Source organism: Phyllobates terribilis, unplaced genomic scaffold (assembly GCF_046119375.1).
Source record: "Phyllobates terribilis strain yellow unplaced genomic scaffold, ASM4611937v1 Scaffold_665__1_contigs__length_859303, whole genome shotgun sequence".
NCBI lineage: Eukaryota > Metazoa > Chordata > Amphibia > Anura > Dendrobatidae > Phyllobates > Phyllobates terribilis.
In genome coordinates, this window is record NW_027363425.1 from 84,253 (window position 1) to 156,341 (window position 72,089).

General features: G+C 48.2%; 1 protein-coding gene across 2 annotated transcripts; it reads left to right on the forward strand.

Annotated features, from left to right (window-relative positions):
• Window positions 1-15,138: 15,138 nt before the first annotated feature.
• On the forward strand, window positions 15,139-42,763 carry LOC141235432 (uncharacterized). Of its 2 annotated transcripts, XM_073668115.1 has the most exons (12): window positions 15,139-15,280; window positions 15,752-15,894; window positions 16,214-16,393; window positions 16,817-16,937; window positions 29,324-29,451; window positions 29,771-29,950; window positions 30,489-30,612; window positions 34,510-34,607; window positions 34,687-34,765; window positions 36,313-36,413; window positions 36,528-36,645; window positions 40,828-42,763. In XM_073668115.1, the coding sequence occupies exons 2-12, from the start codon at window positions 15,823-15,825 to the stop codon at window positions 42,282-42,284; spliced, it is 2,658 nt and encodes an 885-aa protein (XP_073524216.1). In that variant the 5' UTR covers window positions 15,139-15,280; window positions 15,752-15,822; the 3' UTR covers window positions 42,285-42,763. The 2 variants fall into 2 exon arrangements, with proteins under 2 accessions (XP_073524216.1, XP_073524217.1); XM_073668116.1 differs by lacking the exons at window positions 15,752-15,894; window positions 16,214-16,393; window positions 16,817-16,937 and having other exon boundaries at window positions 15,164-15,280; window positions 40,828-42,760.
• The last annotated feature ends 29,326 nt before the right edge of the window (window positions 42,764-72,089 follow it).

Below are 72,089 nucleotides of genomic sequence, written 5' to 3' on the forward strand. Positions count from 1 at the left end.
CAGGCTTCAAACATCTGCCCCAGCCGTCTGCTTAACCTCCGCTAGAGACTAAAATTATGGGGGATCCCACGCCATTTTTTTTTTAAATAAATCCTTTATTTTAACACTAAATGACATTTGAGGAGTTAATAAAGATGCAGTCCCTAAATTATTATTTATTTTTTAATTAATTTTTCCCAAAACTTTTGACGTGGGCTTCGCCATATTTTTGTATGCCAGCCAGGTACAGCATCCAGCTTCTATGAACGCGCCATTTTCCGGGGTGGCTGCGGACTGCAATTTTCAGCGGGGGGGGCAGAAAGCTTGGGCCTCCCTGCGCTGCAGATTCCAGCCGCCTAGTTGTACCTGGCTGGACACAAAAATAGGGAGAAGCTCCACGTTTTTTTTTTTTTTTAATTATTTCATGAAATTCATGGAATAATTAAGAAAAAAAGGGCTTCCCTATATTGTTGTGTCCAACCAGGTACAAATAGGCAGCTGGTGGATGGGGGCAGCCCGTTCCTGCCTGCTGTACCTGGCTGGACACAAATATAGTGCGAAGCCCCACATCAATTTTTTTTAAATTATTTCAGGAAATTCATGAAATAATTAAAAAAAAATTGATGTGGGGCTTCGCCCTATATTTGTGTCCAGTCAGGTACAGCAGGCAGGAACGGGCTGCCCCCAACCACCAGCTGCCTATTTGTACCTGGCCGGACACAACAATATAGGGAAGGCCTTTTTTTCTTAATTATTCCATGAATTTCATGAAATAATTTAAAAAAAAAATACGTGGGGCTTCGCCCTATTTTTGTGTCCAGCCAGGTACAACTAGGCAGCTGGGAGCTGCAATCCGCAGCGCAGGGAGGCCCAAGCTTTCTGCCCCCCCCGCTACAAATTGCAGTCCGCAGCCGCCCCGGAAAATGGCGCGTTCATAGAAGCGCCATCTTCTGGCGCTGTACCCAACTCATCCAGGGCCCTGGTGCGGTGGCTCACTGGGTAATAAAGGGGTTAAGGCCAGCTTGGCATTATCAGCTGGCCCTAAGCCCGAAATTCATGGGGTCACGCAAATATTAGACATGACCGCCATGAATTTATAGTAAAGTATTTAAAAAAAACACAAACACCCAGAATAAAGTCCTTTAATTGAAATAAACACACAATTCTTTATTGTTCTAAATTAAACCATACTTACCATCACGCCCATTCCAGCTGAAGCCAACGATCTCCTGCAATAAAAGAAAAATAATAAAGCAACCTCATCCTTACCTTTCCATGGTTCCCACGACAGCTTCAGCTCTGCTACATCGAGATGACAGGCTGGACCGCAGCAGAACGCTGCCATCCAGCCTGTCATCCCGCGGACACTGAGAAGCGCAGGCATGCTTCCGCTCCTCAGTGTCTCTCTGTGACGGCATCCAGATGAGCCGAGGTCATGTCCAATGAACTCAGCTCACCTCATGCACGTCACTGACAGCGTGGGAAAATTCTCACGCTGAAGCGCTGAGTGCAGGAGAATTTTCCCACGCTGTCAGTGACGTGCATGAGGTGAGCTGAGTTCATTGGACATGACCTCGGCTCATCTTTATGCCGTCACAGCCAGACACTGAGGAGTGCAAGCAAGCCTGCGCTTCTCAGTGTCTGCGGGATGACAGGCTGGATGGCAGCGTTCTGCTGCGGTCCAGCCTGTCATCTCGATATAGCAGAGCTGAAGCTGTCGTGGGAACCATGGAAAGGTAAGGATGAGGTTGCTTTATTATTTTTCTTTTATTGCAGGAGATCGTTGGCTTCAGCTGGAATGGGCGTGACTGTAAGTATGGTTTAATTTAGAACAATAAAGAATTGTGTGTTTATTTCAATTAAAGGACTTTATTCTGGGTGTTTGTGTTTTTCTTTAACTTTGACTATGGGGTTAGTAATGGGGGTGTCTTATAGACGCCTCTCCATTACTAACCTGGGCTTGATGTCAGCTGGCATTATAAGCTGACATCAACCCCAGCCCTATTGCCCCCTGCCACCGCTACAGGGCAGTGGGAAGAGCGAGGCTAAGTGCCAGAATTGGCGCATCCTATGGATGCGCCATTTCTGGGGCGGCTGACGGCTGGTGTTTCTAGCCTGGGAGGGGGCCAATATTCATGGCACCCTTCCTGGGCTATTAAAATCAGCCCCCAGCTGTCTGCCTAGCCTTTGCTGGCTATTAAATTAGGGGGGACCCCACGTTATTTTTTGGGGGGGGTTCCCCCATTTTAATAGCTAGTAAAGGCTAGGTATTCAGCTGGGGGCTGATATTAGTAGCCTGGGAAGCTCCGTGGGTATTACCCCCTTCCCAGGCTTCAAACATTTGCCCCAGCTGTCTGCTTAACCTCCGCTAGAGTCTAAAATTATGGGGAACCCCACGCCAATTTTTTTTTAAATAAATCCTTTATTTTAACACTAAATGACAAGTACAGTAATCAACACTGTCACTGTACTTCATATATATGTGACTGACATGTTTCTATCTATCTAATCTATGTATGATTCTCTATTCTTTCTATTCTAAATTGTCGGGTACAGATGCCTAATTGCCGGCCGGCTTTTTTAAAGAAACGGTGCACGAAAACACTAATATTTTTTTAAATAAATCCTTTACACTAAATGACAAGTACAGTAACCAACACTGTCACTGCACTTCATATATATGTGACTGACATGTTTCTATCTACCTAATCTATGTGTGAAGCTCTATTCTTTCTGTTGTAAATTGTCGGGTACCGGTGAATGCCGCTGATGAATTGCCGGCTTTTCATGTCATTCTACATTATTCTTAGTTGTTTTACTTCATGTAGAATTAACCTACAAGGAAAGAAAGGGTTTATTTTCATTCCGATATTTGTGTCCCATTGACTTGCATTGGCTTCCGGTATCGGAATCGGCGATATCCGATACTGTTTGGGTATCGGCCCGATCCAATCCGATACGATATTTCCTGATATCGGAAGGTATCGCTCAACACTACTCGTCAGTCAACTGTGTAATTGTCCTGACGATTGGAGGCGACGGAGTTGCATCCCCTGACAAACTGGTGACAGCAGTGGGATCTGGGTGATCTCTCAATTGGTGGCAGGGGTGGGACATTACAGAACATCAATGATCTGGTTTGAGCAATCATTCCTGTCACTAAAACTTGCACGGTCCTTGCGAGGATTCTGTGCAGAGTTTTGAGGATCAGACTCAATGTTTTATTTTTTACCTGGGACAATAGTGTACGTGTAGCAGTTGCACCCTTTCCTGTTTTTCTCACCAATCTTCTATTTGGCAATCATGGCTACAGTTGGGGAGGTCTGGTACAGAAAGCTGAAGGAGGCTCTTGCTGCGGTCTGTACAGTCAGACTGATTGACTTCACTTCATGGATGCTATGTGGTTATTTGGGTATACTTCAGTATAGGACACATATCAGATTGTATTAGGAGTCGCTGGTGAGCGGGGGCGCCGTATTATCTTCAAGCTAGGGTGCCAACCTCCGCAGCAAGGCAGGGACACCTATTAGCGACTTAATAGGGCAAGAAGTTAGGTTGCTATATCATTCGCTTGTCTCGGCAATAAACTCTTTTATCTACCGATATTATTGTTATCCCACGGCCTATAGAGACTATGTTTACTTCACCGAGGCTGAAACAAATTGATGCCAATTTCTATGCCTTGTTTTGAGCATTCGATGCCTGGTAAATGGGATTTTTTAATTATTTGTGATACTCTCACCCACGATATACCTTTTAAATATACTAAGGTTTATCTAACTATTAGGTTTTTCCTCTGACTTACCTTCATATTAGTAAAGCATTGTATTTTGTCTGGTGGGTGATGGACTTCAGGTCAACTGGTATTTCTGGTGGAAATAAGTGGTCTACCAGGGCTAGCCATCAGTGGGCAGGGGCGCCACATTACGTCAAAGCTAGGGTGCCAACCTCCGCGGCCAGGGAGGGACACTTTTCAAGGTATCACTAGGGTGAGATAGAGATTTATCATTCCATACCTATTTTTTGGGCAAGTTTTATATTATCTAAAAGTGTTATTGCGCGTATTCGTCCCATATGGAGTGTTTTTTTTTCTGGTCTTTGACTATTTTAATTATATGATCTAATAAAGGTTATATTTTGGCTGGTATTTTCCTTGATAAGCTGTGTTTGTTAACCTGTCACTTGGTAAGCCTAGCATGGACCACCACCTGCAGATGGCCTTCCTGCAACTCGACACAGACGATTGTGATGGACGACTAATGCAGATTCAGCAACATCAAGAGTGAGAGACTGAGAGAGCCGAGCAACAGTCCCAACTCGAACAAGAGCACCAGCTGGCGTTAGCCCAACTCCAGACGGAGCCATCCACCCCACTGAACAGTGAGTCCAGTAATGTCCACACCTTTAACCCCTTTACCCCTGAAGTTGGTTTGCACGTTAATGACCGGGCCAATTTTTACAGTTCTGACCACTGTCACTTTATGGAGGTAATAACTCTGGAACGCTTCAACGGATCCCACTGATTCTGTGATTGTTTTTTTTTGTGACATATTGTACTTCATGATAGTGGCAACATTTATTTGATATCACTTGCGTTCATTTCTGAAAAAAATCGGAAATTTGGCAAAAATGTAGAAAATTTCGCAATTTTCAAAGTTTGAATTTTCATGTCCTTAAATCAGAGAGATATGTCACACAAAATAGTTAAATAACATTTCCCACATGTCTACTTTACATCGGCACAATTTTTTTTTGTTAGGAAGTTATAAGGGTTAAAAGTTGACCAGCGATTTCTCATTTTTCCAACAAAATTTACAAAACCATTTAGGGACCACATCACATTTGAAGTTACTTTGAGGGGCCGTTATGACAGAAAATACCCCAAAGTGACACCATTCTAAAACTGCACCCCTCAAGGTGCTCAAAATCACAATCAAGAAGTTTATTAACCCTTCAGGTGCTTCACAGGAATTTTTGGAATGTGAAAGAAAACAATGAACATTTAACTTTTTTTCACATAAATGTTACCTCAGACCCAATTTTTCTTATTTTCGCAAGGGTAACTGGAAAAAATGGACCCCAAAATGTATTGTGCAATTTCTCCTGAGCACGCCGATCCCCCATATATGTTGGAAAACCACTGTTTGAGCACATGGCAGGTTTCGGAAGGGAAGGAGCGTCATTTGACTTTTTGAATGTAAAATTTAATTGAATAATTAGCGGACGCCATGTCGCATTTGGAGAGCCCCTGATGTGCCTAAACAGTGGCAACCACCCACAAGTGACACCATTTTATAGCTAGACCTCTCGAGGAACTTATCTAGATGTTTGCTGAGCACCTTGAACCCCCAGGTGCTTCACAGAAGTTTATAAAAATGAGTCCTAGAAATAAAATTTTCACATTTTTCCCATAAAAATGTTTTTCAGCCCCCAATTTTGCATTTTCATAAGTGTAACAGGAGAAATTGCACCATTTGACTTTTTGAATGTAAAATTTGCTTGAATAATTAGCGGACGCCATGTTGCGTTTGAAGAGCCCCTGATGTGCTTAAACTGTGGAAACCGCCCACAACTGATGCCATTTTGGAAACTAGACCCCGCAAGGAACTTCTCTAGATGTGTGGTGAGCACCCTGAACCCCCAGGTGCTTCACAGAAGTTTATAAGGTAGAATAAACTTTTTCCACAAAAACTACTTTTTAGCCCCAATTTTTTTATTTTCATAAGGGTAACAGGAGAAAATGGACCCCAATAACTGTTGAGCAATTTCTCCTGAGAACGCCAATACCACATATGTGGGAAAAATACACTGGGCGCACAGCAGGGTTCAGAAGGGAAAGAACACTGTGTGACTTTTTGAATGGAAAATTCGCTGGAATCCGGGAATCGCTCGTGCATGGCAGGCAATCCTCGGAAGGCTTTTTTGGCTGTATAACAGCCGCAAAACATATGGGATGGAGACTCGAGCATGACACTCGAGCACCCGCAATACGCGGTGCATACCCGAGCACGCGATGCAAACTCAAGAAGCGAGCACTTGCGCTCAACACTAGTCGCCATATCGTCATTATTTTTTTTTCTTTACTTTTTAAAAAATCCCAACTCCAATACAACCCGAACCCTAGCATAACCCTAACCCTAGCACAACCCTAAACCTAGAGTTTATTTTTTACGCTGTTCCTCGTGCGGTATAAGTGATTAGACGACTTTATTTTTCGGGTCGGTGTGATTACAACGATACTGGATTCATTTCGGGTTTTTATGTTTAGCAGCGGTCACACACTAAAAGATGCTATTTTTTGCAAAGACTAGTTTTTGCAATCATTTTTCCATATATCGGCCATACATTTTCCATATTTTGGCCAACAGTCATGTGACAGCTTGTTTTTTGAGGGACGAGTTGATGTTTTTTTCGCTACCATTTTCGGGCACACATTTTTTGATCGCTTTCTGATTTTTGGGAGGCAGAATAAGCAAAAAACAACAATTCAGGAATTTTTTTTATTTTTTTTATGCTATTCCGCATGTGGTAAAATTGATAAGGCAGCTTTATCTTTCAGGTCAGTACTTTTACAGCAGTACAACATTTATATCTTTTTTATGTTTCGGCGCTTTTACACAATAAAAACTATTTTATAGAAAAAGAATTTTTTTTGCATCGCTTTATTCTGAGAGCTATAACTTTTTTATTTTTTGGCTGATGGAGCTGTATGGCGGCTTGTTTTTTTGCGGGACAAGATGACGTTTTCAGAGGTACCATTTTTATTTACATTCGTCTTTTTGATCGTGTTTTATTCCATTTTCTGTTTGGCAGTATGATGATAAAGCATAGTTTTTTGCTTCATGTTTTGTTTTTTACAATGTTCATTAAAGGGGTTAACTAGTGGGACAGTTTTATAGCTCAGGTCGTTCTGGATGTGGCGATACCAAATATGTGTACTTTTATTTATTTTTCATAATATTTATTAGTACAGTATATATAAAGTTGTTTTTTTTTAATTATTTTTTCTTTTTAATATTTTTTTTCACTTTCTGACACTTTCTTTTACACTTTGTCCTACTATGGGACTTTCACTTTTTGCAGGCTCATCGTTGCATAGCATACAGATGCAGCAGTAGCAGCATCTCTATGCTTTGCAGGCTGTTAGCCCTGCAGACACAAGTTAAGTAGAACGTGCACTGAGCACAATCTACCTAACTTCCTGATGTCTGGCGACCCAGATGTCGCTAGGTCACCATGGCATTGATCGGGACCCTGAGCACACATCACGGAGTCCCCATTTAAGGTAAGAGGGGCGTTGCTTGCTCCCAGAATGCCATGATCGACTTCAAGTGCAGCATTTCGGGGGTTAATGTGTCGGGAGCGGTGCGGGATTGCTCCTGGCATATAGCACAGTGTGTCAGCTGAGAATCAGCCGACACATGGCGGCGATCACCGCGCACAGCTTCTGTGCAGGCACGATGACATTGTGCGTAATAGTACGTACTTGGTCCATAAGGCCAAGGGCACAGGGACGTACTATTACTTACAATGTCAGTAAGGGTTAAACCCAGTCCTGAGCATGGAGAAAGACGCTGATGGGGACACATTTTTGAGAAGGTTTGCAAAATTCTGCAGACAATACCAACTGCCTGATTACCAGTGAGCCCGATATGTAACTGCTACGAAGCAAAGCTCTGGATGTGTTCGCCTCACTCCCTCGAGATCAAGACGGAGACTATGAGGCCACCATATAGGCCCTGATAGGGAAATAACAGCTGACTCCTGAGGTGCACTGCAAAAAGTTCTGGACCCTCTAACGTGGACCTCAAGACAGCTACAGTGATGTGGTGGATGGGCTCAGAAGCAACTTCAAGTGGGTCCAGGGAATATCTGTTACCCAAAGAAGAGAGGGGAATCCAGCTCAACGGACTGTGAAATGGCTTTATTCACAAAGTGCTCAGTGGAGGATAAAACAAGCCATCAGCGATACAGCTCACATGACAGGTGATATCTACCCTTAATCATGATGATCGACAATGGTGAGCAGCTGCTTATATACAGAGTTCCAGTTAACACACCGGTATCTTAATTAAATAGCAAAGTTACTCATTTAAAACAAGTGAGAACAGACATGGAACAGAAAACCCAGCTGTCACAGGTTTACCGCGACAGAGCGGGGTCAGAAGATAGCAGCGTCTGAGTTCAAGTACTCCTGCATCGAAAAGAAGCACTTCTCCTTCATATTAAACAGTTCAGGTTTCTGTCAGCAGTGCAGGAGTTAAACTGCTCAGCTTTGAGTCTCTGTAGCTTCCTTCTTGGAGGTTCTCAGCTGTGCAGCATCAGCCACTCCCCTCTCCTATATAGTCTTTGCTCTGGCTATCTGCATTGCCAGTGTAAGTCTTGTACTGCCTGGTGAGGAGTGCAGGATTCGGTGTTCGGTAGAGGCATATGGAGTGTTGATCTTTGACTGTTGCTTGGTGTTTCGGTTGTGTGCATTGTCCCATCCTCTCCTATTTGGTTTTTCCTTCCTTTCCTCCCCGGTGTTCCTCTCTGTTGTCTGTCAGTACATATCTGTATGATTGGTATTTTTATTATCCCTGTGCTGTGTTCCAAATTATTATGCAAATAATATTTTCTCAGATTTTCCCAAATTACCTATATGAATTGCAGTCATTGTAATTTTCCAGTCAAATAACTATTAGAGTACAATTGAAAGGATGCATGAAATGATCTCGATGGTCCAGATGGATGGAGTGGAGGATGGCTGGTTGATGGACACCCCATGCAAACACGGCTACGGCGCTAACAAGGAGGAGGTGGAGGAATGTTTTGGGCTGGAATCATGGGGAGATTGTCGGCCCTTTTAGGATCCCTGAAGGGGTAAAGATGAACTCCTTAATGTATGTTGAGTTTCTCAAACAACACTTCCTTCCATGGTTCAAGAAGAAGAACCGTGCATTCCGCAGCAAGATCATTTTCATGCATGATAATGCCCCGTCTCATGCTGCACATAACACATCTGCATCTCTGGCTGCTATGGGCATAAAAGGGGACAAACTTATGGTGTGGCCCCCATGCTCCCCTGACTTCAACCCCATTGAGAACCTCTGGAGCATCATCAAAAGGAGTGTCTATGATGGCTTGAGGCAGTTCACATCTAAGCAACAGCTCTGGGAGGGTATTCTGTCCTCATGCAAAACAATTGAAGCAGAAACCATCCAAAACCTGACAAATTCAATGGACGAGAGAGTTCAGACGCTCCTTTCGAACAAGCGGTCCTATGTGCAAATGTAACATCACCTAGAATAAAGTTTTGAGTTGAAAACTGTTTGATTTCAGTGTGTAATAACCTGCTAATGCTTATAATTTCAAAAATGACCATTTTTTTTGTTCTTTATTAAAATGAAAAGGTTGAAAACTCTGCTGTGCATAATAATTTGGAACATGCATTTTGAGTGCAGTTTGAGTTTTTTTATTTTTTTACAAATATACTGTTCTCATAGGCAGTTTGTACAAAAACCTTTCAGTTGTACTCTAATAGTTATTTGACTGGAAAATTACAATGACTGCAATTCATATAGGTAATTTGGGAAAATCTGAGAAAATATTATTTGCATAATAATTTGGAACACAGTGTATATACATTATTCTCCCCCACTTCCCTGGGTGGGGGAGGGGACAGAAAAGGGTTTATTCAGGAGTACAGCAAGGTCGGTGGCCCCAGCATCTTCACCATCAGAAATAACCTGGGGATCAGGGATGACTAGGGTGCCCCTAAAGTTAAGACAGGGAAGGAGCCCCTGGCCCAGAGTAATCTGACAGCAGCACTAGACTAGTTGTCATTGTACGGTTACAATAGACCATTTGAGGTTAACCCATTGTGGATCATATGTAAATACTGTGATCAGGTAATGTTGTAATAAGAAAGCTGCTCCTGACAAAACATAAACGGCAATGATGCTTCCACAAAATATATGTACAGTATAGAAATATTATCTGTGGAGCCACAGCCTCACTGCGCAGGCGCGGGACCAGCGGCCGGACATGTAGAAAAGCGCATGCGCCCCACAATATCAGAGCTTTCCGGGAGCAACATTCCAATACGTGGGCGGCGCCAGCAGTGACTGTATGCAGCGCCGCCTCTGATTGAATAGCGGGATCACACCCCTATGACTGAAAACGAGCAGGTAGGACAATGTATATATAATGTTATAAAATCATTATACTACCACCGAATTTAATGAAAAAAGCTTGTTAGTGTGACGCACATTGCATCACTAGCAAAGCAATGGGGGCCGTGTAGAGCGCAGCCAGGACGTGACAGGTTCCCTTTACAGCCAGGGATGTCACATTCAAATACACAGAGGCCAAAGGTCAAAGCTCGGACAAAGTCGCCGACCAACCTGGATATTTATAAAAAAAATATGTCTACAAATGAGGAAATTTTTCTTTATCAAATAAAACGACTAATTTAAAAATTATAGTGGAATATTATAATATGTTATGTAAAAGCAATAAAAAGCACATGGCCCAATGGCCTCATTTATATATGTAATTTAATAGAGGATAAAAATCCTTGAATGAAATAGATAATGTATGATGCAAACAAAAGTGCCCCCAAACACAGTATGATACCCCCACACTCACAGTATGATGACCCTACTGTACCCCTCTCCCTCAATCCCCCCAACAAAGAATGGTGACCCCATCACAGTATGATTCTCCAACTGTAATCCCCACACAGCCCTCCATACAGTATAATGGGCCCCACAGAGAGCACTCCATACAGTATAATGGGCCCCACATAGCCCTCCATACAGTACTGTATACACGGCCCCGCAAGGTGCTACGTACCGTATACACGGCCCCGCATGGTGCTCCGTACTGTATACACGGCCCCGCATGGTGCTCCGTACTGTATACACGGCCCCGCATGGTGCTCCGTACCGTATACACGGCCCCGCACGGTGCTACGTACCGTATACACGGCCCCGCATGGTGCTCCGTACTGTATACACAACCCTGCATGGTGCTCCGTACCGTATACACGGCCCCGCATGGTGCTCCGTACTGTATACACGACCCCGCATGGTGCTCCGTACCGTATACACGGCCCCGCACGGTGCTCCGTACCGTATACACGGCCCCGCATGGTGCTCCTCCCAGTATAATGGCCCCAGATTAAAAAAAAAATAAAAATCACCTCTGCCATTCCAACACTGATCCCTACCTACCTGTGGGCCCACAGGCCATCTCCCTTTCACTAGCGCCGTGGCCACTCTCCTCTGTGCGCGACCTCCCGTCAGTCCGCACGATCCGATGGGAGGGCACGTGCAGAGGACAGTGGCCGCGGCAGTATTAAGACGATGGCTGACGCCCAGGCGGCCCAAAACCTCTGCTGGAGGACGGGCCTGGGGGGCATCTGCCCTTCTGCCACCCGGCCCAGCCCGTCCCTGTCTGCCCTTATCGGGGTATCTAAGGCTGCACGAAGAGCCTACAACAACCAGCAGAGGGCAGCAACACAGAGACATCGTCTGATCTTGACTATGAGACAGAGAAACACAAAGAGACAGCAGGAGAGACAGACGACGGAGGGGGGAGAGAGAGAGACAGACGACGGAGGGGGGAGAGAGAGAGACAGACGACGGAGGGGGGAGAGAGAGAGACAGACGACGGAGGGGGGAGAGAGAGAGAGAGACAGACGACGGAGGGGGGAGAGAGAGAGAGAGACGACGGAGGGGGGAGAGAGAGAGAGAGAGAGACAGACGACGGAGGGGGGAGAGAGAGAGAGACAGACGACGGAGGGGGGAGAGAGAGAGAGACAGACGACGGAGGGGGGAGAGAGAGAGAGACAGACGACGGAGGGGGGAGAGAGAGTCAGACGACGGAGGGGGAGAGAGAGAGAGAGACAGACGACGGAGGGGGGAGAGAGAGAGAGACAGACGACGGAGGGGGGAGAGAGAGACAGACGACGGAGGGGGAGAGAGAGAGAGAGACAGAAGACGGAGGGGGGAGAGAGAGAGACAGACGACGGAGGGGGAGAGAGAGAGAGACAGACGACGGAGGGGGAGAGAGAGAGAGAGAGACAGACGACGGAGGGGGGAGAGAGAGAGACAGACGACGGATGGGGGAGAGAGAGAGACAGACAGACGACGGAGGGGGGAGAGAGAGAGAGACAGACGGAGGGGGGAGAGAGAGAGAGAGAGACAGACGACGGAGGGGGGAGAGAGAGAGAGACGACGGAGGGGGGAGAGAGAGAGAGAGAGAGAGACAGACGACGGAGGGGGGAGAGAGAGAGAGACACCGAGCATCACAACAACACAGGAAGAGGCTGCTGCACTGAGAGCTAGTGATGGGTAGCTCCTGAACGAGCCGGCTCTTTATAGTGAATGATATGAGTCGTCTCCTGGCAGGGAGTCAATTGAAATTTAAACGGCTCTTTGCCAGTTCACGTTCCACAGTCAGTCTCCACTGACCCCTCCCTCCCGGCAGTAGTCACTCTGATCCTGAGGATGCTGCTCCTCCTGCTGCCGCACATAGCACTGACTCACAGCCCCGCCCCTCCCTCCTCTGGCCCCGCCCCTCCCTCCTCTGGCCCCGCCCCTCCCGGCCCCTCCCTCCCGGCAGTAGTCACTCTGATCCTGAGGATGCCTGCTCCTCCTGCTGCCGCACATAGCACTGACTCACAGCCCCGCCCCTCCCTCCCCTCTGGCCCCGCCCCCTCCCTCTGGCCCCGCCCCTCCCGGCCCCTCCCTCCCGGCAGTAGTCACTCTGATCCTGAGGATGCTGCTCCTCCTGCTGCTGCACATAGCACTGACTCACAGCCCCGCCCCTCCCTCCCCTCTGGCCCCGCCCCCTCCCTCTGGCCCCGCCCCTCCCGGCCCCTCCCTCCCGGCAGTAGTCACTCTGATCCTGAGAATGCTGCTCCTCCTGCTGCCGCACATAGCACTGACTCACAGCCCCGCCCCTCCCTCTGGCCCCGCCCCTCCCGGCCCCTCCCTCTCGGCAGTAGTCACTCTGATCCTGAGAATGCCTGCTCCTCCTGCTGCAGCACATAGCACTGACTCACAGCCCCGCCCCTCCCTCTGGCCCCGCCCCTCCCGGCCCCTCCCTCTCGGCAGTAGTCACTCTGATCCTGAGGATGCCTGCTCCTCCTGCTGCTGCACATAGCACTGACTCACAGCCCCGCCCCTCCCTCCCCTCTGGCCCCGCCCCTCCCTCCCCTCTGGCTCCTCCCTCCCCTCTGGCTCATCCCTCCCCTCTGGCCCCGCCCCTCCCTCCCCTCTGGCTCCTCCCTCCCCTCTGGCTCCTCCCTCCCTTCTGGCCCCGCCCCTCCCGGCCCCTCCCTCTCGGCAGTAGTCACTCTGATCCTGAGGATGCCTGCTCCTCCTGCTGCTGCACATAGCACTGACTCACAGCCCCGCCCCTCCCTCCTCTGGCCCCGCCCCTCCCGGCCCCTCCCTCCCGGCAGTAGTCACTCTGATCCTGAGGATGCTGCTCCTCCTGCTGCCGCACATAGCACTGACTCACAGCCCCGCCCCTCCCTCCCCTCTGGCCCCGCCCCTCCCGGCCCCTCCCTCCCGGCAGTAGTCACTCTGATCCTGAGGATGCCTGCTCCTCCTGCTGCCGCACATAGCACTGACTCACAGCCCCGCCCCTCCCTCCCCTCTGGCCCCGCCCCCTCCCTCTGGCCCCGCCCCTCCCGGCCCCTCCCTCCCGGCAGTAGTCACTCTGATCCTGAGGATGCTGCTCCTCCTGCTGCTGCACATAGCACTGACTCACAGCCCCGCCCCTCCCTCCCCTCTGGCCCCGCCCCCTCCCTCTGGCCCCGCCCCTCCCGGCCCCTCCCTCCCGGCAGTAGTCACTCTGATCCTGAGAATGCTGCTCCTCCTGCTGCCGCACATAGCACTGACTCACAGCCCCGCCCCTCCCTCCCCTCTGGCCCCGCCCCTCCCGGCCCCTCCCTCCCGGCAGTAGTCACTCTGATCCTGAGGATGCCTGCTCCTCCTGCTGCCGCACATAGCACTGACTCACAGCCCCGCCCCTCCCTCCCCTCTGGCCCCGCCCCTCCCCCTCTGGCCACGCCCCTCCCATCTGGCCCCTCCCCCTCTGGCCCCGCCCCTCCTCTCTGCAGACACACCATGGCTGGATGGAGCATCACTGGATCGCAGGCTCGGGGGCTGCATGCTCCATGCGCTCAGTCAGCGAGCGCTGCCCGACAACATGGTCGCATCCTGAATAGGGCTCCGGCACAGGACGACTTCCATGGAAACCCGTGTAAACAGTTCCATAGGGTTTTATGGAATACCAGCAGGATTGAAGCAGAATTTTTAAAATAAGTCTATGGAGAATAAACCTATTGTAAAAAGTTCTCTTCAATTAATGGCACTAATGCCCATGTGATCCAACCCCTTTAATGACATTATATTAGTGAGGGCAAAAGACATTGCTCCTTGATGGGACCCCAAAAAAACAGATAATAACAGAGGAAATAAACGGCATCAGTCCATCCAAGCTCTGGCACTGAGTTTATCCAATGGGCCCTGCAGACAATTCTAGGCGGCGTTCACACTGTGTGGATTTGCAGCGCAGTTTCCCTGCAGATCATCAGCCTGGACGTTCCACGGCATTTACAGAAGCCGACAGCGGCCATGGTCTCTACCCAAAACACATTCTCACTTCCTGGAAAACTTCAGAATCTGCCATGAGGTGTGAAATGGTCTTCAGCAGCAGCGTGTGAATATGTGCCGAGTATCCGAGCTGCAGAATTCATTGCAGTCAATGGACGGGTGAATCCGCCTGGATGCAGATGCCACAGTTCACACTGCAGACGGCCCACAGCCAACCTGCCCAGTGTGAACGCAGCTTTACAATGTGGCGCTGATCATTACTAGCTTGTTGCTATTTTGCATCTTCATTTTGTGTTTGTTAAAGTTTTTACAGCAAATAATATAAAATCCGGTTATTCTGGAAACTATTCTGTTTTATGTCAGAAATTGGCAGATGTGGAGATTCTACTAAAAGGCTAAAACATCCCAGAATATGGCTTCAAACGTAAAGCCAAAGGGAACAGGAAATGAGGAGCCGGCTCCCCAAAAATCACATTTTACCCATCACTACTGAGAGCGGAGGACCTGTGGTGACGTCACTGTCATGTGATCAGGGGGCGGAGCTCAGGAAAGGTAGAGACTAAATCCATGTGGGCTAAAGGACCTGACGTCATACCCATAAGACTTGATGATGTCACCGGAAGGGGCGGGGCCTCCCTCTCCATTGCTCTCTGCTGCTGAGGCTGTGGTGATTACACCGAGGAGCTGAGGTGATTTGGGGGCGCAGATAAGTGGATGTTCCTGTATGGGGGCTGCACAGGGAGCGGGGGGGATTCTGTAGGTGTGAGACTGTGTGGGTGAGGAGGGGGTCCTGTTACTTGCGTGGAGTCTCCCCCGTGACCGCCCCCACTGGCGCTGTAGTTACCACGGTGACCGTCCCCCGCTGGCGCTGTAGTTACCACGGTGACCGTCCCCCACTGGCGCTGTAGTTACCACGGTGACCGTCCTCCACCGGCGGTGTAGTTACCACGGTGACCGTCCTCCGCTGGCGCTGTAGTTACCACGGTGACCGTCCTCCTACGAGGCTGATAATGAGTGGTCAGATCGGCGGAGGAGGTCGCGGTGGAGTTTGTGGCTTTTCCTCCAGATTCTTCCTGATAAATGTCGGATATTTGGGGCAGAATTCAGTGATTGTCGTTATATCGTCCCCTGTGATCTCCATCTTCTCCTTTATCATGAAGACGCCGGCAGGACGAGATCCCTCCAGCTGATCCAGTGTTCATCCCTCCTTCTCCTGAATGACCCCCCGAGGATGGACGAGGACGAGACCACCAGAAGATTATTACACTTCACCCTGGAGATCATCTCCCTGCTGAGCGGAGAGGTAACTCCTCTACATTTCTATCAGCTTTATTGTGTTATGTAACAAGTCCGACATCGGGAAGAGGAAATCCAGGAGAGGAAGAGAAGGATTCTTTACTGTAAGAGCAGTGATTGTGTGCAGCTCTCTGCCAGGAGGAGTTGTCATGGGGATTCCCTATAAGAGCTGTAGAGGGGCCTGGATGTCTGTCCTGAGTGTAATAATAATCCAGGTTATGGCCCCAGATTACTAGAGACGGTTATTGATCCCAGGATTTCTACTGATTGTCAGATCTGGAGTCGGGAAGGAATTCTTCTCCCTAAGTGTCTCTCTCCATACACAGGATTACACAATAGTGAGGAAGACACCGGGGGAGGGTGTGACTCCCATCATCCATCACCAGGAGTCAGGAGGGCGGAGCCCGGACCCCATCACAGAGCCTCCCCCGCACCCCCCGATACATGAGAGGAAGAAGAAGATCCTAGAGCTCAGCAACAAGATGATTGAGCTGCTGAGCGGAGAGGTGACTGCTGGGACATTATACAGGACAGCACTGGAGGATTCTGGGTGAGGACTGGAGAGGTGACTGCTGGGACATTATACAGGACAGCACTGGAGGATTCTGGGTGATGACCGGAGAGGTGACTGCTGAGACATTATACAGGACAGCACTGGAGGATTCTGGGTGATGAGCGGAGAGGTGACTGCTGGGACATTATACAGGACAGCACTGGAGGATTCTGGGTGATGAGCGGAGAGGTGACTGCTGGAACATTATACAGGACAGCACTGGAGGATTCTGGGTGATGACCCGAGAGGTGACTGCTGGTACATTATACAGGACAGCACTGGAGGATTCTGGGTGATGACCTGAGAGGTGACTGCTGGGACATTATACAGGACAGCACTGGAGGATTCTGGGTGATGACGGTGTCGTTGTTGTCAGGTTCCTATAAGGTGTCAGGACGTCGCTGTCTATCTCTCCATGGAGGAGTGGGAGTATCTAGAAGGACACCAGGATCGGTACCAGGAGGTGATGATGGAGGAGCTCCGGCCTCTTACACCAGGTTCGCTGTAGATGACGTGTAATGATGAATCTCCCATTTTCGGCTTTTCTCCTCTTTTTTTGCCTTGTACATGTGACTCTTGTGCTGCTGTTCTCGCTCCCTCCCTGTCTCGTCTTCTCCACTCCCCTCCCCCATCGCTCACACAGGAGAGTGATTGTCCGCAGCGTTTGATTTTACATTCTGTGGATAAATCAGCAGATTTCCGATTGTGTTTGGAGGACAATGAAGCCTCATAAGTAGACAGCAGAAGAAATATTAGGAAGATTCATCGCTTCTTGACATAATGGCCGATCAGTAATGAGGGTTATGAAGGGTCGTTCCTCCCGAGCTTGTTGGGGTCTCAGGCCTCCTGTTCTGGTGACTGATGGGGTCCTCTGTCCCCTGATCCGACGTCCCACACTGGGCGGTGCAGTTACACTGGTGACATCCCCCCCCCGGTATCAGTATGGTACAATATAAGAGAGGGCCCTGCTCACAGTCTACATGTTAGGGGGGAATAGAAGGAGTTTCTTATCGGACACGACCAGAATAAGATGTTACACGTCTCTGAGGTCTCAGATTTGTAGTGATTTACATTTATTGTGCATTGTTCCTTACAGGGAACCTGTCTGGTTGGATATCGCCAGTAACATGCACATATGGGGTTAATCTGCTGGTTAATAGCATTAGGGAGGTGCCCGGCCGCTGTACTGAGTGTGCGGCACCCGGATGCCGCCGGCTTTCAGTCATGCAGGCGCCAACGCAGCTACTGTCACCGTACGCTGCACTGAGCGGCGTCTGTAACTGCGCCCGGAACTGAGACTGACAGCCGGCTCAGCAGTGCATCAGTACAGAGCGACCGTCACTCTGTGTCACCACGAGAGAGAGGATCCGCCCATCAAGGACAGGAAACCTACAGGTTAAAAAGGGCGGCACCTCTCTCCCGCTTCAGTTTAGATTTCCTGTCCTTGATGGGAGACCTATCAGGTACATGCAGGCTGAAGATCGGTCTCTTGCCCAGATGGATAGACAGGGTGCCCAGAGCGGTGAAGTTCCTGCCCTAGTCGGTCCTGTTCTTTCTGGAGACGCCACGGCAGGGCTCATTGGGGCATCTCCGTGTGCGTTGCGGTCAGCGTGATATCCCCTCGGTGAAGCTGGATGGTCCGTGACGTGTGGGACCGCATGCAGGCAACCCACCCCCCGCTACACTATTTAAGAGATCTGCACGTTCCCCGCCGGCGAGGCTCTGTGACGTATTTCCGGTGCGCCGACCTCCACCGGAAGTGGGCGCAGCTCGCACGCGGCCAGGAAGTACGGGCCGCATGCGAGCAGAGTGGAGACGCCGGAATATTGTTCACCGGAACAGGATGGGCGTCCCACCGGTACTTCTGGGAGTAGTGTTCTGCCCACCCCGGGTGGGGGGGGGGAGGCCCCCCCCTTTCCACACAGGTACCTGTATGGCCAGTATAGAAAAGGACCTGGTTACATACGGAGGTGCTTCCCAGCCCCTTGTTTTTTCGTTGGCAATTGGAGATACACAGGAGCTATCACCTCAGCAATAACAACTGCTGCAGGAGCAGCCCTCTGGGGAGCCCTCACAACAGGCGGTGCAACGTCCGGGTCGAGTCGTTCAACTAGGAAATTCACCGCAAAAAGCAGGAAGGAAGGTCCTGTCGTTCGGCGGGATCCTCCGCCGGTTAAGAAGGATTCCTCTGCTTCTACGGTACCGCATATGCCAGGGTGTAAGTGGAATCTTCGTGAAAATTCTACTAATTTTTTCTTCTACTTCTCTGTCTATAAAATGTTTTCAGAGCCAGAAATGTCCATTTAAATCAAAGCATAAGGAATGTGCCCTATGCAGCAGCCCGCTCCCTGATGCATATATTAAGGAGTTGTGCCAGCCTTGTATTGACAAGGTGATGACGGAAGAAACCCTAGGGTTTTCTTTGGGTCTAAAAACTCTAATTAAAGAAGTAGGCAAGGCTTTGCGAGGGAATTTTGAGGCCAGACATTCTCCTCAGGACCCTCGACCAGGCTCAAACTCCGATATCTCAGATATTTCTTCCTCTTCCCTCTCTTCCTCTGATAACGAATCTGAGAGACAATGTTTTCCTCTAAATGAGGTGGATGCCTTGGTGAAAGCTGTCCGTTCTACCATGGGCATTGTGGACACTAGACCAGAGAAGTCTTTAGAGGATGTAATGTTTGGAGGATTAGGTCAAAAAAAGAAAAGATGCTTCCCCATCAATACAAAAATTAAGGATCTCATTGATAGAGAGTGGCAAAAGCCAGACAGGAAGGGCAGCATCCCTCCCTCTTTCAAAAGGAGGTATCCATTTGATGATACCGCATGCTCCTCCTGGTAAAAGGCACCAAGGCTTGATGTTGCCATTGCTAAGGCATAAAAAAAAGCTTTCCCTCCCCTTCGACGACATGGGAGCTTTAAGAGACCACCTGGACAGACAAGCAGATACCTTTTTTAAAGGTACTTGGGAGACAGCTACAGGAGCCCTGAAACCAGCTGTGGCTGCCACCTGCACTTCCAGAGCCCTGATGGTCTGGCTGGAACAGCTAGACAACCAACTAAAGGAGGGTGTCTCCAGGAAGGAGATTATTTCTTCTCTCCCCCTAGTCCAGGGTGCAGCGGCCTTTCTTGCTGATGCATCTGCGGACTCAGTTAGACTAGCAGTGAAATCGTCAGCTCTTTCAAATGCTGCTCGGCAAGCCCTTTGGCTTAAGTGCTGGCCTGGAGATGTACAAACAAAATCTTGACTTTGTACAATTCCTTGTGAGGGTGAATATCTTTTCGGCCAAACCATGGATGATCTGTTGGAGAAAGCTGGAGATTCTAAGAGGGCTTTCCGTCTGTACCTCTACCCTCTTTTAAGAAATCTTTTCGGAAAAAGAAGTTTGTCCGAAGAAGATTCGTTAGAGAACAAGAGAAATTCGAGGAAAGAGGTCGCAAAGGTAGAGGCCTACTCTTTGGTTCTTCCTCCAGAGATGAACAGAAACCAGGGGAATCACAATTGGCCCAGGTGGGAGTGAGATTGTCGTTGTTTTCTCCGGCTTGGGAACGTATTTCACATAGCAATTGGATTTTGAGCCTGATTAGATTTGGTCTTAAATTCCAATTTCAAGCCATTCGTAATTATTCCCTCTAGTTCCTCCCCAGAGCGGCAAACTGCCCTCATATCGGAAATTCAAGACCTAACCAAGAAAAACTTCCTGATTGAGGTTCCGAAAACAGAAGAGGGACACGGATTCTACTCCACTCTCTTCTTGGTCCCCAAACCAGATGGGTGTTTCAGGACAATTATAAATTTAAAATGCTTAAATAGGTTTCTTAAAATAGACACCTTTAAGATGGAATCATTAAAAACAATAATAGAATTGCTTTTTCCCCACTGCTATATGGTAGTCCTAGACCTTAAAGACGCTTATTACTATGTTCCCATTCATAAGGATTATCAAAATTATTTAAGATTGGCCATCAAAATAAAAGGGGTAGTAAAACACTTCCAGTATACCGCTCTTCCCTTTGGGTTGGCTATAGCCCCGAGAGTGTTTGCCAAACTGGTGGCAGAAGTTATGGCCCATATAAGAGAAAAGGATATCTTAATAATCCCTTACCTCGATGATTTCCTGATAGTGGGGAATTCCTTTGTACAATGTGAGGCCCATCTTCAGGTAACAATTTCTGTCCTACAAGGCCTAGGTTGGTTTCTAAATCTGGAAAAATCTAGGTTGACCCCTCAAAAAGCCCAACAGTTCCTGGGGGTCATTTTAGATTCAGAAAGACAGTTATGCCATTTATCAGATGAGAAGATTGCAAAAATCCAGGGACTAGTGAGACATTGTATGGATAGACCCTCTATGACACTCCGTAAAGCCATGTCATTATTAAGTACCCTGGCCTCAAGTTTTACTATGGTGCGTTGGTCCCAATTTCACTCAAGGGCTCTTCAATGGGATGTATTATATAATGACTCAATTCTAGATGGATATCTAGACCAGGAGTTTACTTTGGCCCCTCGTTCCTTACAATCCCTTCGTTGGTGGTTGGTATACACTAATCTTTCTAAGGGAGTCCCTTGGGAAAGTAAACCTACTGCAGTTTTGACTACAGATGCAAGTGCTACAGGTTGGGGAGCTCATTTTGGAAATAACTTAATTCAGGGAACCTGGTCAGAAAATGAGGTACAGTTTTCCTCGAATGTTAAGGAGCTTTTGGCGGTTGATTATGAGCTCAATGGGTTCCTTGTATATTTACAGGACCAGGATGTCCGTATACTCTCGGACAATCAAGTCTCAGTAGCATATATAAATCATCAAGGGGGAACCCGTTCAAAAGACTTAATGAGCGTAGCAGACAGACTTCTTCAGAAGGCAGAAGATCATTTTCTCTCCCTTTCTGTGGTTCATCTAAAAGGAAAAGAAAACATCAGAGCATATTTTCTCAGCCGCAATTCCCTAAAAGAAGGAGAATGGTCCTTGAACCCTCAAATATTCTCCAAGATTGTGGCAATGTGGGGTCTTCCAGCAGTGGACTTTTTCGCGACGAAATCCAATCGGAAGGTGGCAACGTTTTGTTCTCTAAACCCCAGAGAAAAGCCCCTGGCAGTGGACGCCTTCATGATTCCCTGGGCGTTTCCTTTGGCGTATATATTCCATCCTATGGTCCTGTTTCCGTCAGTCCTAAGGAAGATCAGGGCAGACAGAGCCAGAATGAGACTCATTTGCCCCTTTTGGCCCAAGAGGCCATGGTTCGCTTGTCTCCGCAGAATGTCAGTATCAGACACCTGGGTCCTTCCGGAAATTCCGGACCTTCTTACTCAGGGTCCGGTTTCCCATCCTCCAGCCTCAAATCTCCATTTAATGGCATGGAATTTGAGAGGGCACTGTTAACCAGCAAACTGTTTTCCACGAATTTAGTAAACACTCTCCTATCTAGCAGAAAGCCCGCATCTATGCTATAACTTGGAGAAAGTTCCTGTCCTTTGCAGAATTCAAACTAGAGGATGGGATCCCTATTGGGAAGATAATCAAGTTTCTACAGCGGGGTTTAGAACAGGGCCTAACCACTAGTACTTTGAAGGTACAAGTTTCGGCTTTAGGAGCCTTATTTGCTTTTGATATAGCAGCTAATTATTGGGTAGCACGGTTTATAAAAGCCTCTTTCAGATGTAGACCTATTATTAAATCCAGACCCTCTCCCTGGGATTTAAACCTGGTCTTAAATGCCTTGACTAACCCCCCCCCCCCCTTCAAACCTCTAGATTCAGCCACCCATAAGATTATTCTTCTTAAAACAGCCCTGTTAGTGGCCCTAACTTCGGCCAGAAGAGTAAGTGACATACAAGCCTTTTCTATATCCCCACCATTTACTCAAATTATGGATGATAGAATTGTACTAAAGCCTGACCCAGCTTTTCTTCCAAAAGTAGTCTCACGTTTTCATAGAACTCAAGAGGTAAATCTTCCAACTTTTTGTTTTCCCCCTAAAAATCAGAAAGAGGAGAAACTACATACATTAGATGTTAGAAGGTGCGTGCTTAAATATCTGGAGGTTTCACAGAGTTTTAGGAAAGATAGTTCCCTATTTATATGCCATCGGGGGGCTAGGAAGGGTTGTAAAGCTTCAAAATCTACAATTGCGAGGTGGATTAGAGAGGCCATCACCCTCGCCTACTCCTCGGGGGATAAGGAAGTACCGGAAGGGTTGAGGGCACACTCCACCAGAGCAGTAGCAACTTCCTGGGCCGAGAAGATGGGGGTTTCCATCGAAGACATATGTAAGGCTGCCACCTGGTCTTCTCCCTCCACCTTCTATAGGCATTATAGATTGGATTTAGGTGACTCTTCTGATCTCACCTTCGGGAGAAGGGTGCTTCAAGCTGTGGTCCCTCCCTAATCTCCTTTCGTCTCTGTAATTCTCTCGTGGTGCTGTCATGGAAGTACGAATAAAGCCTTAGTTACTTACCGGTAACGGGATTTTTGGGAGCCCATGACAGCACCCTTATATTCCCTCCCTACACTGGTGTTTTTTTTGCACTCCCATAGAGTTATTTTCCTTTTTTGCACCTTCGGGGGAAGTTAAAGTAATTGGCTTAAAATGAATTTGTTTTGTTGTAATTAACCTTGGCGGTCCTCTCATGCTCTGTTAGCTAAACTGAAGCGGGAGAGAGGTGCTGCCCTTTTTAACCTGTAGGTTTCCTGTCCTTGATGGGCGGATCCTCTCTCATGGTGCTGTCGTGGGCTCCGAATATTCGCGGTACCGGTAAGTAACTAAGGCTTTCCTCTGTACTATTCCCCGTCCGACTTCCCCTTCTGGGAAGATTTTGAGACAAGCTACTCTGCTGACTCCTGTGGACCGTAGGCCCCGAACATTAAGGGAAAGTCGTTTTAGAGTTCCTGACTAACGTTCCTCTGCTGCTGGTCGGACCGGGTTTCTGTGCCCCCTGGACCTCCAGCTACTGCTCTGTCACATCCCTCCCTCAGAACTAACTGACAGGAAAAAACGTTACTCCGCCCTGGCCTAATCTCCTCCCCTTTTGACTGGGCCAATCACCAATCCTCCTTCGGTTGCTGGGCAGACTTCCCCGTTACTCCCCTGCTGCAGTCACTAAACCTCCTGGTAACTACCCCGGCTCCTCCTGCTCTGCAGCTATTGCTGAACACATTAACTGTTTCTATCCTAAACTATTACGTTCACCCCTACACTGTACCCAATTCCTAATAATAATAATTTTTATTTATATAGCGCCAACATATTCCGCAGCACTTTACAATTAAGCGGGGACATGTACAGACAATAAATTCAATACAAGGTAAGACAGTGTAAACAGTTACATTAGGAGCGAGGGTCCGGCCGCTCGCACGCTTACAATCTACAAGGGAATGAGGGGACACAGTAGGTGCAAAGTGCTTGTTATTTCAGGTCTGACAATTATAATAAATAGGGATTTTCATATAAAGCTGCATGATCCGGTCATCAGCCCGTATGTATAAGTGCAATAATCAAGTATCGAGTGCAGTTATCTTGTGCATGGAGGGTGTGGAGACAGATGAAGAGTAGGGAACAGATTCTGAATAATATTTAGAAGGAAGGGACAGGGGAAAGTTGGTTTACTGAGTAGTTGTGGTGGTCGGCTTGTTTAAAGAGATGGGTTTTTAAAGCGCGCTTGAAGACATGGGGGCTAGGCATCAGTCGGATCGCCTGGGTTAGAGCATTCCAGAGAACTGGCGCAGCACGAGAGAAGTCTTGGAGACGGAGGTGCGAGGTTCGGATTATGAGGGATGTTAGGCTTAGGTCATTTGTAGAACGGAGGGCACGTGTAGGGCGATAGACAGAGATGAGAGAGGAGATAGAAGGCGGTGCAGAACTGTGGAGAGCTTTGTGGGTAAGAGCAATGAGTTTATATTGGACCCTGTAGCGAATGGGTAACCAGTGTAATGACTGGCACAAGATGGAGGCATCGGTGAAGCGGCTGGACAGAAATACATCCCTGGCTGTCGTATTCAGGATGGATTGGAGAGGAGAAGGTTTTGTAAGAGGGAAACTGATCAGAAGAGAGTTGCAGTAGTCCAGACGAGAGTGAATAAGAGCGACAGTAAGAGTTTTAGCAGTTTCAAAGGTGAGAAAAGGTCGGATTCTGGAGATGTTTTTAAGATGCAGGTGACAAGAGCGGGTGAGTGATCGGATATAGGCAGTAAAGGAAAGGTTAGTATCGAATATGACCCCAAGGCAGCGACCGTCCTGCTTGGGAGTTATGGTTGAACCCTCCAAGGTAATTTCGATGTTAGGTAGAGTTGGGTTAGCAGAGGGGAGAAACAAAAGAAGTTCAGTTTTGGAGAGATTCAGTTTAAGATAGAGGGAGGACATGATGTTAGAGACAGCAGACATACAATCCTTGGTATTTTCTATTAGGGTAGGGGTGATGTCAGGGGAAGAAGTGTATAATTTGTCGTCAACATAGAGATGATACTGAAACCCAAATCTGCTGATTGTTTGTCCAATAGGGGCAGTGTATAAAGAGAAGAGGAGGGGGCCTAGGACTGAGCCCTGCGGGACCCCGATAGTAAGGGAACGAGGAGAGGAAGAGGAGCCGGCAAAAGATACAGTGAAGGAGCAGTCAGAGATGTAGGAGAACCAGGAGAGAATGGTTTCCTTGAGGCCTATAGAGCGGAGCATAGTAAGGATTTGCTGGTGATCCACAGTGTCAAATGCAGCAGAGAGATCCAGGAGAATCAGCAGGGAGCAGTGACCTTTGGATTTAGCTGTTCGTAGATCATTAGAGACTTTAGTGAGGTTAGTTTCAGTGGAGTGTAAAGAGCGGAAACCAGATTGTAGAGGGTCGAGGAGAGAGTTACCTGAGAGATAGCGGATTAGACGGGAGTGGACCAGGCGTTCCAGGAGTTTAGAGATGTAAGGAAGGTTAGAGACAGGTCTGTAGTTAGCAGTGCAGTTCTGGACCAGGGATGGCTTTTTAAGTAAAGGGGTTATGATGGCATGTTTAAATGAGGGAAAGATACCTGAAGAAAGAGAGAGGTTAAATATTTTAGTCAGGTGAGTGGTGACCACCGGTGAGAGAGACTGCAGATGTGAAGGAATGGGGTCACTGTTGCAGGTTGTAGGTCGAGAAGAAATGAGAAGCTGGGTAACCTCTTCCTCTGTAACAGGTTCAAAGATGACTAGTGAGCTTGAAGTGCGGCAGGAAAGGGAATCCAGGCACTGAGGAGATTGGGCTGAGATGTCCTGATGGATGTGGTTGATTTTTTCTAGGAAATATGTGGCCAGATCCTCACCGCTGAGGTTGGTGATGGGGGCCTATGCATTAGGTTTCAGGAGAGAGTTTAAGGTTTCAACCAGTCATTTTGAATTGTTGGACAGTGAAGTGATGAGGGTGGTGAAGTAGGATTGTTTGGCCAGATGAAGGGCAGAGTTATAGGTTTTGAGCATGAATTTATAGTGGATGAAGTCCTCTGCTAAAAGAGATTTTCTCCACTGACGCTCCACACACCTTGAGCAACGCTGAAAAAAACGTATTTCCATTGAGTGCCAGGGCTGCCGTTGTCTGTGTCGGGTCTTTCTGCATGTAGAAGGTGCTGCTTCATCTAGGGCGCTCTTCAGTGCATTATTGTAGTGTGACAATGCGAAGTCTGGACAGGAGAGGGAGGAGATGGGGGCTGAAGACGTGTGGAGATTGTCCATAAGCTGCTGGGTAATAATGGTACGTGTATTCCTATAAGTGTGGTAAGTGGGGGTGTCCCGGGTGAGGAGACAGTTCTTGACAGAGAAGAAAACAAGGTTGTGGTCCGAGAGCGGGAGAGGGGAGTTAGTAAAGTCATGCAGCGAGCATAGACGGGAGAAAACCAGGTCCAGAGTATTCCCATCTTCATGTGTAGGAGAATTAGTAACCTGTGAGAGGCCGAATGAGGGGGTTAGAGAAAGTAGATGAGAGGCAGATTGGGAGAGGGGATCATTGATGGGAATATTAATGTCTCCCATGATGAGGGTGGGGATGTCACAGGATAGAAAGTGAGGAAGCCAGGTGGCAAAGTGATCCAGGAACTGATGGGAGGAGCCTGGGGGGGCGATACACAGTACTGTTTCACTCGTACCCTTACCTGAGGCTCGGTGACAGTGTCATGTCGGATCACAGATGCATGGCCAGGCAGTACTGAGAATACGTCTGTATTCTGCTGCATCAAATTCCGAGCCTCCCATCGCTGCTGTTTAGTTAGAGCATCACTTATCTTATCCTCACACCCGACCTCGTCCCTGGCTAGTGTCAGAGGGTTCCCAGACGGTACGACAGGCGTCTCCTCCATAATCAAACATTCCCGGACTTTCCAGGCTTTTAGCAGGTTCACATGATACAGTTGTTCCGGTTTTCTCTTTCCGAGCTGGTACACTTGGTAATTCACCTCCCCCACCTTTTCCCGGACTTCATTTGGCCCTTGCCACTTGATCTCCTTGGGTAGCCCAAGGCGGCAGAACATGGCAAACAGCTCGCAGGGGATACGTATTGCCTCCGGGTAACGGGTGGCATAATCTACTACCACCAAAATATGTTGGTGGCCACGGGCAGATTTTACTATAGGCCCCACCAGATTCATCGCAATCCGCTGAAAAGGTACCTCCATAATGGGTAGAGGTACCAATGGAGTCTGGAAATTTGCAGTGGGTGTGGTAAGTTGACACTAGGGACACGACTCACAATACCTCTGTACCTCGGCATAAATCCCGGGACAAAAGCATCACTGCAAAATACGTTCTCGTGGTTTTTTTTTCATCCCTAGGTGTCCACCCAGCGTGTGTGTGTGTGTGTGTGTGTGAGCGTGAGCCATCTCTAGCAGCGCCCGGCGGTACGACTGCCAGCTGTTCCACCACTTCATCCCGGATTTTATCAACTCTATATAATAGATGATGGTTGACAGCCATGCGCGGGAAAACCGCCTCTGCACCCGGTTGCTGAGGCACCCCATTTATTTCTACCACCCTTTCTCATGCGCAGGCTAGAGTGGGATCCTGCAGCTGAGTTGTCCCAAAAGTACCAGGGGACACTTACAGCTCTGAGATCGATGGGGTCTCCTCAACCTCTCCTGCCAATACCTCTAGGTTAACCTATCTGGGTTACACTAGGTCGGCGACCCCCTACGGCAGGTATCCATGACTCAGAATCTTTGGGTTCCATGCCGGGACATTTACCCTGGGAGGGTTAATTTTGTTCTCCCACAGGGACCAGTATAGGGGCAAGTATCTTCCCAAAACAGTTCCATCAGGAAGGGTCTTCACCACTCCCACCACATGTTTCATCTACCCACACGGGATGGAAAAAGTAACCTCTGCTGTCGGGTACTCTCTGAGGTCACCATGTATGCAAACAACCCCGACTTTCCATCCACTGGGGTTCTCCTTGGCAACCAGTGACCCATGGACCAGAGTCACTAGGCTCCCTGAGCCCAAGAGAGCCTCCTTCTGGTACCCTTTGACGAGTACCTGGCACAATTGGGGTTCGCTGCCCGCAGCGTCTGCAGTCACGGTGCAGACTGTCTGGGCATACATCGAGACTCTGCGTGTGAACCCACAGTCCATGGATTCAACAGTCAGAGGGCAGTTGTCAGCCACATGTCCTGGCCCTTGGCGCTGCCAGCACCTGATAGTGGAGGCACCATTAGTCTTTGAGACCTTTTTAGGGGACACTGGTCTGCCTCCCTCACTCCAGGGTACCCCCTCATTATGGGCTCGGTACTGACTGTCCCCAGCAGAGGGACGTGACCCTTTCACCGGCTCCTGGGCTTGCAGGGTCCTTCGTGATAGTCGCAGTGGGGCAGAGTCCCGTATGAAGTCCTGAGTGGCCGTGTACCGCCCGATCAGGCTAACCACCTGGTCTAAAGTGCCTGGGTCCCCTTGCCGCACCCAACTCTGTATAGCTGCTGGCAGAGTTCTCTAGCCGATCGACCACCACCTTCTCCACCATCTGGGCCAGAGTCAAAGTCTCAGGCTGGAGCCACCTTTTAACTAGCTGCAGCAAGTCATATGCCTGAGACCTGGCGGTCCCGGCCTCCACAAAGGTCCATGAAAACACCCGTTGGGTTCTCAAATATGTATTAATTCCCAGTAGGGCAAGGATCTCACCTTTCAGCTTCCCATAGTCCTGGTCATCATCGCAACTGAGGCCAAAGTAGGCCTTCTGCGCGTCGCCTATCAGAAACTGAGCCACCACGTCAGCCCACTGGGAAGTTGGCAGGTTCTCCCAATCCGTGGTGTGCATGTAGATGGTGAGGAAGGCTTCTACATCATCCTCCGGACTAGGCTTCCTCAAGACTGAACGGACCTTGTCCCGGGCCTCACGAGTTTCCGGAGTCGGTGCTGGTGGCTTCTCTCGCAGAGCCGCAATCTGTTGCACGATCAAGTCATTAGTGCTCTGCTGGTGCTGCTCCTGCTGTTGCCTCTGGAGATGTTGGTGCTGCTGGGTGAGTACTAACTGCCTTAGTAGCCCCTCCATATCAGCAGGCTTGAGCTGTAGCTTTGCAGACTTGATCACAGACATGCAGCTTTTGGGGTATGCCTCAGTTCACACTGCCCGAATTCTCCACCATATTGTAATGGGGCAGTGACCCAAGGAAAGTTCAACTTTAAATATCTTTATTTGCACAATGTCCTCCGGATCGCAGCCTGGTGATCCAAACAGTCCGTGTAAACCTGCCGCCGTTTCACTCGGTGCGCCAGTTACGTTGCCTTCACCAGCCTTTGTTGTACCTTCACCCAGGCTTGCATTGTACAGCGCCTCCTGCTCTGCAGCTTAGCAAACAAACCACTGACACACCCAAACCTTTGCTGAAGGTTTTTTAATGGATTCTGATGTTGTCCTCTGTTTTCATCTTCTCCTTTTATTGTAAAGACGCCCTCCAGCTGATCCAGTGTTCATCCCTCCTTCTCCTGAATGACCCCCGGAGGATGGACGAGGACGAGACCACCAGAAGATTATTACACTTCACCCTGGAGATCGTCTCCCTGCTGAGCGGAGAGGTAACTCCTCTACATTTCTATCAGCTTTATTGTGTTATGTAACAAGTCCGACATCGGGAAGAGGAAATCCAGAGGAGGAAGAGAAGGATTCTTTACTGTAAGAGCAGTGATTGTGTGCAGCTCTCTGCCAGGAGGAGTTGTCATGGGGATTCCCTATAAGAGCTGTAGAGGGGCCTGGATGTCTGTCCTGAGTGTAATAATATTCCAGGTTATGGCCCCAGATTACTGGAGATGGTTATTGATCCCGGGATTTCTACTGATTGTCAGATCTGGAGTCGGGAAGGAATTCTTCTCCCTAAGTGTCTCTCTCCATACACAGGATTACACAATAGTGAGGAAGACACCGGGGGAGGGTGTGACTCCCATCATCCATCTCCAGGAGTCAGGAGGGCGGAGCCCGGACCCCATCACAGAGCCTCCCCCGCACCCCCCGATACATGAGAGGAAGAAGAAGATCCTAGAGCTCAGCAACAAGATGATTGAGCTGCTGAGCAGAGAGGTGACTGCTGGGACATTATACAGGACAGCACTGGAGGATTCTGGGTGATGACCGGAGAGCTGACGCTGGGACATTATACAGGACAGCACTGGAGGATTCTGGGTGATGACTGGAGGTGACTGCTGGTACATTATGCAGGACAGCACTGGAGGATTCTGGGTGATGACCAGAGAGGTGATTGCTGGGACATTATACAGGACGGCACTGGAAGATTCTGGGTGATGACTGGAGAGGTGACTGCTGGGACATTATACAGGACAGCACTGGAGGATTCTGGGTGATGAGCGGAGAGGTGACTGTTGGGACATTATACAGGACAGCACTGGAGGATTCTGGGTGATGAGCGGAGAGGTGACTGCTGGGACATTATACAGAACAGCACTGGAGGATTCTGGGTGATGACTGGAGAGGTGACTGCTGGGACATTATACAGGACAGCACTGGAGGATTCTGGGTGATGACCGGAGAGGTGACTGCTGGGACATTATACAGGATAGCACTGGAGGATTCTGGGTGATGACGGTGTCGTTGTTGTCAGGTTCCTATAAGGAGTCAGGACGTCGGTGTCTATCTCTCCATGGAGGAGTGGGAGTATCTACAAGGACACCAGGATCGGTACCACGAGGTGATGATGGAGGAGCTCCGGCCTCTGACATCACCAGGTGAGAGGAGACTCTTGTTGGCTCCGGTGGATGTGATGACGTCTCTCGGCCTCCTCCTATAATAGATGATTTTTCTCCAGACTTGCTCTGGTTTTCTCTACATTTTCTCACAGCTTTCATTCCCTGATTCTTCTCTTCTGATCTGTGAGTCGCGGTTTCTCCGCTGTCGTCTTCATGAGTCTTGAGTCTTCGTCCTCGGCGGCTTCTTTCTGAAACTTTCACCTTCCTTAGAGCATCGGTCACATTTTGTCTGCAGATGTCCTAACTCTTCTGTCCGTTCTCTCCTATGATTTCTTTCGGTACTGCAGTCTGATCGTTACTCAGCAGAGTCGGGGTTAATTTACTGATGATTTTCCATCTAATCTGCTGTCGCTTGTCCATACCTCTGAACTCTGTGTGGCATTGACCTGGTCTCTAATCTGAGCTGCTGTTAACCTGCGATTTCTGAGGCTGGTGACTCGGATAAACTTATCCTCAGAAGCAGAGGTGACTCTTGGTCTTCCTTTCCTGGGGCGGTCCTCATGTGAACCAGTTTCTTTGTAGCGCTTGATGATTTTTGCAACTGCACTTGGGGACACTTTCAAAGTTTGCCCAATTTTTCGCACTGACTGACCTTCATTTCTTAAAGTAATGATGGCCACTCGTTTTTCTTTACTCAGCTGCTTTTTTCTTGCTATAATACAAATTCTAACAGTCTATTCAGTAGGACTATCAGCTGTGTATCCACCAGACTTCTGCACAACACAACTGATGGTCCTAACCCCATTTATAAGGCGAGAAATCCCACTTATTAAACATGACAGGGCACACCTGTGAAGTGAAAACCATTTCCTTTGACTACCTCTTGAAGCTCATCAAGAGAATGCCAAGAGTGTGCAAAGCAGTCATCAAAGCAAAAGGTGGCTACTTTCAAGAACCTAGAATATAAGACATATTTTCAGTTGTTTCACACTTTTTTGTTAAGTATATAATTCCACATGTGTTAATTCATAGTTTTGATGCCTTCAGTGTGAATGTACAATCTTCATAGTCATGAAAATACAGAAAAATCTTTAAATGAGGTGTGTCCAAATTTTTGGTCTCTACTGTATGTATATATATGTGTGTATGTATATATATATATACACATACATACATACACACGCACACACACGCACACACACACACACACACACACACACACAGTTAGGTCCATATATATTTGGACAGAGACAACGTTTTTCTAATTTTAGTTCTAGAAATTACCACAATGAATTTTAAACAAAACAATTCAGATGCAGTTGAAGTTCAGACTTTCAGCTTTCATTTGAGGGTATCCACATTAAAATTGGATGAAGGGTTTAGGAGTTTCAGCTCCTTAACATGTGCCACCCTGTTTTTAAAGGGACCAAAAGTAATTGGACAGATGAAATAATTGTAAATTCAAATGTTCATTTCTAGTAATTGGTTGAAAACCTTTTGTTGGCAATGACTGCCTGAAGTCTTGAACTCATGGACATCACCAGACGCGGTGTTTACTACTTTTTGATGCTCTGCCAGCCCTTCACTGCGGTGGTTTTCAGTTGCTGTTTGTTTGTGGGCCTTTCTGTCTGAAGTTTAGTCTTTAACAAGTGAAATGCATGATCAATTGGGTTGAGATCAGGTGACTGACTTGGCCATTCAAGAATATTCCACTTCTTTGCTTTAATAAACTCCTGGGTTGCTTTGGCTTTATGTTTTGGGTCATTGTCCATCTGTAGTATGAAACGACGACCAATCAGTTTGGCTGCTTTTGGCTGGATCTGAGCACACAGTATGGCTCTGAATACATCAGGATTCATTCGGCTGCTTCTGTCCTGTGTCACATCATCAATAAACACTAGTGACCCAGTGCCACTGGCAGCCATGCATGCCCAAGCCATCACACTGCCTCCACCGTGTTTTACAGATGATGTGCTATGCTTGGGATCATGAGCTGTACCACGCCTTCGCCATACTTTTCTCTTTCCATCATTCTGGTAGAGGTTGATCTTGGTTTCATCTGTCCAAAGAATGTTCTTCCAGAACTGTGCTGGCTTTTTTAGATGTTTTTTTAGCAAAGTCCAGTCTAGCCTTTTTATTCTTGATGCTTATGAGTGGCTTGCACCGTGCAGTGAACCCTCTGTAGTTACTTTCATGCAGTCTTCTCTTTATGGTAGATTTGGATATTGATACGCCTACCTCCTGGAGAGTGTTGGTCACTTGGTTGGCTGTTGTGAAGGGGTTTCTCTTCACCATGGAGATTATTCTGCGATCATCCACCACTGTTGTCTTCCGTGGGCGCCCAGGTGTTTTTGCATTGATGAGTTCACCAGTGCTTTCTTTCTTTCTCAGGATCTACCAAACTGTAGATTTTGTCACTCCTAATATTGTTGCAATTTCTCAGATGGGTTTTTTCTGTTTTTGCAGCTTAAGGATGGCTTGTTTTACCTGCATGAAGAGCTCCTTTGGCCGCATGTTTACTTCACAGCAAAACCTTCCAAATGCAAGCACCACACCTCAAATCAACTCCAGGCCTTTTATCTGCTTAATTGAGAATGACATAACGAAAGGATTGCCCACACCTGTCCATGAAATAGCCTTGGAGTCAATTGTCCAATTACTTTTGGTCCCTTTAAAAACAGGGTGGCACATGTTAAGGAGCTGAAACTCCTAAATCCTTCATCCAATTTTAATGTGGATAACCTCAAATGAAAGCTGAAAGTCTGAACTTCAACTGCATCTGAATTGTTATGTTTAAAATTCATTGTGGTAATGTCTAGAACCAAAATTAGAAAAATGTTGTCTCTGTCCAAATACATATGGACCTAACCGTATATCTATCTATCTATCTATCTATCTATCTATCTATCTATCTATCTATCTATCTATCTATCTATCTATCTATCTATCTATACACACACACACACAAACATTTGTTCTAATTTTGGGAGACAAAGCAAAAATAATGGGGACTTCAGTCTGAGATCCGGGTCTGGTGGTAATAAGTGTGAGTCTCCCTTACAGGGTTGTTTGTTCAGAAGAATATGTATTATGGAGCTTTTCTGTGGAGTCTGACCAGACAATCTCTCCTTGGCTCCCCGTGTGCATCAGTAATCGCCCATGACCCCGGTGCCGGCTCTCTAGTTGTCCTTTCTACACATTGATAGGCACTAACCGCTGCGTACCGGGTGCTCCCCACAACACCGTCCTTCCGGGTGCAGTGACTTCGTACGTCAGCCGTACATGTGCCCTTTTTTCCTCCTTTAGAGACAAAGGCAGAACTTGCTGCTTATTTTAGTGTTTATACCGAGGCGGATGTTGAGAGTTATCTCTATTTAAAGAAGAAGAAATACACGGTAACCCGTCTTTTAATAGAACGGAAGGTTCTCTCCTCTGAGTGATCCCAGAGGATCCTGTCCAGGAGGGAGGCCGTGTCCTCATGGTGACATCATGAGCTCTCAAAAACAATCACTGGTAAATGGTCACCATCCTTCCCACAATCTCCATACAGTGAATTAGGAGAGAATAAACCGATGGATGGAAATGTGGAGCTTTCTCCAGCTCCTCTGTGGTTCCATCCCTGGTGGAGACGAAACTTGGAGAAGTTGTGTTTCTTAGTACGGCTCCTTCATTGACTGACGAGGGTCTTCTCTGTCCCTCTCCTCAGGGTCCTCATCCTCCGAGTGCAGAGCAGAGAGCATTAGGCTTTGGCCTTGCTGATTATCACTTCATACTTGAGGCCCACAATGTGCTGGGTCCTTGGTATCGGGGGTGAGGAGCACAACAATGTAATTTATTCCCTGATACATAAACATAGAATTACCAGTTCTGAGAGACAAGTCTCATATATAGACAGATACACGACAGGTCATGTATTCAGTCTCTGTGTCTCCACAGATGGATCCAGGAGGAGAAATCCACCGGAGAGATGTCCCCGTCCTCTGTATCCCCAGGACTGTCCAGAGGAGAATCACAACATCCCGGAGAGTCATCAGGTAGATGACACTGAAGTCCCCACAACATCTGACCATGAAGTGATTGGACCTGAGCTCATCTTACATTTTTTCTTTTTAGGATGAAGATCTGATTGATATTAAGGTTGAGGTTATACATGGAGCACAAGAGGCGACCGCAATATGGGCCGATCAGCAGGGTGAGGAGGGGAGACTGTCATGTCGGTTCTGTGGCCATCTACTACTACTCCCATCATCTCATGATCACATGATACAATCTACAGTGGCATGTAAAAGTTTGGGCACCCCTGGTCAAAATTACTGTTATTGTGACCAGTTAAGCAAGTTGAAGATGAAATGATCTCTAAAAGACCTAAAGTTAAAGATGACACATTTCCTTTGTATTACCCTTGGACATTTGTGTGCTCAGATAACTTTGACCAATGATTCAGACCTTACTTAGCCTGTTAGGGTAAGGGCTCATTCACTATCATCGTTAGGAAAGGCCAGTGTTATAAAAACCCTGCCTACTCTAACAATGTGCCAAATAAACAGCAGCCATGGCTTCTTCTAATCCGCTGTCTAGCACTCTGAAAATGGTGGAGGCCCACAAAGCAGGAGAAGGCTATGAGCAAAGCGTTTTCAAGTTGCCCTTTCCTCGGTTCAAATTGTAATAAAGAAATGGCAGTTAACAGAAACAGTGGAGGTCAAGATAAGGTCTGGAAGACCAAGCAAATTTTCAGTAGGATTGCTAGAGAGGCAAATCAGAACCCCCGCCTGACTGCAAAAGACCTTCAGAAAGATTTAGCAGACTCTGGAGTTGTGGTACATTGTTGTACTCTTCAGAGACACCTGCAAAAATATGGCCTTCATGGAAGAGTCATCAGAAGAAAACCTCTCCTGCGACCTCAACATGAAATTCAGCGTCAGAAGTATGCAAAAGTACATCTAAGAAGGTCTGATGCGTTTTGGAAACAAGTCTTGGGGACCGATGAGGTTAAAATAGAGCAATGATCAAAGTTGTGTGGAGAAAAAAGGGCACAGAATTTTAGGAAAAGAACATCTCGCCAACCATTAAGCATGGTGGTGGATCAATCATGCTTTGGGGTTGTGTTGCAGCCAATGGCACAGGGAACGGGTAGAGGGAAGAATGGATTCCATGAAATTTCAGCAAATTCTTGATGCAAACATAGCACCATCTGCAAAAAAGCTGGAGGTGAAAAGAGGATGGCAAATGATAATGGTACTAAACACACGTCAAAAGGCACAAGCTGAAGGTTTTACAATGGCCCTCATAGTCCCCTGATTTGAACATCATTGAAAATCTGTGGCTAGACCTCAGAATAGCAGACAATGCAAGACGACCCAAGAATCTCACATAACGAAGAATTCTCCAAAGAAGAATGAATGAAAATCCCTGAAACAAAAATTGAAAGACTATTGACAAAAAGCATTTACAAACTGTGATACTTTCAAAAGGGGTCGCTACTAGGTACTAACCTTGCCGGGTGCCAAAACTTTTGCATTTGCCCATTTTCCCTTATTGAATTTTTTTTTAAATGTAAAAGATGAAAATATATATAATTTATTGTTTTGCCTAAAATACAAAGGAAATGTCATCTGTAACTTTAGGCCGTTTAGAGATTATTTCATCTTCAACTTAACTGTTCACAATAACAGTAATTTTGACCATTGGTGCCCAAACTTTTACATGTCACTGTATTCTGTCACTGTGTGTTTCCTACAGATGGACTCATGGAAAGAAATCCACCAGAGAGATGTTCCCGTCCTCTGTATCCCCAGGACTGTCCAGAGGAGAATCACAACATCCCGGAGAGTCATCAGACGGTGCTGAGCCCTGTACCGGATCTGTATATGGGGGACATTTCTGATCGAGGTCATAGATGTCACAGATTTTGGTGGTTTCTTGTATTGTGCTGATTGTTACATCTGATATATCAGGAGGAAGATCCGACTAAGAATAAAGTGAAGGACGAGACAGAAGAAGAAGCGATGACGAGGGGGGATCAGCCGTGTGTGAGTGACGGGAAGGAGGAGATTCCTGTAGATGTTTCCACAGGTGTGTAATAATGACCGGCGTGTGATGATGATGACTGGCGTGTGATGATGATGATTGGCTTGTGACTATGATTAGCGGCGTGTGATGATGATGACTGGCGTATGACGATGATGATTGGCATGTGACTATGATTAGTGACGTGTGATGATGATGACTGGCGTATGAGGATGATGATTGGCATGTGACTATGATTAGCGGCGTGTGATGATGATGACTGGCTTATGACGATGATGATTGGCATGTGACTATGATTAGCGGCGTGTGATGATGATGACTGGCGTATGATGATGATGACTGGCATGTGACTATGATTAGTGGCGTGTGATGATGATGACTGGCGTATGACGATGATGATTGGCATGTGACTCTGATTAGCGGCGTGTGATGATGATGACTGGCGTATGACGATGATGATTGGCATGTGACTCTGATTAGCGGCGTGTGATGATGATGACTGGCGTATGACGATGATGATTGGCATGTGACTATGATTAGCGGCGTGTGATGATGATGACTGGCGTGTGACGATGATGATTGGCATGTGACTATGATTAGCGGCGCCTGACGATGACCGGTGTGTGATATTGTATGAAGTCTCCGGTGCAGTGAAGCTTTATCCGCCGTCCACATCACAGCAGAAGCGTCCGGTGATGGCGCGGCTGCTCTTGTACAGAGTCCGGTTGCGCACCGATGAATAACTGGGCCGCATTCACACCTCTTCTTAATGATTTAATAAGCACATTTTTAATTTTCCTAATTGTGTTTCTTAATATTACTTCCATCTTTTACTTTCATATTATTCTTACACAAGTCTCATGCTGCCATATAAATGACTGAGCTTGCGATTCGGACAGAACCCCAGGGGAAGATTCCGTATAATGAGGCGCTGTGGACGCCGTCTGGCCTATGATCCAGTGATGTCCATCTTTTTCAGCGTGCATAAAAGCGCAGTCGACCGGAGGCTAGACGGAGTCCGGTGTAACTCTGCTGCCTCATTATTCTGAATGGATCCCTCGGGGGTGTCATCTGAATCATGTATTTTGTAGATTTAGATGGAAACCCCGATGTACAGTGGGTACGGAAAGTATTCTTACCACTTTAAATTTTTCACTCTTTGTTTCATTGCAGCTATTCGGTAAGTTCTAAAAAGTTCATTTTTTTTCTCATTAAAGTCCACTCTGCACCCCATCTTGACTGAAAAAAAACAAATGTAGACATTTTTGCAAATCTATTAAAAAAGAAAAACTGAAATATCACATGGTCATAAGTATTCAGACCCTTTGCTTAGTATTGAGTAGAAGCACCTTTTGAGCTAGTACAGCCATGAGTCTTCTTGGGAATGATGCAACAAGTTTTTCACACCTGGATTTAGGGATCCTTTGCCATTCTTCCTTGCAGATCCTCTCCAGTTCCGTCAGGATGAATGGTAAACGTTGGTGGACAGACATTTTCAGGTCTCTCCAGAGATGCTCAATTGGGTTTAGGTCAGGGCTCTGGCTGGGCCAGTCAAGAATGGTCACAGAGTTGTTCTGAAGCCACTCCTTTGTCATTTTAGCTGTGTGCTTAGGGTTATTGTCTTGTTGGAAGGTGAACCTCCGGCCAAGTCTGAGGTCCAGAGCCCTCTGGAAGAGGTTTTCATTCAGGATATCTCTGTACTTGGCTGCATTCATGTTTCCTTCAATTGCAACCAGTCATCCTGTCCCTGCAGCTGAAAAATACCCCCATAGCATGATGCTGCCTCCACCATGTTTCACTGTAGGGATTGTATTGGGCAGGTCATGAGCAGTGCCAGGTTTTCTCCACACATACCGCTTAGAATTATCACCAAAAAGTTCTATCTTCGTCTCATCAGACCAGAGAATCTTATTTCTCATAGTCTGTGAGTCCTTCATGTGTTTTGAGCAAACTCTATGCGGGCTTTCATATGTCTTGCACTGAGGAGAGGCTTCCATCTGGCCACTCTGCCATAAAGGCCCGACTGGTGGAGGGCTGCAGTGATCGTTGACTTTGTGGAACTTTCTCCCATCTCCCTACTGCATCTCTGGAGCTCAGCCACAGTGATCTTGGGGGTTTTCTTTACCTCTCCTACCAAGGTTCTTCTCCCACGATTGCTCAGTTTGGCTGGACGGCCAGGTCTAGGAAGACTTCTGGTGGTCCCAAACTAATTCCATTTAAGGATTATGAAGGCCACTGTGCTGTTAGGAACCTTGAATAATGCAGAAATACTTTTGTAACCTTGGCCAGATCTGTGCCTTGCCACAATTCTGTCTCTGAGCTCCTTGGGCAGTTCCTTTGAGCTGATGATTCTCATTTGGTCTGACATGCACTGTGAGCGGTGAGGTCTTATATAGACAGGTGTGTGCCTTTCCAAATCAAGTCCTATGAGTTTCATTAGACACAGCTGGACTCCAATGAAGGAGTAGAACCATCTCAAGGAGGATCACAAGGAAATGGACAGCATGTGACTTAAATATGAGTGTCTGAGCAAAGGGTCTGAATACTTATGAGCATGTGATATTTCAGTTTTTCTTTTTTAATAAATTTGCAAAATTGTCTGCATTTCTGCTTTTTTTCAGTCAAGATGGGGTGTAGAGTGTACTTTAATGAGAAAAATAAATGAACTTTTTAGAATTTACCAAATGGCTGCAATGAAACAAAGAGTGAAAAATTTAAAGGGGTCTGAATACTTCCCGTACCCACTGTAAGTGTTCAGCGTACTTCACAGGATAAATATGCTCCAAAATGTTCTGTACCCCAAAATGCCACCAAGAGCTTCTACTCAACCCACAAAAAACAAGTCCCCACTCAGGTTCATCATCTGTAAACAGTAATATAGGGGGTGTCCATATTACTGGTAGCACAAAGGCTCTGGAAAAGTAATGTGGCTCCCATTTAAAGAAATCCAGTGACATCTGCGCTCCCAAATGCAAATGCCCCCTCCTCCTGAGCCCCACCGTGTGCAGTTAGCATCCACATGTTTGGCATTACTGTAGCATGGAGAGCCAATTTATTTCTCCAGAAAGCACTAGCTGGGAATCATGTACTGGGCGCTACAACGTAAGGGCACTACAATGTACCGGACACTACAATGTACTGGCCACTATAAGGGAATATTTGCATTTTCACTTCGCAACATCCATTACTGCTCGTTTCTGGAAAGCACCCATGGAGTCAAATTCATCACTACACCTGTAGATACATCTCCATAGGGGTGTAATTTCCAAACTGGTGTCACTTGAGGGGGGATTCTGCTCTTCTGCCACTTAGGGGCTCTGTATATGGAGTCTGGAAACTGTTCTACTAAAGTTTGTTCTCCAAGAGTCAAATAGCGCTCCTTCCTCCCCAAATCTCGCCATGTGGCTAAGCAGTACAGTACAGACACATATGGGGTATTGCCCCGTTCAGCAGAAATTGTGTAAAATTATGTGGTCATTTTTACCCATTTTCACTTTTGAAAATGTAAAATCTGGGGCTAAAATATTATAGTGGTAAAAATGTAATTTTTTTTTTCTTCACCGTTCAATTGTATAACATTTTGTGAATCACAATTACCTTGTATTCATTGGGAAAGTGCGCGGTGGATGCTGGGTGTGACGCGCGGGGTAACCCCACCCACAGCCCGGCATCCACCGCGGGGATCGCATCACCGAGTCACGCCTCACTTGACATGACATCAGGGGAAGCAAGAGCCGGCTGCAGCCGGGGGTCGCGTGATGCCAGTGAGTGGCCAGCGATAGCGCCGCTCACAGGCAATAAAGACAAAGCTAGGTAATTAGAAAAAATCTTCTCTCAACGGGTTAATTACATTGGGGGCATTTTTAATAGTAGTGGACAACTTCTTTAATTACGTGGACACTTTTCTATACTAAGGCCGAGATATGAAGCTTGAGAGAGTGAAATGGCACTGGAGGTACATTAAGGGAACCTGCCATCAGTAATTACCACTTAAAGAACTGTTTGCTGTCTAATCTCTGCCACCCCTGACTTGTGCCAATGTCACCAGTTTATAAGTGTCATTCACTTTACCCGTCATTGTGTTAATGTTATGGCATGTAGTTGTCCTCCTTATTCCCGGTACTTTCACTGACGAGGGTCTTCATTGTGAGCTCCAGAAAATACATTCAGAAATCTCTTTTGTGTTGAAGAAAAAACTCACATCTAATTTATCATTCCTCCTTATAGGAAATCCTTGTGAGAATAACGGTTCATCACTAAATTGTAAAAAAGAAGATATCAGGAAGCACTCTAATGGAGGAAACCTCATCACCCTTCCTGCTCCTCCTGGACTTCACAGCACTTCACTTTCTTATAATCCTCCTGATCATGAGGAATCATCTCATGAACAATCTCACATTGATACCACAATTCCAGGTGACACAGATACAAGATTTCAGTGTGACAAGAAATTTACAAAAAGTTCAGATTTTTTAACACACAGAAAACACACAGGTAAAAAGCCATACTCCTGTTCAGAATGTGGGAAATGCTTTACATATAAATCACAATTTGTTAGACATGAGAGAATTCACACAGGAGAAAAGCCATTTTCATGTTCGGAATGTGGGAAGTCCTTTAAACTTAAAGGGGATCTTATTACACATCAGAGAATTCATACAGGAGAGAAGCCATTTTCATGTTCGGAATGTGGGAAATGTTGTAGAAGTAAATCAGACCTTGTTAGACATCAAAGAATTCACACAGGAGAAAAACCTTTTTCATGTTTACAATGTAGAAGATGCTTTCCAGATAAATCACAGCTTGTTACACATCAGAGAATTCACACAGGAGAAAAGCCGTATTCATGTTCAGAATGTGGAAAGTTGTTCACGAATAACTGGAGTCTTATTAACCATCAGAGAATTCATACAGGAGAGAAGCCATATTCATGTTCAGAATGTGGGAAGTCCTTTACAGAGAAAAGGAGTCTTATTCCACATCAGCGAATTCACACAGGAGAGAAGCCATATTCGTGTTCAGAATGTGGGAAATGCTTTACAAATAAAGGGGATCTTATTACACATCAGAGAATTCACACAGGAGAAAAAACATTTTTGTGTTCACTATGTGGGAAGACCTTCACAGCTAAAGGGCATCTTAGTAGACATCAGAGCATTCATACTGGAAAGTCGCCATATTCATGCTCAGAATGTGGGAAGTGTTTTAGTTCTAAATCAGATCTTGTTAAACATCACAGAACTCACACCGGAGAAAAGCCGTATTCATGTCCCGAATGTGGGAAATGCTTTACAGAGAAATCAACACTTGTGACACACGAGAAAATTCACACAGGAGAGCAGCCGTATTCATGTTCAGAATGTGGGAAATCTTTTATATGTAAATCAAATCTTTCGACTCATAAGAGAATTCATACAGGAGAAAAGCCATTTTCTTGTTCAGAATGTGGGAAATATTTTAAAAGTAAATCAGAGTTGGTTTTACATCAAAGAAATCACACCGGGGAGAAACCGTTTTCATGTTTACAATGTGGAAAATGCTTTACAGGTAAATCACAACTTCATAAACATCAGAGAATTCACACAGGAGAGAAGCCGTATTCATGTTCAGAATGTGGGAAATCTTTTATACATAAATATCAACTTGTAAAACATGAGAGAAGTCATACGGGAAAGAAAGTGTAATTATGTTCACTGTGTTTTATAAAGTTTAATAAGCATTGTTCAGCATAAATGAGTACACCCCCTTTGATGAGTAAGATTTTATTTAATAGCTCACTGAACACAAGATCAATTTCTACAATTTTGCCAACACTGAATTTCATAGAACATTTTTTTGTAATCAAAACATGAAAGTAAGGGTAATAATATAACTCTCATTACAAAATCTTCAGTTTTACTCAAATTAGTTGATGCAAAAATGAGTACACCCCACATCAAAGGCTACTACATCTATTATTTTGTATGGCCTCCATAATTTTAAAAGACGTCCCCAAGTTTTCTAGGCCTGGAATGAACAAGTTAGTGACAATACAACATCTATCTTTTATCTCTTTTTCGATAACGAGCTCTTAGAGCCTGGATGCTGGATGGAGCGATGACAACTTGTCTCTTCAGAATCCCCCATAGGTGTTTGGTTGGGTTCAGATCAGGAGACACTTGGCCACTGAATCACTGTCACCCTGTTCTTCAGAAATGCAGCAGTGGCCTACCAAGGGAACAGAGTGATGGCAGCATCTTCTCTGTCACTATAGAGCAGAACATCTGTGAATTCAAGATACCATCAATGAAATGTAGCTCCTCATGCAGCCGCACATAAGGACACGGCCACCACCAGGTCTCACTGTAGACCCCATGCATTCTCATTGTATTCCTCACCTCTTCAATGTTATAAAGTTTTGAAGCCATCAGTTCCAAAAAACCCTTTATCTTGGTCTGATCACTCCAGAGTATAAAGTCCCAGGAGGCTTCATATGTTTCCGCATGTGTCCTGGCAGATTGTAGGGCGGCTTTTTTGTGCATGGGATTTAGGAGAGGCTTTCTATGTGGACAACACCCATGTCTGCCATTCCTCTATAGAAAACATTGTCTGCTTTCAGCTCATCTCTCAGTGCTTGGATGAGAAATCACAGTTGGGAAGGAATGGACGGGACAAAGAAAGTTACTGATAATCCAGCACTTGTTTTCCAGTGTGAATAAAACCAAAAACTTTTATTGAACAAATCAAATTAAAATCATAGAAACATTAAAAAACAGATAGGAGCAAAACATCTCTGCGTTTCTACCTGGTATTTGTGTTCAGTTCTTCTTCATGACATAATAAATCACCAGTAACCGGCTTCTTATACACATCATAGGGTCTAATGCACAGCGGAGACCCCCAGCCCCAAATGGACATGTGCAAGTATGTCTACATTACCCCTATGGACGATCATATGTCCACAACAAAAAGCATCCGTGCAATAGAAGAATGAAGTGTCTGCATCTATAATGTGTATATTATGTATAATTACTATAAAAGAGGAAAAAACACAATTCAGTAAATGGATACAAGGTCTGAAGGAAGATTCATATCACTGGGGAATCTGGAGTCCAATTCCAGAATCCACAAGGCTTCTCTGGGGTGTACTTTTTATACCAATCTCCCCCCTTAGCTGGTCTGGTGACATATTCAATACCCACAACTGTAAAGTGATTAATCCCTATTGTGTTGTATGAGATGTTGTGATGCTGCAGATGTATTACGTGTTGTGGGGCCAAGAACGTCCCTAACGTGTCCCCCAATGCGGTGACGTAAGGGTCTGACCGTGCCCCCCACATATTGCAGCAGACAAGCTTCACATTGTATGGTGTCAATGACGTGTGGAGCTACAACTAATGAGATGTCGGATATTATAGGGTTTATTATGGTTAGTAGATGCAGACATTTTTGCTTTGTGCACAGACTTGCACAAACCACATTTATTTCTCCCACATTCAATGAAACCTTTGGTGTTTGTCCTCCACGTGTCAGTTGTCTTTCTTGTTGCTGGATCCTTGTCGGTGTATAACATAGGTAAATGTTTTCTGGTAATATTCACTATATTATAGGAATCTTCTCTGCAGCCAGTATTGAATGTAACTCTAGACTGATGGATGTTTCCTTCTTTGTGGGTTTTCGGTAATGTATGAAATATTGGACATTGTGGGTGATTTTCCTTTAATCGTTCTGTTTGGCATTAAGTACAGCCGATACCAAACCCTCCTCCAAAAGACAATGTAAGGGGGTATTGTATGAATTAGTAGGATCTCCATCTAGAGTGCGGCATATATTAGTATCGTCATCCATGTTCATAACCTCCGGCTCATACAACCCACTATCCAGAGCTGTGATCGAGCCCCCTTTATCTGCAGCTCTAATGACTTTATTAGGGCTGTGCTCAGGGCTGTATCTGGCATTCATGCTGCCCTAGGCACTTTAAGTGGTCACGCCCCCTACTGGTAATTCATACTAGAAGTGCTCATACCCTTTAGGCCCCCTTCACACGTACCGGAGACACACACGTACACCCATTATAATCTATAGGCTGCGCACATGGTCACACGGACCGGACATGTCCGTTTTTTGCCGGCAGCTCGGACGTCAGTACGCCCTGCACACAGATGACATAAAGTGTGACATCCGCACACACGTCTGTGTGACACGTGCCGGAAGAGAGTGCAGAATAGAAATGACAGATATTTAGGTGTTAGATGTGCAAAGATCGAGATAGATGATAGATATCCGTGAGATATATAATTAGTGCCCTGTGTGTGGAGTTTACTGTACTTGTGTTTAGCTAATAAATTAAAAAGCGATGTGGAGTCCTCCCTATTTTTGATAACCAGTAAAGGTAAAGCAGACAGCTGTGAGCGGATATTATCAGGGTGGGAAGGTCCTCGGTTACTGGGCCCTTCCCAGCCTAAAAATACCAGCCCTCAGCCGCCTCAGAAATGGCGCACCAATTCAGGTGCTTTGCACGGCTCTTGACGATTGCCCTGGTGCGGTGGCGATCGGGGTAATGGTGGTTAGGGTTGATGACAGCTGTGATTTGTCAAAAAACACAGCTGTCTTCAAGCCCTCAGGTTAGTAATGGAGAGGGAAAGGAAAGAGATCCCGGCACTCACCTGTAGTCATTCAATCATTTATTCCACATCCGCAAATCTGCAAAACGTTTCAGCTCCTCCAGAGCTTTTGTCAATTGTGGGCAATCACATAGAAATACAACATTTATATAGAAAGAAAACAAGGAAATGACATCACAATGAAATAAAAAATGAAGAAAACTACAAACATTCATATAATCATATTAGTCTCATTATATAAAATACTGTATTTTTCGGACCATAAGACGCACTTTTTTCCTCCAAAATTTTGGAGGAAAATGGGGGGTGCGTCTTATAGTCCGAATGTTGGGGGGGGTGTATATTTATGTGGGGTGTGGGGGGAGCAGTATCGGTGGAGGAGTGGGCACAGGAGGCAGCAGCCGCCCGCTGCAGCCTACACTGTCCCCGCTGCTAAAGAAAATGAATATTCACTGCTCCCCACGACCATGAGCGTGGGTAGCACTGAATATTCATGCTCCATAATAGCGGTATACAGTGTAGCCGCGCTGCGGCTGCTGCCGGCTATCTCCTGTACCCGCTGTTAAAGGGCATGAATATTCAACCTCTCTCCATGCCCATGGGCGTGGGGAGGGGGTGAATATTCATGCCCTTTAATGAGCATCGCGGCTCCACTGTGTGCCGGCTATGAAGGAGAGTGAAGTCACTGCTCCTCGCGCACACAGACCCGGCGTGGGGAGCAGTGACTTCCGGCAGCTGATCTCTCCTTGTGAGCCGCGCATGGCAGTGACGTCATGCTCGGCTCACATGGAGAGATCAGTGCAGGCAGACAGGACGCAGCGCTGGAGGAGAGAGAAGAGAGGTGAGTAGGAGTGTTTATTTATTTTTTATGTGCAGCTTGATGGGGATTAGGGGGACCATGCATACTAGGACAGGGATTAGGGGTGCCAATCATACCAGAACAGGGATGAGGGGTGCCAATCATACCAGAACAGGGATGAGGGGTGCCATGCATATCAGGACAGGAATTAGGGGTGCCATGCATACCAAGACAGGGATGAGGGGTGCCATGCGTACCAGGATAGGGATTAGGGGTGCCTGCATACCAGGACAGGGATGAGGGGTGCCATGCATACCAGGACATGGATGAGGGGTGCCTTGCATACCAGGACATGGATGAGGGGTGCCTTGCATACCAGGACTAGGATGAGGGGTGCCATGCATACCAGGACAGGGATTAGGGGTGCCATGTATACCAGTACAGGGATGAGAGGTGCCATGTATACAAGGACAGGGATGAGGGGTGCCATGCATACCAGGACAGGGATTAGGTGTGCCATGCATACCAGGATAGGGATGAGGGGTGCCATGCATACCAGGACAGGGATGAGGGGTGCCATGCATACCAGGACAGGGATTAGGGGTGCCATGCATACCAGGATAGGGATCAGGGGTGCCATGCATACCAGGACAGGGATGAGAGGTGCCATGCATACCAGGACAGGGATTAGGGGTGCCATGCATACCAGGATAGGGATTATGGGTGCCATGCATACCAGGACAGGGATGAGGGGTGCCATGCATACCAGGATAGGGATTAGGGGTGCAATGCATACTAGGATTTGGGATGAGTGGTGCCATGCATACCAGGATAGGGATTAGGGGTGCCATGCATACCAGGACAGGGATTAGGGGTGCCATGCATACCAGGACAGGGATGAGGGGTGCCATGCATACCAGGATAGGGATTAGGGGTGCAATGCATACTAGGATTAGGAATGAGTGGTGCCATGCATACCAGGATAAGGATGAGGGAGCCATGCATATCAGGATAGGTATGAAGGGTGCCATGCATACCAGGATGGGGATGGAGACCACATATAAAAGGAAGGGGGACGGCATATATACCAGGATGGGGGATATTGGCAGAATTGGGGGACATTACCCCTATACCAGTGTCAGCAGAAGACCCCCTCCCCCTTAAAAGTGCATCATGACCACATTTTTTGCTTAAATTTTTATTTTTTTATTTTCCTCCTCTAAAGCCTAGGTGCGTCTTATGGTCTGAAAAATACAGTATACACTGCTCAAAAAAATAAAGAGAGCACTTAAACAACAGAATATAACTCCAAGTCAATCAAACTTCTGTGAAATCAAACTGTCCACTTAGGAAGCAACACTGATTGACAATCAATTTCACATGCTGTTGTGCAAATGGAATAGACAATAGATGGAAATTATTGGCAATTATCAAGACACCCTCAATAAAGGAGTGGATCTGCAGGTGGGGACCACAGACCACATCTCAGTACCAATGCTTTCTGGCTGATGTTTTGGTCACTTTTGAATGTTGGTTGTGCTTTCACACTCGTGGTAGCAGGAGACGGACTCTACAACCCACAGAAGTTTCTCAGGTAATGCAGCTCATCCAGAATGGCACATCAGTGCGAGCTGTGGCAAGAAGGTTTGCTGTGTCTGTCAGATTAGTGTCCAGAGGCTGGAGGCGCTACCAGGAGACAGGCCAGTACACCAGGAGACGTGGAGGGGGCCATAGGAGGGCAACAACCCAGCAGCAGGACCGCTACCTCCTCGTTTGTGCAAGTAGGAACAGGAGGAGCACTGCCAGAGCCCTGCAAAATGACCTCCAGCAGGCCACAAATGTGCATGTGTCTGCTGCACAAAAGGTTAGAAACCGACTCCATGAGGGTGGTATGAGGGCCCGACGTCCACAGATGGGGGTTGTGCTCACAGCCCAACACCGTGCAGGACGCTTGGCATTTGTCACAGAACAACAGGATTGGCTAAGTCGCCACTGGCGCCCTGTGCTCTTCACAGATGAAAGCAGGTTAAAACTGAGCACATGTGACAGAGTCTGGAGACGCCGCAGAGAGCGATCTGCTGCCTGCAACATCCTTCTGCATGACCGGTTTGGCAGTGGGTCAGTAATGGGGTGGGGTGGCATTTCTTTGGAGGGCCGCACAACCCTCCATGTGCTCGCCAGAGGTAGCCTGACTGCCATTAGGTATCAAGATGAGATCCTCAGACCCCGTGTGAGACCATATGCTGGTGTGTTTGGCCCTGGGTTCCTCCTAATGCAGGACAATGCCAGACCTCATGTGGCTGGAGTGTGTCAGCAGTTCCTGCAAGATGAAGGCATTGAAGCTATGGACTGGCCGCCCATTCCCCAGACCTGAATCCGATTGAGCACATCTGGGACATCATGTCTCGCGCCATCCACCAACGTCACGTTGCACCACAGACTGTCCAGGAGTTGGCGGATGCTTTAGTCCAGGTCTGGGAGGAGATCCCACAGGAGACCATCCGCAACCTCATCAGGAGCATGCCCAGGCATTGTAGGGAAGTCATACAGGCACGTGGAGGCCACACACAATACTCAGCCTCATCAGGAGCATGCCCAGGCGTTGTAGGGAGCTCATACAGGCACCTGGAGGCCACACACAATACTCAGCCTCATCAGGAGTATGCCCAGACATTGTAGGGAGGTCATACAGGCACGTGGAGGCCACACACAATACTCAGCCTCATCAGGAGCATGCCCAGGCATTGTAGGGAGGTCATACAGGCACGTGGAGACCACACACAATACTCAACCTCATCAGGAGCATGCCCAGGCATTGTAGGGAGGTCATACAGGCACGTGGAGGCCACATACAATACTGAGCCTCATCAGGAGCATGCCCAGGCGTTGTAGGGAGGTCATACAGACACGTGAAGGTCATACACAATACTGAGCCTCATCAGGAGCATGCCCAGGCGTTGTAGGGAGGTCATACAGGCACGTGGAGGCCACACACAATACTCAGCCTCATCAGGAGCATGCCCAGGCATTGTAGGGAGGTCATACAGGCACGTGGAGGCCACACACAATACTCAGCCTCATCAGGAGCATGCCCAGGTGTTGTAGGGAGGTCATACAGGCACGTGGAGGCCACACACAATACTCAGCCTCATCAGGAGCATGCCCAGGCATTGTAGGGAGGTCATACAGGCACGTGGAGGTCATACACAATACTCAGCCTCATCAGGAGCATGCACAGGCATTGTAAGGAGGTCATACAGGCACGTGGAGGCCACACACAATACTGAGCCTCATCAGGAGCATGCCCAGGCGTTGTAGGGAGGTCATACAGGCACGTGGAGGCCACACAGAATACTCGGCCTCATCAGGAGCATGCCCAGGCGTTGTAGGGAGGTCATACAGGCACGTGGAGGCCACACACAATACTCAGCCTCATCAGGAGCATGCCCAGGTGTTGTAGGGAGGTCATACAGGCACGTGGAGGCCACACACAATACTCAGCCTCATCAGGAGCATGCCCGGGCGTTGTAGGGAGGTCATACAGGCACGTGGAGGCCACACAGAATACTCGGCCTCATCAGGAGCATGCCCAGGCGTTGTAGGGAGGTCATACAGGCACGTGGAGGCCACACAGAATACTCGGCCTCATCAGGAGCATGCCCAGGCGTTGTAGGGAGGTCATACAGGCACGTGGAGGCCACACACAATACTCAGCCTCATCAGGAGCATGCCCAGGCGTTGTAGGGAGGTCATACAGGCACGTGGAGGCCACACACAATACTCAGCCTCATCAGGAGCATGCCCAGGCATTGTAGGGAGGACATACAGGCACGTGGAGGCCACACACAATACTCAGCCTCATCAGGAGCATGCCCAGGCGTTGTAGGGAGGTCATATAGGCACGTGGAGGCCACACACAATACTCAGCCTCATCAGGAGCATGCCCAGGCGTTGTAGGGAGGTCATACAGGCACGTGGAGGCCACACACAATACTCAGCCTCATCAGGAGCATGCCCAGGCATTGTAGGGAGGACATACAGGCACGTGGAGGCCACACACAATACTCAGCCTCATCAGGAGCATGCCCAGGCGTTGTAGGGAGGTCATACAAGCACGTGGAGGCCACACACAATACTCAGCCTCATCAGGAGCATGCCCAGGCGTTGTAGGGAGGTCATATAGGCACGTGGAGGCCACACACAATACTCAGCCTCATCAGGAGCATGCCCAGGCGTTGTAGGGAGGTCATACAGGCACGTGGAGGCCACACACAATACTCAGCCTCATCAGGAGCATGCCCAGGTGTTGTAGGGAGGTCATACAGGCACGTGGAGGCCACACACAATACTCAGCCTCATCAGGAGCATGCCCGGGCGTTGTAGGGAGATCATACAGGCACATGGAGGCCACACACAATACTGACCCTCATTGTGACTTGTTTTAAGGACATTACATCAAACTTGGATCAGCCTGTAGTGTGTTTTTCCACTTTAATTTTGGGGGTGACTCCAAATCCAGGCCTCCGTTGGTTAATAAATGTGATTTCCATTGATGATTTTTGTGTGATTTTGTTGTCAGCACATTCAGCTTTCTACAGAACAAAGTATTCAATGAGAATATTTCATTCATTCAGATCTAGGATGGGTTATTTCAGTGTTCCCTTTATTTTTTGAGCAGTGTAGATGAAAAAACGTCCATAACAAAATATATTAACTATCAAATAAAATATTTAATTTTACACCAATACACATTGCCACACATATATATATATAGGCGTATATAGGAAATGCAAAAAAAACCATAATAAGTTTTATTTATATAGCGCCAACATATTCCGCAGCACTTTACAATTAAGCGGGGACATGTACAGACAATAAATTCAATACAAGGTAAGACAGTGTAAACAGTTACATTAGGAGCGAGGGTCCGGCCGCTCGCACGCTTACAATCTACAAGGGAATGGGGGGACACAGTAGGTGAAAAGTGCTTGTTATTTCAGGTCTGACAATTATAATAAATAGGGACTTTCATATAAAGCTGCATGATCCGGTCATCAGCCCGTATGTATAAGTGCAATAATCAAGTATCGAGTGCAGTTATCTTGTGCATGGAGGGTGAGGAGACAGATGAAGAGTAGGGAACAGATTCTAAATAATATTTAGAAGGAGGGAACAGGGGAAAGTTGGTTTACTGAGTTGTTGAGGTGGTCGGCTTGTTTAAAGAGATGGGTTTTTAAAGCGCTCTTGAAGACATGGGGGCTAGGCATCAGTCGGATCGTCTGGGGTAGAGCATTCCAGAGAACTGGCGCACCACGAGAGAAGTCTTGGAGACGGAGGTGCGAGGTTCGGATTATGGGGGATGTTAAGTCCTTTGTAGAACGGAGGGCACGTGTAGGACGATAGACAGAGATGAGAGAGGAGATATAAGGCGGTGCAGAACTGTGGAGAGCTTTGTGGGTGAGAGCGATGAGTTTATATTGGACCCTGTAGCGAATGGACAACCAGTGTAATGACTCGCACAAGATGGAGGCATCGGTGAAGCGGCTGGACAGAAATACGACCCTGGCTGCCGCATTCAGGATGGATTGGAGAGGAGAAAGTTTGGTAAGAGGGAGACCAATCAGAAGAGAGTTGCAGTAGTCCAGACGAGAGTGAATAAGAGCGACAGTAAGAGTTTTAGCAGTTTCAAAGGTGAGAAAAGGTCGGATTCTGGAGATGTTTTTAAGATGCAGGTGACAAGAGCGAGTGAGTGATCGGATATAGGGAGTAAAGGAAAGGTTAGTGTCGAATATGACTCCAAGGCAGCGGCCGTGCTGCTGGGAGTTATGGTTGAACCATCCAAGGTAATTTCAATGTCAGGTAGAGTTGGGTTAGTAGAGGGGAGAAACACAAGAAGTTCAGTTTTGGAGAGATTCAGTTTAAGATAGAGGGAGGACATGATGTTAGAGACAGCGGACAGACAGTCCTTGGTATTTTGTATTAGGTTAGCGGTGATGTCAGGTGAAGAAGTGTATAGTTGGGTGTCGTCAGCATAGAGATGATACTGGAACCCAAATCTGCTGATGGTTTGTCCAATAGGGGCTGTGTATAGAGAGAAGAGGAGGGGGCCTAGGACTGAGCCCTGCGGGACCTCGATAGTAAGGGGACGAGGAGAGGAAGAGGAGCCGGCAAAAGATACAGTGAAGGAGAGGTAAGGAGGAGAACCAGGAGAGAACGGTTTCCTTGAGGCCGATAGACCGGAGCATAGTGAGGAGGAACTGGTGATCCACAGTGTCAAATGCAGCCGAGAGATCCAGGAGAATCAGCAGGGAGCAGTGACCTTTGGATTTAGCTGTTCGTAGATCATTAGAGTCTTTAGTGAGGGCAGTTTCAGTGAAGTGTAAGGAGCGGAAACCAGATTGTAGAGGGTCGAAGAGAGAGTTATCTGAGAGATAGCGGATTAGACGGGAGTGGACCAAGCATTCCAGGAGTTTAGAGATGAAAGGAAGGTTAGAGACAGGTCTGTAGTTAGCAGTGCAGTTCTGGTCCAGGGATGGCTTTTTAAGTAAAGGGGTTATGATGGCATGTTTAAATGAGGAGGGAAAGATACCTGAAGAAAGAGAGAGGTTAAATATTTTAGTCAGGTGAGTGGTGACCACCGGTGAGAGAGACTGCAGGAGATGTGAAGGAATGGGGTCACTGTTGCAGGTTGTAGGTCGAGAAGAAGTGAGAAGCTGGGTAACTTCTTCTTCTGTAACAGGCTCAAAGATGGCTAGTGAGCTTGAAGTGCGGCAGGGAAGGGGATCCAGGCACTGAGGAGATTGGGCTGAGATGTCCTGATGGATGTGGTTGATTTTTTTCTAGGAAATAAGTGGCCAGTTCCTCCCCGCTGAGGTTGGTGGTGGGGACCTGTGCATTAGGTTTCAGGAGGGAGTGTAAGGTTTCAAAAAGTCATTTTGGATTGTTGGACAGTAAAGTGATGATGGTGGTGAAGTAGGATTGTTTGGCCAGATGAAAGGCAGAGTTATAGGTTTTGAGCATGAATTTATAGTGGATGAAGTCCTCTGCTAAAAGAGATTTTCTCCACTGACGCTCAGCACACCTTGAGCAACACTGAAGAAAACGTGTTTGCATTGTGTGCCAGGGCTGCCGTTGTCTGTGTCGGGTCTTTCTGCGTGTAGAAGGTGCTGCTTCATCTAGGGCGCTCTTCAGTGTATTATTGTAGTGTGACAATGTCAAGTCTGGACAGTAGAGGCAGGAGATGGGGGCTAAAGATGTGTGGAGATTGTCCATAAGCTGCTGCGTATTAATGGTACGTGTATTCCTATAAGTGAGGTAAGTGGGGGTGTCCCGGGTGAGGAGACAGTTCTTGACAGAGAAGAAAAGAAGGTTGTGGTCCGAGAGCGGGAGAGGGGAGTTAGTAAAGTCATGCAGCGAGCAGAGACGGGAGAAAACCAGGTCCAGAGTATTCGCGTCTTCATGTGTAGGAGAGTTAGTAACCTGTGAGAGGCCGAATGAGGAGGTTAGAGAAAGTAGATGAAAGGCAGATTGGGAGAGGAGATCATTGATGGGGATGTTAAAGTCTCCCATGATGATGGTGGGGATGTCACAGGATAGAAAGTGAGGAAGCCAGTTGGCAAAGTGATCCAGGAACTGGCGGCAGGAGCCTGGAGGGCGATATACAACTGCCACTCACAGGGAGAAGGGTTTGAAGAGTCTGATGGTGTGGACTTCAAAGGAAGGAAACATAAGTGAGGGAACCGGGGTGGGTGGTGACCTGGAAAGCACATTGTGGTGAAAGGAGCAAACCAACACCTCCACCCTGTCTATTCTCAGGTCTGGCCATATGTGAAAATTTCAGGCCATCAAATGAGAGAGCAGCAGCTGCGGTGGTGTCTGAATGCTGGATCCAGGTTTCTGTAATAGCCAGAAGGTTAAGGGAATTAGAGAGGAAAAAATCGTGAGTGTAAGTTAGTTTGTTACACACAGACCGTGCGTTCCAGAGAGCACAATGGAAAGCAATAGGAGAGGGCATGCACTGAATGTTAATAAGATTAGCAGGATTTCTATATGCAGCTGGAGGAGAGTGGTGCATGCTAGTGCAGGGAGGCCCAGGATTGGGGGAGATGTCACCAGCAACTCGGAGAAGGAGAAAAAAAAGAGAAAGAGCAGGTGGTGCAATAATTTGTATGAACGTTTTGAGTGCTGTATGGAGGTAGTGGATGGTTTGGAGGGGGTGAGAAATATCAGTAGAGCCTCAGAGTTATACATAAGGGAGGGGAGAAGGGAGGGGTGGATATGGAGAGAGTGCACAGAATGTGTTAAAGGGCGGGCGAGATGTGAGAAAGCAGAAGTTAAAACAAGTAAGATAATAATCATCGTACCATTTAACTATACGCACCAAAGTCTAAAAAACATATATCATAATTCACCCACAACACATTCTAATTCTCCTCTGTATATCATAAATGGGAAGGAAAAATTATTGACCTAATTTATATATTGTTTATTTTACATTTTTCGCAATCTCCACTTTTAAATCTGTATCTGCTGCCTGCAGTCTATCAGCAGTCAACAAGATTAAATCCAGGGAACACTTATTAATCTGCTCGAATTGATCGCAGAAAGTCCCATCCTCTGAAAACAGAGTGGGGCGCAGATGGACTCGCAGTCCTCGCGATAGGCGTTTTTCTCCACAGTATTCCATTACAGTTGCAGCATGAAGTTCATAGGAGACTCACCTTTTGGATTCTTTTCCCAGTCACGTCTCCTGAATTCACTTGTGGATATTTTGAGAAAGTCCGAAGATATCGTTGTCTGAGAGAAAATACCAGGTGATAGAACAAGTGAGTGCTCCTAGGAGAGGAGGCGGCATTAAGAGAAGGTTATTAAGGAGGGAAGCCTTCTGGATATTGACTGTAAATCGTCTGTCTCCTAAAGGCCTAAATCTAGAGTATAATGTGAGTCCGTCAGTAGAGCTGGGGGACAAATGTTCCCTTTCTCTTCTTTCTTCTTGCAGACAGTACAGACACGGTGGTCTCGCTGGAGCGCAGATACCGCATTGTGCACTAACACATCTATGGTTATAGAAATGATCGGGGTCAGGAATGAAGATGAGATTTGATGAAGGTTTTTTATGGATAGAGCAACATTGGATTCCGGGGAAGAAGCTTTCACATTACTATTTGTGGCTTCGGCTCTTATGTTGTGATAATGTCGGTATACTCATTGTTTTTTCAGTATGTAGACAGTGATCAGGTCATAGAAGGGTTATGGATTTAGAATTGCTTTCATTTCTCATTGGGTGAATATTTTAATATCTGAACGGACGACTAAATTATCAGCATTAGAACATTTTAATAAAAAATTTTAAAATTAAAAAAATAGAAAAAAAATAATAAATAAAATATGAAAAATTCGCAAGACCCTCATCACAAGATGGCGCCGAGAACTCTGCACAACAACATGGAGAGGAGGAGATGGCGCGGGAGGATGCTGAGGCTGAGTCGCACCCGGGAGAACCTGAGCCTACGTAAAGACAGGTATCTGTACAACTCCGCTCTGCTATACAAGACACAGACGTATCTCTTAGGCCGGGGTCCCACTAGCGTACGGTATGCGATGCGAGACCCCCCGATGCGATATGCTAATGACACTCGCTGCTGCTCTGCTGCGAGCGGGAGCCGAATGTCAGTGCTCCATGCTCTGATCCTCTCGCACGGCTGCGGAGGGGACGGGGAAATCACTATCTCCATCTCCTCTGGTGCTGGCATTGGCGGGAATCGCACTGCACTCGGGTGGTATCTGAGTGCAGTGCGATGTTTCACACGCACCCGTAGATTATATAGATGCGTGCGATCCTAATCCACCATGCTGCGATTTTTTTCCAGCCCGATCGCAATCCGATCGGAGCTGGAAAAAAAAACAGCACTGAGCAGAGAAACATAGGACTAAATGGGTACAATGGAGTCTGATGTTTTATCTGATTGCATTCATCCGATTTAATCACAAGTGAGAGCGAGCCCTGACTGGGGAAACAGATGAACTTACTATAGATGTGGACCTGATGCAGGGCCGGCTCCAGGTTTTTCTGGGCCCCGGGCGAAAGAGTCTCAGTGGGCCCCTTTAACACATACCACGATTCATGATGCAGAGATACGGCGGAGAAATATATATATATATAGTACAATGCAAAGATTTCACTTCATGAGTGATATCTATTGTAAATTCCACAATAGCTCAGAAACCGGTGAATCGCTCCACACAGAATAGTGGCCCCCATATAAGGCTCCATACGGAATACTGGCCCCCATATAACGCTTCATACGGAATACTGGCCCCCATATAACGCTTCATACGGAATACTGGCCCCCATATAAGGCCCCATACGGAATACTTGCCCCCATATAAGACCCCATACGGAATACTGGCCCCCATATAAGACCCCATACGGAATACTGGCCCCCATATAAGGCCCCATACGGAATACTGGCCCCCATATAAGGCCCCATACGGAATACTGGCCCCCATATAAGGCCCCATACGGAATACTGGCCCCCATATAAGGCCCCATACGGAATACTGGCCCCCATATAAGACCCCATACGGAATACTGCCCCCATATAAGACCCCATACGGAATACTGGCCCCCATATAAGACCCCATACGGAATACTGGCCCCCATATAAGGCCCCATACGGAATACTGACCCCCATATAAGGCTCCATGCGGAATACTGACCCCCATATAAGGCTCCATGCGGAATACTGACCCCCATATAAGGCTCCATGCGGAATACTGACCCCCATATAAGGCTCCATGCGGAATACTGACCCCCATATAAGGCTCCATGCGGAATACTGACCCCCATATAAGGCTCCATGCGGAATACTGACCCCCATATAAGGCTCCATGCGGAATACTGACCCCCATATAAGGCTCCATGCGGAATACTGGCCCCCATATAAGGCTCCATATGGAATACTGGCCCCCATATAAGGCTCCATACGGAATACTGGCCCCCATATAAGGCCCCATATGGAATACTGGCCCCTATATAAGGCTCCATACGGAATACTGGCCCCCATATAAGGCTCCATACGGAATACTGGCCCCCATATGGAATACTGGCCCCCATATAAGGCTCCATACGGAATACTGGCCTCCATATAAGGCTCCATACGGAATACTGGCCCCCATATAAGGCTCCATACAGAATACTGGCCCCCATATAACGCTCCATACAGGATACTGGCCCCCATATAACGCTCCATACAGGATACCGGTCCCCATATAATGCTGCATGCAGGCTGTTACCCCCCACATAATGCCCCATACAGGCTGTCCCCCCCTTATAGTGCTCCATGCAGGCTGTTACCCCCCACATAATGCCCCATACAGGCCCCTCCCTTTTAATGCTCCATGCAGGCTGTTACCCCCCACATAATGCCCCATACAGGCCCCTCCCTTTTAATGCTCCATGCAGGCTGTTACCCCCCACATAATGCCCCATACAGGCTGCCCCCCCCTTATAATGCTCCATGCAGGCTGTTACCCCCCACATAATGCCCCCCCTTTTAATGCTCCATGCAGGCTGTTACCCCCCACATAATGCCCCATACAGGCTGCCCCCCCCCTTATAATGCTCCATGCAGGCTGTTGCCCCATACAGGCCCCCCCCTTTTAATGCTCCATGCAGGCTGTTACCCCCCACATAATGCCCCATACAGGCTGCCCCCCCTCTTTATAATGCCCCATGCAGGCTGTCACCCCTCCTCTTTATAATGCCCCATGCAGGCTGTCACCCCTCCTCTTTATACTGCCCCATGCAGGCTGTCACCCCTCCTCTTTATAATGCCCCATGCAGGATGTCCCCCCCCCTCTCTTTATAATGCCCCGTGCAGGCTGTTCCCCACCTTATAATGCCCCATGCAGGCTGTCACCCCTCCTCTTTATAATGCCCCATGCAGGATGCCCCCCCTCTCTTTATAATGCCCCGTGCAGGCTGTTCCCCACCTTATAATGCCCCATGCAGGCTGTTCCCCACCTTATAATGCCCCATGCAGGCTGTCGCCCCCCCCTCTCTTTATAATGCCCCGTGCAGGCTGTTCCCCACCTTATAATGCCCCATGCAGGCTTTTCCCCACCTTATAATGCCCCATGCAGGCTGTCACCCCTCCTCTTTATAATGCCCCATGCAGGATGCCCCCCCTCTCTTTATAATGCCCCGTGCAGGCTGTTCCCCACCTTATAATGCCCCGTGCAGGCTGGTCCCCACCTTATAATGCCCCATGCAGGCTGGTCCCCACCTTATAATGCCCCATGCAGGCTGGTCCCCACCTTATAATGCCCCATGCAGGCTGTCACCCCTCCTCATTATAATGCCCCAAGCAGGAATCCCCCCCTCTTTATAATGCCCCATGCAGGCTGTTCCCCACCTTATAATGCCCCGTGCAGGCTGGTCCCCACCTTATAATGCCCCATGCAGGCTGGTCCCCACCTTATAATGCCCCATGCAGGCTGTCACCCCTCCTCATTATAATGCCCCAAGCAGGAATCCCCCCCTCTTTATAATGCCCCATGCAGGCTGTTCCCCACCTTATAATGCCCCATGCCTCCATACATTTAAAAAAAAAAAATCAAATACTCACCTCCCTTCTCCTCACCTGCTACCTGCTGCCTGCTGCCTGCCGCTCGCTGCTCGCTGCTCGCTGCTCGGCTCCGAACTCCAGCGTTGTCGGCGTTGTCCCGCTCAGCGCTCCCTGTGACGGCTCAGGGGAGGGCGCGGTGTAAAGACGTCACCGCGCCCTCTGACCTGAGACGTCACAGGGAGCGCAGAGCAGGAAGACAGCTGATCTGCGGAGGCACGGGGAGAGGTAAGTATCCAGCTGCCGGGGCCCTGAGCAAGCGGAGGGGAGAGGGGAGGGGGCGCTGACACCGCTCTCCTCCGCCCATAGCCCAGCGGGGTGCGCGACCGCCAGTGGGCCCCTCTGCCTGCTCAGGGCCCCGGCATTTGCCCGGGTGCGCCGGGTGCTGACGCCGGCCCTGACCTGATGAGACTACTGGACTTACAGAACCTCCGGGAGCGGAGAAATCCTCATCACTGGAGAAAGCGGCCACTATGTGACGTCAGAGGGAGGAGGAGCCGGGGGAGCGACTGCGCCGGGATCATCTGCAGATCTGGGCGGGGCAATGACCCCTGAGGGGGAGGAGCTGCGGTGACGTCATCACTGTCACATGACCGCAGCCTCATCACAGCTCCTTCACCATTATAATAACTTTATAGTTTATGGTTGCGTCTAGTTTGGAGGTGATTTTTTGAGGCCTCATTTTATCAGCTCCTCTCTAGGCGGTCACCCCTGAAGTGACTGGATCGGGGGGATACTTTGTGGTCCTCATTCCAGCATCTCCCCTCTAGACGGTTCACTGCTGAGGTGACTGGATTGGAGTTGAGTTTTTGAGGCCTCACTGTAGTCACATGTTTTTGAGGACCTCATTTTAGCGTCTCCCTCTCGCTGATCACTGGGGAGGTGACTGGATCGGAGTGGATCTTTTGATGATCTCTCTGCAGCTTCTCCATTCTAGACAGTTCAGTTTCTACAGTGATGTTCCTCAAAAAATCATCTCCAATGTCCAGAATGGAGCAGATTCCCGGATCCTCATAGACTGCAATGTAGTGGAATTGAAATGTACACACATTGTATATACAGTACAGACCAAAAGTTTGGACACACCTTCTCATTTTAAGATTTTTCTGTATTTTCTTGACTATGAAAATTGTACATTCACACTGAAGGCATCAAAACTATGAATTACCACATGTGGAATTATATACTTAACAAAAAAGTGTGAAACAACTGAAAATATGTCTTATATTCTAGGTTCTTCAAAGGAGCCACCTTTTGCTTTGATGACTGCTTTGCACACTCTTGGTATTCTCTTGATGAGCTTCAAGACATGTTAATTCATAGTTTTGATGCCTTCAGTGTGAATGTGCAATTTTCATAGTCAAGAAAATACAGAAAAATCTTAAAATGAAAAGGTGTGTCCAAACTTTTGGTCTGTACTGTAGCGGTTCTCTGCACCATCATTCCTTCTACTCATTCTCTATATGTCAACCAGGGCTGCTTCTGTCATGAGGTGAGATGAGCATCTTGCCCCAGGCGCTTGTTGGAGCTGTGTGAAAGGGGTGTCAGAATGCTGCTGCTGCCCCCTCAGAGACACTAGACACCGGCCTGTATGCGGCTGCTGCCCCCTCAGAGACACTAGACACAGGCCTGTAGGCGGCTGCTGCCCCCTCAGAGACACTAGACACAGGCCTGTAGGCGGCTGCTGCCCCCTCAGAGACACTAGACACAGGCCTGTAGGCGGCTGCTGACCCCTCAGAGACACTAGACACAGGCCTGTAGGCAGCTGCTGCTGCCCCTCAGAGACACTAGACACAGGCCTGTAGGCTGCTGCTGCCCCCTCAGAGACACCAGACACAGGCCTGTAGGCGGCTGCTGCCCCCTCAGAGACACTAGACACAGGCCTGTAGGCAGCTGCTGCCCCCTCAGAGACACTAGACACAGGCCTGTAGGCGGCTGCTGCCCCCTCAGAGACACTAGACACAGGCCTGTAGGCAGCTGCTGCCCCCTCAGAGACACTAGACACAGGCCTGTAGGCGGCTGCTGCCCCCTCAGAGACACTAGACACAGGCCTGTAGGCAGCTGCTGCCCCCTCAGAGACACCAGACACAGGCCTGTAGGCGGCTGCTGCCCCCTCAGAGACACCAGACATTGGCCTGTAGGCAGCTGCTGCCCCCTCAGAGACACTAGACACAGGCCTGTAGGCGGCTGCTGCCCCCTCAGAGACACTAGACACAGGCCTGTAGGCGGCTGCTGCCCCCTCAGAGACACTAGACACAGGCCTGTAGGCGGCTGCTGCCCCCTCAGAGACACTAGACACAGGCCTGTAGGCTTCTGCTGCCCCCTCAGAGACACTAGACACAGGCCTGTAGGCGGCTGCTGCCCCCTCAGAGACACTAGACACAGGCCTGTAGGCGGCTGCTGCCCCCTCAGAGACACTAGACACAGGCCTGTAGGCGGCTGCCAGTCACAGTGTATCAGACAGAGGGGCGAGATCGCAGAGCAGAGGGGGTCTCTCCAATGCTAGCTCCATACTCAGGTGCAGCCTCGTACTGCTGAGCCTCGGGCCCACCAGAGGAAATTGTTCCTGGGGCCCAATATGTAACTACATAGAAATAATACAAGCCCACCAATTGTGAGATAAAATATGCTAGTATTGTGGTGTAACATAAAAATACAATGGTTCACATTTATCAAAAATGGCAGAATTTGAGCAAAATCTTTTGTACTCACTTCAACTCCATTATTCCATATTTATCAAATTTCGTCACTAATGATACATTTGGTGCAAATTATTTAAGCAGAACATTTTAAGCATGGTAGCACACGTCTCAATGCTAAAAAAGAGCTGACATCCAGTGTGTCAAATGTTGCATAGTAATATAATTTTGCACAAATTGCAACTTTTTATGCAACTAAAAATGGTTTTAATATGAATGCATTTGTTCCGCGCCTTTTTTAAGACAGCGAGTGCCAGGGTGCTCCTGTCCCCAGGAACATACATAAAATCAATTAGAAATATATTAATCCCTTGGCACAGATGAACATACAGTACCAGTACGTCCACAGCAGGGTCCACGTGTGCGGAGTTGGCTCAGGAGTGGAGACCACTTCACACGCAACATACAGCGGGCATGTGCCGGTATGGTGACCATTCAGCTGTGCACATGCAACATACAGCGGGCATGTGCCTGTATGGTGACCATTCAGCTGTGCACACGCAACATACAGCGGGCATGTGCCTGTATGGTGACCATTCAGCAGTGCACACGCAACATACAGCGGGCATGTGCCTGTATGGTTACCATTCAGCTGTGCACACGCAACATACAGCGGGCATGTGCCTGTATGGTGACCATTCAGCTGTGCACACACAACATACAGTGGGCATGTGCCTGTATGGTGACCATTCAGCTGTGCACACGCAACATACAGCGGGCATGTGCCTGTATGGTGACCATTCAGCTGTGCACACGCAACATACAGCGGGCATGTGCCTGTATGGTGACCATTCAGCTGTGCACACGCAACATACAGCGGGCATGTGCCTGTATGGTGACCATTCAGCTGTGCACACGCAACATACAGCGGGCATGTGCCTGTATGGTGACCATTCAGCTGTGCACACGCAACATACAGCGGGCATGTGCCTGTATGGTGACCATTCAACTGTGCACACGCAACATACAGCGGGCATGTGCCTGTATGGTGACCATTCAGCTGTGCGCACACAACATACAGCGGGCATGTGCCTGTATGGTGACCATTCAGCTGTGCACACGCAACATACAGCGGGCATGTGCCGGTATGGTGACCATTCAGCTGTGCGCACGCAACATACAGCGGGCATGTGCCTGTATGGTGACCATTCAGCTGTGCACATGCAACATACAGTGGGCATGTGCCTGTATGGTGACCATTCAGCTGTGCACACGCAACATACAGCGGGCATGTGCCGGTATGGTGACCATTCAGCTGTGCACATGCAACATACAGCGGGCATGTGCCTGTATGGTGACCATTCAGCTGTGCACACACAACATACAGCGGGCATGTGCCTGTATGGTGACCATTCAGCTGTGCACACGCAACATACAGCGGGCATGTGCCTGTATGGTGACCATTCAGCTGTGCGCACACAACATACAGCGGGCATGTGCCTGTATGGTGACCATTCAGCTGTGCACACGCAACATACAGCGGGCATGTGCCTGTATGGTGACCATTCAGCTGTGCACACACAACATACAGTGGGCATGTGCCTGTATGGTGACCATTCAGCTGTGCACACGCAACATACAGCGGGCATGTGCCTGTATGGTGACCATTCAGCTGTGCACACGCAACATACAGCGGGCATGTGCCTGTATGGTGACCATTCAGCTGTGCACACGCAACATACAGCGGGCATGTGCCTGTATGGTGACCATTCAGCTGTGCACACGCAACATACAGCGGGCATGTGCCTGTATGGTGACCATTCAGCTGTGCACACGCAACATACAGCGGGCATGTGCCTGTATGGTGACCATTCAACTGTGCACACGCAACATACAGCGGGCATGTGCCTGTATGGTGACCATTCAGCTGTGCACACGCAACATACAGCGGGCATGTGCCTGTATGGTGACCATTCAACTGTGCACACGCAACATACAGCGGGCATGTGCCTGTATGGTGACCATTCAGCTGTGCGCACACAACATACAGCGGGCATGTGTCTGTATGGTGACCATTCAGCTGTGCACACGCAACATACAGCGGGCATGTGCCTGTATGGTGACCATTCAGCTGTGCACACGCAACATACAGCGGGCATGTGCCGGTATGGTGACCATTCAGCTGTGCACATGCAACATACAGCGGGCATGTGCCTGTATGGTGACCATTCAGCTGTGCACACACAACATACAGCGGGCATGTGCCTGTATGGTGACCATTCAGCTGTGCACACGCAACATACAGCGGGCATGTGCCTGTATGGTGACCATTCAGCTGTGCGCATGCAACATACAGCGGGCATGTGCCTGTATGGTGACCATTCAGCTGAGCACACACAACATACAGCGGGCATGTGCCTGTATGGTGACCATTCAGCTGTGCGCACCCATCTTGATACTCCTGTGATATCCAGCATTAGGCTGGATTCATATGGGATCATTATTTCCACTATATACTGCAATACTGTTACTGTTATATTAAAACATACAAAACAAGCAGGGGCGTAATGATCGCGGTCATAGAGGGTACAACCGGGACCAGACCCATGCTTGTGCGTGGCACGACGACACCGATTTCACCTGGATGTGCATTCTCTGACACACATTCTGCTGAAATGTATTGTGACGCAGAGACCCGCCAGCTCCCTGCACTTCAAGACGTGCTGCCAGCCAATCAGAGGCAGGCAACAGGTGCTGGCGGCCCGCAGAAGTCAGCTACCGGCTGGGGAACATTATACCAGGATGGCGGACCTTATACCAGGATGGCAGACCTTATACCAGGATGGCGGACATTACACTGGGATGGCGGACCTTATACCAGGATGGCGGACCTTATACCAGGATGGCGGACATTACATCCGGGTGACGGACATTACATAAGGATGGCGGACACTATATCAGGATGTCGGACACTATATCAGAATGAAGGACATTATATCAGGATGGGGACATTATATCAGGATGAAGGACATTATATCAGGATGGGAGATAAGATACCAGGCTGGGAACATTATATTAAGATGGGGACAATATGTCAGGATGAGTGACATTACACCAGAATGGCGGACATTATACCAGAAGGGGGACATGGTTATAGCATGGAGCCCAGGATGGGGGACATTATACCAAAATGGGGACATTATATCAGTCAGGGGTGGTACAGGGTGGGCATCAGTCAGGGTTGATACAGGGGCACTCAGGGGTAATACAGGGGAGGCTCAGTCAGTCAGGGGTGAAACAAAACATTGAGGGAAATCCTCCCTTAGTGACTGAGCCCTCTCACCCTCTATCACCAACGAGTAAAGCCCCTCACTGTTGGTGTTGATGGGGGTCACTTAGTTATGTGATAATCCTGCTCAGCTACATATATCTGACCTTTGGTGAGTGGTGTAGCAGGCAGCCATCCATCTCCCTGTGCTTCTCACTGTCAGCCTGTGACACAGTTAGGGGGGAGCGCTGTTACTCAGCACATCATGGCTCATTACCTCAGCTCTGCTGTCAGCACGGGGAAGAGGCCACAAACAAAACTAACACTGATTGGCTGCGATGCTGCCAATCACTATTAGACTTACCAGCAGCAGCACCGCTCTCCCTGGTTGCTCCAGGTGCGGTATCGCAGAGGCAGAGATTCAGCATTATTGATCAGCGATCAGTCAGTCCCTGAAGTGAGCTGCTGTCTGCACTGCAGCAGAACAGATCCAGTGACTCCCGTACTCTGCCGGGATGTCTAATGCTGGGAGGAGTGGTGAATAGTAATCAGTGACACGTGTGAGCTGCCGTGCTTGCAGCATGTCATGTGCTAGTGCGCTGAGTGCTGCTGACTGCTCCTCCCAGCATTAGACATCCCGGGAGAGCAGTGCACGGGTCACTGAATCTCTCCAGCTGCAGACAGCGGCTCACTCCTCATACTGACCAGAACACTGATCCATCCTGCTGGATCCTGAACACTGTGATATCGCACCTGGAACTGAATCACTGGAATCAGGAAGTCATAAAAATGCCTTAAAACCTTCTCTCTCTCTCATTATTCTGGCATTTGGCAAATATTAAAAATGATGGTAAAATCCTAATTGTCCTAAAACGGGAAAGATTTATTCTGATTTCATGTCAGATATTGAGAAAAACCTGCGTCTTTTTATATAGTGTATGGAAACTTCTGGTGTCAGCTGTGTGTGTATGTGTCCCTATAGTTATAGTTTTGGATGATTACTATTGTCCCTTCATTGTCTGCGCTGTTGCATCCAAATAACCTGTTCACAAAATCAAAGTATATCATTGGGTTGGAAGGGGTTAAAGAGGCAGTTCTGATGACATCACAAAGCACATAAACATCCTATGACATCACAATTGGTATAGAATGTACCAACACCTGGCTGGATTCTATTGGCTTCTACCCATGTAAGCACTGTAAGGGATGCTCTAATATGGTCAAGGCTAAAGATTTTAGAAATTCATCTAATACCAAAACATACACGATTAGACAACATCTTACATGCTCCTCAAAAGGAGTGGTGTACTTTGCAGAATGTCCATGTAAGAAAATATATGTGGGTCTCACTACCAGAGAATTGAGGATTAGAACCCGTGAGCACGTGAGGGACATTGAAAAAAGTAAAACAACTGAGGATGTTATGATGTTATGTCACTCAAAACTTTGCCCAAACATTTTTTCCTGCATCATCATGGTGATGCCAAAGGATTAAAAATTAAGGCTATAGATCAGGTGTTTATGGGCTCTAGAGGGGGTAATTTGGGGAAAATCTTGGCTCAAACAGAAAGCAAGTGGATCTATAGATTAAATACGGTATCTCCATTTGGTCTCAATGAAAATTTTGGGTTTCATGCGTTTCTATAATTATTATTCCTTTATATTATATGGCTATTTGGTTTTTAGGGGTGGGTAGGGGATGGGCCTTTATTTTTATTATTCATTATTTATTTTTTTAGAGTATTAATTGTTTCTTTTTTTAATTTTATAGATCTCTTTTCTTATGGTTAAATGTTGTGGATTGGCCTTTCTATCAATTGCTAATAGTTTATGAACATTTTTGGCCTCCGGGATATTCCATCTGTGAAGACCCTAAGTGACATCTCAGGACTTATTTTTGTACACAGGACTTGAAGATTGTATGTTTATATAATCTGGTTTAATAATGACTCTTACTCTGTTTGTACAGTGGAAATAATAGCACTATGTGATTTTATCTTTTTATTATATCATGGCACTTTATTATATTGGTATCAACTCGCACTTACACTTTTGAGCTTTTATATTTAAGAAATATATATATCCGTAAGCCTTTACGGTATGATATATGGCACTTTATGGCACTTTATTTAGAGTGGCAGTAATAGGCACATATTTTTGAGCTTCACAAAAAAATATATATTCATAACCTTTTACGTTGATATACTTTTTGATACATGATACTTCACTCAGTTATAATATTAGTAAAGCACTGTCACTTTTTGTATATTTGTTCTTTTTTTAAAACAAGTATACCTATCGGTTTTAGAATTGCACTTTATATTATTATAAAGTACACATATACACATACTTTTTACTTGCTTTTTATGATATGTGGATGATTATGTATGATATCCGATATATTATGCTGGTATGAGTTCAATTTAGACTAACTGTGATACATGATGTATATTGTCCTTATAATTTATCATTATTTATTATGTTATTTTGCTTAATACAGTATTTATTTTCTTGAGTATATACCTTCAGTATAGCCTATTATGGACGATCTTTTACTTCTTCAATATGAGGTATCTCTATCTATTCACCATTTATCAGTGATCGTCTTTAGGTCACCACTAGCATATATCTTCATTAGTAATATTTTCTTATGAGTCTTCACTTTCCTTTTACCTTCAGTATCGCTCTCTTCTTTTTGTCAGCCAGAGCGCATGCGCCCTACGCCGAGCGCCTCAGGACTTTGGGCGGTCCGGTCAATTGGGAGCGCACGCGCAGTGGGCCGGCACGTTACCGTGGGGATACTGTAGCGTGCGCTCCACACACCGGAAGCCGGAAGTCCCATTTACAGGAAGTGCCGGCGGGGGTGTTTCATGCGCCGCAAACAGCTGTTTCTCATTTCTTTTTAATCATGTGTCATTCCACCCTTCAGTTGATAGGTTATTACCACACATAAATACCACATGCCTCTCCTCTCCCTCCACACCCCCTGAGGAAGTCTGTATAGATGAAACGTACGTAGGGGATTGAGCGGTTCTGCACTATTTGGTTGCCCGTCATATGACCAGCCTCTAGGTATGCTTACCATCTTCTTTACTATTTTGCATCTGCTGTGTTAGAGTTGTCCATACTCACTACTTGCAGTATAGCACCATATGGCGGTACATATATTGTACTTTTATATACTACTATGATACTGTGGCACTATACCTAAGTTGCTACCCCTCACAGTTTGGAGGTGCTTTCTATCTTATTATGCTTTTGTTTATGTATTGTACTAATATAAATGTTTGTTTGCTGTAAAATCTGGTCTCTGACATTTCTATCAGACTAGGACCAGGTGTTTTGATGGTTGATAGAATGTACAGAGTGTATCTCCTGAGCCATCTTGTGTCATTCCAGGCTGACTGCTGGAAGGTGACAAGTCCAGGTCGGGAACTCTTCACCTATGACCTCACTCATACATTGTATAGATGGGGGGTCAGTAGTGGGATTCAGAACTGCATCTGTAGCACCCTGAGGATTCGGCTGCTACAGGGGTATTGCACCTCAACCCAGAGGTGTGATATTCCACTCCCGGGTAAGGAAGGAGTGTGGAACTGAGCTCAGATAGACTGCATGCACTACATACATCCCATTCCAGAGGAGCAGGCCGACGGCACTCCCACTTAGAAATGTGCAGGTGCGACCGAGCCTGTTCCTGGCTGGAGTGGGAGGGGGGAGGAACATCCCATGTAGTGTAGGGGCAGATAGGGGGAGCAGTCTGGGTAGTGATAGGAGCTCATTGGGTGCTGGTCACCTGAGCTCACACATAGAGGGATATATAAGGAGGGCACCAACTAGGATCAGGGTCAGACGCAGAGAGTAAGTCAGAAGCAGAGGACAAGCCTGCAGAAAGAAACAACAGCCCTGGAGAGAGAGTGGAGTAAGGAAGGAGACCCAGAGGGGGACAAAGAAGGGACCCAAGAACCCAAATAAGAACACCGGGTGAGGAGTCAGCAGAAGGGTACCGGAACCCAAGCTGGTGGGGGTAAAGACATTCCCCAGCCAGAGACCGGAGACCGTGGGCAGAGTCTGTCACGGTCACCCACTACATTCACCCTGAAGGCACACCACATGGAGGGTCAGGGAACCTGAGGCCAAAGGTTGCCCAACAGAAGGCCCGAGGGAGCTGGATTTAGGTGAATCACTGGTGGGGACGGCTGAAGGAAGGACAGAGGGAGAGCTCAGGGCCACGCTCCGGACTTGTTTGGGGGTTGGCCGGATCCAGGACCTGGTGGACGCAGCACGGCTCGGGTGGTCACTTGGAGCTAGAGTGACCAGGAACATCTGCAGTAAGTAAAGACCCTTGACTGCACAACCCGAGTCTGTCATCATTACCGGCTGCACCGCACCACCACAACCCCCATCCTCTGCGCCTGTCCCCTCTGAGGCTATACCCCTCCCGTTGGGGGTTATCCCACCAAGCTGCGCATCCACCATCAGCCTCAGCGGACCCTGCTGCAGCGGCGGCCACAGTGACCGCATCACAACGGGTGGCGTAGTCGACACACGAACTTTAATAACATCAGTAAGGACTGCCACATAACACTGAGCTTGACGCCCTGGGCACGGGACCGGGTCACAGCCGCTCGGAGACTACAACCCCCCATCTGATCCGGTGCCGGGTATTCCCCTCAAAAAGGAATATGTCCCAGGGGGCGCGTCAACTTTGGCGTAGTCGGCAGGATTACGTGCCCGCAACACCCGGGTACTGCGTGCCTGAAGAAAAGTGCAAGTTTACCTCAGAAAGAAGACTCCTGCCGGTTCCGGAGGGTCCACGCCATCGGACTCCATCACCAGTCGTTTCCCGCCGATTGTCCGCCATTTCCAGCTTGTCCCCGCCATCTGCAGAGTTTCCCGCCACTGGGCGACGCTTCCCGCCAAAACCGCAGATTTCCCGCCTTGGAAGAGCAGCGGACGCCATTATGGGCGTACCAAAGGAGGGCAAGAGGCCACCTCCCATCGTGGGCCAGGACAGAAAATGGCGCCAAAAGTGGAAACCGCCCCCACCAACAGAGACTGTGATGCTGGAGGTGTCTGTCAGCGTGAAAGAACTACCCCTGGAGCTGACAGTCACCGAGTTGCCCCGGGACCGCCCTCGAAGTGGGAGGAGACGAAAGAAAAGAGCAAAGATGGGTGTCGCTTGGAGCAGTCTAGAACGAGCGCACCCGGAGGCGAGGTGTCCAGAGCAAGAGCACCCGGAGTCGAGGAGAGAAAGAGTAGACCCGGGAATGGAGCGGCAGCAGAGCAGCACCGGCCCGCTGGCCAGGAGCCTGCAGAAGGAAGAAGGAGGAGAGCAGAGCAGCACCGGCCCGCTGGCCAGGAGCCTGCCGGAAGCAGAGCAGAGCAGCACCGACCCGATGGTCAGGAGCCTGCTAGAGTCGACAACCCCGCTAGGCTTAGCGGAGATCCTGGCGCAGCTTCCCCGAGATCGGGAGTGCGCGCGGAGTGCCCTGGAGGGCCTCGCGGGAAGGATGGCCCGAGTGCAGAGGGAGATCCTGGCGGAGTGGGGCCGGGAGATGGCCCAGCAAGCTGGAATCCGCCCACGGAACCCGCTCCCTTGGAAGAAGACGTCGACTACCTCTGCGGATGACGCGGGAGGACCCAAGGCCGGAGACGGCGCAGAAGAGGGAGCGAGACGCATGGCAGCAGGTAAGGGGGATGCCTATACCCCATACCGGAAGACCACCCACCTGCCCCAGCTCCCCGTCGCAGAGCCCGAAAGTCCCCCTGCCGTACCCGAGACCGCCATGACACCGCCACCGACTAGGCCCCGACCGGAAGCCGCCGTCGCGACCCCAGTGACGTCACGCGTCGTGACCCGGAGCGTGGCGCAGGAAGAAGAGCCTCCGGCCTGGTCACAGGGCCTAGCGTTTCCGGGCGCCGCATCCAAAGCAGAGCCATCTACCTCCGCGGAGCCTCCGGCCTGGTCGCAAGGCCAGGTAACCCAGGGCGCCGCCGTCCTTACGGTGCCCTTCACCTTCCAGGTGCCCCAGGCCTGGCCGCAAGGCCTGGGCAACCCGGGCGCCATCACCACCGCGCCCGCGCCCGTAATACCAAGGGTGCCACACCTGGGGGAGGACCTCTTCGGCCAGCTCACATGGCCGGACGGGCGGCCCTTCATCTGGCCCGAAGGGTACCCTGAGCTAGAGCGGCAGCAAAGACTAGGGCCCTTGTGTGAGCCCCTGATCCCGGCTCCAAAGCCCGTGACTCGGGTCTCGCCTCCACTCGAGGAAGCCCAGTTCGTGTGGGACCCCACGGGAGAAGATTTGATGGGGTTCACCGGAGAGACTCGGGCAGCTGCAGCAGAGCGTACCGAGTGTTGCCGTCAACAGCTGGCAGAGTTCAAGAGAGAGCGGGAGGAGAGGCGGGCCAGAGAGCAATGGGCCCGGACCCGCAGCGCGGAGCAAAAGAGCCGGACCAGAAGGGACCCCCGTGCAGCAGATCGTCCCCGTACCATCGGGACGGTAATAAAGTTTAATGCGCAGCATGGGTGGGGCTTCATAAAGGACCAGAACACCATGGGTGACGTCTTCGTTACCCGACGGGATGTCGAGTCTCACCTGCCAGAGGGTCACAAAGGCCGTGACCTCTACGTCGGTGACGAGGTAACGTTCACCCGGCACAAGTGTGCCAAGGGACCTTACGCCCTCCACGTGCATCGCCTGACAGAGGAGGAGTTGCGGTGTAGGGAGGAAGAGCCAGAAGACCCGGACGGGTTCAAGGCTAGGAGGTACTACGATTAAGAACAGTAGTAAAGAAAAACTGTATATAGTTACCCGTCGGGGTACACAAGTAACCGTGGCTGCTTTAAAGTTTAGTCCCCGTTGGGACCAGTGAACAGTTTAATCCGTGTGTCCCCTACCCAAACCAGGCTGAGGACTGTGAGCAGCCATCCCATTCCCTTTACTTGGCCGGGGACTGAGAACGGCCAAAACTTCCCTGTACATAGTTGCGCTTCCTAAGGCGCCCCCTACTGGTTTTATGAGAAACTGCTTTTCAAAAGACTGTCGCACTTTACCTGGTCACGAGTTGCACGGTGACCAGAGGAGGAAGAAAGAAAGAGACGACGAGAATGTTATGATGATGTTTATATGAAAAAGTTTATATATATATAATATTTTATATGTTTTATATGTTTATAAAAATTTGTATGTTTGGTGTTTTTGTCTTTGCAGCCCGAGGACGTGCTGTGATTTACCAGGGGGGAATGTAGCACCCTGAGGATTCGGCTGCTACAGGGGTATTGCACCTCAACCCAGAGGTGTGATATTCCACTCCCGGGTAAGGAAGGAGTGTGGAACTGAGCTCAGATAGACTGCATGCACTACATACATCCCATTCCAGAGGAGCAGGCCGACGGCACTCCCACTTAGAAATGTGCAGGTGCGACCGAGCCTGTTCCTGGCTGGAGTGGGAGGGGGGAGGAACATCCCATGTAGTGTAGGGGCAGATAGGGGGAGCAGTCTGGGTAGTGATAGGAGCTCATTGGGTGCTGGTCACCTGAGCTCACAC

Excerpts from the sequence above, each read along its gene's own strand:
- LOC141235432 (XM_073668115.1), top strand. The coding sequence starts at position 15,823 with ATGGACGAGGACGAGACCACCAGAAGATTATTACACTTCACCCTGGAG. Across the intron at positions 29,452-29,770 it reads TCTCCCTGCTGAGCGGAGAG|GATTACACAATAGTGAGGAA; the intron begins GTAACTCCTCTA and ends CTCCATACACAG. Across the intron at positions 34,766-36,312 it reads AATATGGGCCGATCAGCAGG|ATGGACTCATGGAAAGAAAT; the intron begins GTGAGGAGGGGA and ends TGTTTCCTACAG.